At 46.6% G+C, this 72,089-nt stretch overlaps 1 long non-coding RNA gene across 1 annotated transcript; it reads left to right on the forward strand.

Annotated features, from left to right (window-relative positions):
* The first annotated feature begins 897 nt into the window (after positions 1–897).
* LOC139357040 (uncharacterized) lies at positions 898–49,394 on the forward strand. The gene is made up of 5 exons (XR_011609630.1): positions 898–2,321; positions 21,133–21,202; positions 21,423–22,277; positions 48,195–48,415; positions 49,275–49,394. It is a non-coding gene; the product is annotated as an uncharacterized lncRNA (long non-coding RNA).
* Positions 49,395–72,089: the final 22,695 nt, after the last annotated feature.

Consider the following 72,089-nt stretch of genomic DNA (forward strand, 5'->3'; position numbering starts at 1 on the left):
GATCCACCTGCCTCTGCCTCCCAAAGTGCTGGGATTACAGGCATGAGCAGCCACCACTCCCGGCCTGATGAGAAAGCTTTTTTGTGATGTTGAATAAAGTGCAAAGGGTTCCTGAGACCCAAAAATTTGAAAACTACTGGCTTAAACTGAGAAAATTGTCCACGATTTTTCAGTGTATCTTCTAATCTGTTGATGGAGAAAGGACGGTAAGGGTTGCTTTACTTTTTTCCTTTCACAACTCAATGGTGCTGGGACAACTAGGGTATCCACATGGAAAAGGATGGACTGGACCCTTCCTCACCCTACACGCAAAGCTCAAAATGGATCCAGCGTAAGGAGTCGACTGTGAGACCCATTCTGTCAGTCTGCTGGGTACCATAACGGACACCACAGACCGTGCGGCTTAAACAACAGCATCTTATTTCCTTTTTTCTGGAGACTGGAAGCCTGGGATCAAGGTGAGGCCAGTGTTGGATTCTCTGGGGCCTCACCCCGTGCTGTGTAGACGGCGTCCTCTCTGTGTCCTCAGTGGTTTCTCTTATGTGCATGCAGCACTGAGGACTGTGTCTAAATTCTCTCAAAAGAATACCAGTCATACTGGATCAGGGCCTACTCTTAAGATCTTATGTGACCTAAATTTCCAAGTTAAAGGCCCTGTACACTTAGGTACAGTGACATTTTGAGTTTCCGGGGTTGTGACTTTAACATGTGAATCTTGAGAGGGGGGATAGTTCAGCCCATGACACCTTTAGGGAAGAATCCTGGTGAAACTGCTACGTTGGATTAGGCAATGTTTCCTTGGCTGAGACGTCTAAAGCTGTAACAAGCAACTGAAGGGAAAAAGACGGGATCAAAATTAAAAATGTTCATTTCAGAGGATACTCTTAAAGTAAAAAGACAACCCACAGAACGGAATACATTATCATGATAAGGACCTGATATCATGAATATATTTAAAAGCTCTTAGTAAAAATCCAATTTAAAAATGGACAAGGGATTTGAATAGACATTCTCTAAAGAAAGACATATAAATGCCTTAAAAAGCACATGAGATGTTTAGCAGAATTCATCATCTTAGAAATGGAAATCAAAACTACCGTGAGATACCACTTCACAACCACCGGGATGGGTAAAACCCCAGTATTGGACAGGGACATGGTGGTGAATTTGGGAAAACTGAAATCTTGATATATTGCTAGCGGGAGGGGAAGTAAAATGGTACAGTTGATTTGGAAAAGTCTGGCAGTTTCTCGGAAAAGTCTGGCAGTTTCTCAGAAAAGTTAAACATGAAATCACCGTACAACCCAGCAATGTCACTCCTAGGCATACGCCCAAGAAAATTGAAAATATTTTTGCCAAAAAAATCTTATGCAAGAGTCTTCATAGCAGCATTATTCGTAGTAGTAGAAACAGTCCAAGTATCTGTCAACAGGTCACTCACTGTGAGATTCCACTCTCCTTGGACGTGAAAGATGTCAGCACCGAAGGTCACGCACTGTACGATTCTCCTCACAACAGGTGTCCAGAATGGGCAAATCCAGAGAAACGGAAGTCGGCTGGCGATTGCCAGGGGCTGGTGGAAGGAAGGAGCAGGTGCTGACTCTTAATGGGTTCAAGGTTTCTTCGACCCGTGGTGAAAAAGTCCCGGAATTACATACTAGTGGTTGATGTACAGCTTTGAGAATATGCTAAAAAGACTGAATTGTATCCTTTAATATTGGGGCTTTTATGGTTTGTAAATTCCTTTCAATTTCAAAAGGAACTCAAGAACTTCTTTGGTGTTGATATTTGGATTGTGAAAGAGACAGTATCCAAAACAAGTTACTATGTAACTCACGTCCCCAGAGTTAAACTTCATTTTCTGAGGATCTTAAAGGAAGTGTTTGAGCCTAGGAGACACAATGATCCTATACTAGATGTTACACCTCATCTTACTGATTTCTATCTCACATAACCATATTCAGGGAAAAACGACATGTAAACGTGAGCTGAATGCTATGCAGAGACACATTCCTCTTACCCGGATGATCTTTAGTGGTGCAGTAAGAGATGAGGTCATAGCAACGGTAGTTTAGCTAGTTTAATTTCCATGGCAACAGGAATTTGGCACATCGGATGAGTTAGATGTCCCTGCACAGCTCCTAACGGGGTTGCCCATTTCTGTGTGGTGTCTGTGTATATTCTCGCTGTGGAAATAAGTGATAGCACCTGCACAAACACTTGCCCGGAAACGCTCACGAAGCTGGTGAAGGCAGAGGACAGGCGAGAGGGAAGCATGGCTCAGCCCTGGCAAAGAAGATCGTTATTCCGAACGCAGTCAGGTGGAGAGTCTTGCTGCTGGTGTCTGGGAAATGTGTTGTGTTTGCTTCTATCTGAACAGCTGGACCTGAGCGTGTCTGTGCTTTGACATTAAATCTGTACAGTATCCTTGGCAGGGTGTGTATCTCTGTGGCAGAGGACACCCCAGCCACAGTGGATGTCAGCGGCGGTGGCTGGACTCAGGGTCTGTGAATGTTGCGTGATCGAACGTGTTTGGTTCATTCTCAGCTCCTGCCCAGGTGCCTCCCGAGCATCGGGTGCTCTGGCTCCCCAAACCCTTCCCATCTGTGTGTAGCATGACCACCACCTTCCTACCATGTGTTTGTCCTACCATGGCTGCCGTGTCTAATGGGCGCTTTGCTTTCCAGCTACTTTCCTATAATCAAAACCCTTGAGGCCGGGCGCGGTGGCTCAAGCCTGTAATCCCAGCACTTTGGGAGGCCGAGACGGGCGGATCACAAGGTCAGGAGATCGAGACCATCCTGGCTAACACGGCGAAACCCCGTCTCTACTAAAAACACAAATTAGCCGGGCGAGGTGGCGGCGCCTGTGATCCCAGCTACTCGGGAGGTTGAGGCAGGAGAATGGCGGGAACCCAGGAGGCGGAGCTTGCAGTGAGCTGAGATCTGGCCACTGCACTCCAGCCTGGGCGACAGAGCGAGACTCCGTCTCAAAAAAAAAAAAAAAAAAAACCCTTGAACGACTTTGCCTGCGTTTCAGAGACGATAGGGTACTAGTTTTTCATGATTGCTCTGAGGATTTCCAAAAGCAAATGAAACTTACAGGATGTAAGATATTAGAAGTGACAGTAATTATAGATGAGTTTTCTCAGTGTGTTGATTGTTGTAAAATTACATAGCACTCTAATTTTAAGTGTATGGTTTGGTGGCATTAAGTGTGTTCACACTGTGGTGCCACGATCACCGCCATCCATCTCCAGAACTTCCTGGTCTCCCCACGCTTGAAACTCGGTCTACCCAACACCAGCTCTCCTCCCGCCCCAGCTCTGGGAAGCACTACAGGTTGCTTACAAAATAGGCTTTTTCAGTAAGAGAAGGGGAAGGAAAAGAGCTCTAAAGACTGTCTTGAGATTTGAGGAAGTGTTTTAGGTTTTGCTGTCTGGTTCCCGGTGTAAAGGAACTATTGAAGACGTGGGAAGGCGAAGGTCTGTGATCTCAGGAAGTGCTGGGCTGGGCAGCTTTCCTGCTGTGACGGGGGCACTTGCCCTCAAACCCGCCTGAGATAATCTCCTGAGGATGGTGCTGCCTTGTGACAGCTCTGAACTTGGTCTCCTTGAACGTTGCCAGGTACATAAGCTTTGGCGGTTACCGTCTAGTGTCTGTGGGAGACCTAGAATTTGAACATTGTTTACTTTAGAACACACTTATTTGTATAACACTCTACCTGTTCTCATCAATGTGTTCTCTTTTTTTGCCTTAATATTCTGTCTTGCGGTAGCAGTAGTTGCAGCGGACGCTACTTCTGGTTCATGGTCATTGCCAAACACAAGCTTCTGGAAACCGTGTGAAAAATGAAGGGGAAAGTGCTTTTCTGCAAAGGCCTTTTTTGAATATCTTGTTTTTTTCTGGAATATCTGTTGTGGTGTAAAACGTTTTCATATTTAGGGGTTTGTAACGTGTTTTATACTGGTTAGCTTTGAAACCCCATGTTTTTGGCATGTCATGGGGCTACTTTGTCCAGTTATTCTATGATATAGCTGGTTTGCAAAACTATTGGTTATTTCCCTTTAAAAACCAAAGCAACTTACAGATTGAGTGTGATTCCTGTAAGAATTTAATTGTAAAATTGATTTGTGTTCAATAAGCTTACTGGTATGGCTAGATCCGTGGACAAAAAGATAAGAACATGTCAAGTCTCTGGGCCATGAAGGACTTCCAAATAATACACATGATACATAGTAATTTCTTAACAAAAGATTAGATTTAGTGCATAACTATTTAAAACCTCCACATTTTCTGTTATAGGCATTCCACAGTGCCCATGGGAGTAGGCTGCAGGACTGCCTATGGAATCCGAGGTCTGTGGGTGTTGAGTTCCCTGCTCTAAAATGGCATCGTGTTTGCATATGACATACGCACATCCTCCTGCAGACAGTCATGTCAGGGTTGCTCATAACAGCTATACCATGGACATGCCATGGGAGTAGTTGTTTAATGAATAATAAATTCTGAATGCTTAGTACAAACACATTAAAAAATATTCTTGATCTATGATTGGTTGAATCCACAGGCCTGGAACCCCGGGAGAGAGTACAAACTCTAGAAGCAAAACGAACAAAGAACTTGAGGTCAGCAGTGACGGGTGTGGGATCACACTGAATCTCATGTGTTTTGCTGTCTGTGTCACTGTGTCCCGTGTAAACGGGAATCATTTGTCGCTTAAGGTAAAATAGGTAATGGGAAACATTACACAATGGGCACGAAGGCGCGCCCCTCATTACCCCGTGTTACAGCCAAGTGTCTGCCTCCTGGGGAAGGATCTGTTCTGTGGGGAGACTAGACGTTGATGATTTCCGGATGTGTGAAGGGAAACGCCCTCCGAGAAGCGTGGCTTTGGCCGGAGCACATCAGACGAGAGTTAGCGTGGCATGGAGTTTCCACAGTGGCCCTCAGGCCTGCTACTTCTCTCCTCTCCCCACCCCTGGCCCTGACTCTTACCAAGGGAGGAAAGTTCAGCTCCAGTTGAGCCCCGCGCAGGGCTGTGGATCTCTAGGGCAGGTGCCACCTTCGCCTGAACAGGCTGTGTCAGAGGAGGGTCTGGCCGTACTTGAGCTGTGAGAGATGCTCTCAGAGATCCAGCATCCTGCAAACCCAGGTGCTGAAGGTTCCTCCTCCACCATCCTGCGGGGAAGGGGGTCTTATCCTGCTTCCCCTCAACCCGAGCGGACTTTTGTCTGTTCTGTACACCTAGGTTTTCAGAACAGTTATTGTTAATCATCTAGCAGACAAACACCATAAGGTGAGAGCCTGGGAGGGTAGAGGGGGCTGTGGAAGGTAGTTTTCTGAATAACAGTGTTCAGATTCCTGTTTTGCCGTCATTTGACCCAAGGCCTCCAGATAATTGAAATATTGTCAGGAAGACACCCATTTTGTATCTGAGGTTTTTTCATGTTTGTTTTTGTTTTTGTTTTGTTTTTAAGGAATGGGTGCAAACTTCTAACCAGGGACCTGACAAAAGAGAAGGATTTCTTTTCAAAGTGAAGGTCGGGGATGGTTGGCATTTGCCATCTGTGACTAGCAGGGACCCAGGCTGCTTCCCTCCTGCCGCCCGACTCCTGCCTCTCCAGCTCCTGCCCCTCCAGCTCCTGCCCCTCCAGCTCTTGCCCCTGTTCCCACCAGCAGGAAGAGGAGCGGGAAGCTGCCTTTTCCCCTTTAAGGGGATGAGGTGAGAGTTGCACCTGCCATTTCGCTAGTCCCTGGGGTGATTCTCCAGCATGGGTGGGAGTTGGGTTTGGAGGCCCGAGCCCCATGAAGCTGGGGTTGCTTTTCCCTGAGCAGTGGGAACCTAGACTCTGGGAAATGGGGTCAGAGGGTAGCCTTTGCTGCATCCGCAGGAGGGGCTTCTCGTCCCAGTTGACATCTTCACTGCCAAAGGGGGTGTGGCCTTCATGGTCCATTGACAGAACGTTACTTGTTTTTGTTTGTTTTTTAAGCACATTGAACCCTAATTCCTTTGGCCTTTACTAAAGTGGCACTTTGTAATTCCACATGATTTCATCGTTATACTCGCAGGAGAGAATGCTTCCTGTAAACCAGAAGGATCTCTGAGACGGTTCTCGTCCCATAGAGAGTTCCTTTTCCCAAGGTTAAAGACACAGCCTCACGAGGGGTTGAGGACACACTGCGACAGCCTCAGGAGGTCCTGGACACGTGCCCAAGGTGTTTGGGGCACAACTTGGTCTTACAGATTTTAGGGAGATGTGAGACAACAATATATGTGAGATGTACGTTGGTTCGGTCCAGGAAGGGAGGGACGGCTCGAAGCGGGGAGGGGTTTCCAGGTCACAGGTAGATCAGACAAAAGCGTTTCTGGTGTACCTTTCCAGAGGAAGCAGCCAGATCTGCATTTATCTCCGTGTGCAGATGGGGACTTCGGGTTCTCTCCTCTGTCATGAGGAATTTCCTTGTGGATCGGTTGTGAGGGAGGTACATGGCTTTTTTTTTTTCCTCCCCCAGTAGCTGTCTCTGTTCGGAAGAGCATGGGAGGTAGGTTTGCCCTAAGCTGTTCCTCACATTGACGTCCCTTTAGCTTAGTGATTTTGGGGTCCTGAGATGTATTTTCAACCGCATGTTTCTGAACACACTGGCACTCTAAACAGTATTGTAGGAGGCATCTAACTTACTTAGAAGAAGAATCTATTTGGAAGGACTTGAGCACCTTCATCCTTGAGAGAACCAAGCCTTTGTTTAGTTTGCTTTGCCCCGAGGCTGTTACTCTGCCCTGGGCTGTGCGGCCTTAGAAAGCTGTGCCCCTCTGAGCTCCTGCCTGTGGAATCTGGTGACTTTGGAGTTAATCCAGCAGCTACATGTTTTGGAAAGCAGATTGCCTCTTAAAGTGTTGGTGATTATGATTCTAACACTAGAATTTCAGTGTGTATTTTCCACCCTTCTTACTTTGTCTCCTCATACACTGAGATGCTGCTGCATTTGCCCTTAGGCTTCACTGAGGGAGGGTCAGTTCTCACCCTATCTTAGATATTGACCTTTGAACGGACAGAATCGGGATTCAGAAAAACCCTCGAGCTGTGAGAGTGTGCTGATATCTATGTAAGTGGGGTTCATGTGTCAAACTCAGGTTTAAGAAAAACCAATTCTAGGCTGGGCATGGTGGCTCACACCTGTCATCCCAGCACCTTGGGAGGCTGAGGTGGGCAGTTCACTTTTGAGCCCAGGAATTCGAGACCAGCCTGGGCAACATAGCAAGACCCTGACTCTACAAAAAATTAAATAGGAGTGGTGATGTGCACCTGTGGTCCCAGCTACTCGGGAAGCTGAGGCTGGAGGATCACCCAAGCCTGGCAGGTTGAGGCTGCAGTGAACCCTGATAGCACCACTGTACTTACGGTGCACTGTGCCTGAGTGACAGAACAAGAACCACCACCACCACCCCCACACACTCACACACAAAGTATCAATACATGCAGAGGCCAGTTCTGCTGGGCCACCTGTTAAGGCTACTCTGGGCCTCACGGTTTTAGAAGGGTCTGTCCGGGGGCGAGAGGGAGTGGCTTGAGGGCCTAGAAGCCAGTTCTTGTGGTTCAGCGTGACTGCGGATGTGGAGCTGGGGGCAGGGCTCTCCAGGGCATGAGTGGGTAAACGGACGGGCTTCCAGGATGAGTCCCTGTGACTTGGCCTGGTTTACATCTGTCCAATACAAATCCACAGTTTCTTACTGTAGAAGCTTCTGCCGGGGCTGATGGACTGGCCTGGGGAGAGAGGGTGCCCTCAGAGCCTCAGGGTGCCATCTGGTTTAGGCAGAGCACTTAGTCACCTAGATCTAGGATTTATGGCACTACAGGGGACTCATCACACTCGGAGCAGCAGCCATCTGCATTCTAGACTTGGTTCTAGGCGAAGTACTTTGGAGTCTGTTGGTACCCTGTGTTCTGTTTATCTGTAAAACCAGTTAGAGTTATAACTAGTTACAACCTATGATTAAAATTTTGCTACAGAATATGGCAGTTGTGGTGGAGCCTGGCCAGAGACCCCCCTCTCGTACGCTGCCGCGTGCTGGGGCTGCAGGCGTTGACTGCATCGGCTGCCCCTCCTGGCGTGTCTATGTTCTTGACACCGGTGCCCATCGAGGCGCGGCCTGTGGGACTCGTGCAGCCATTTGTCTCTGTGTTCCTCTGAGGTTTCGCAGACTTCACGGTCCCGTGGCAGAGTGTACAGTATCTGCTTGCATCCTGATCTCCCCAAACCCCAGGACAGGCCAAGAGTTCCTTACACACAACTGCAGAGGGCCCCGTGGTGTGGATTTGCGGTGACACAGCCTTTCCCCAGTTCGGCCTTCATCTCCAGAGTTGGCTTTAGCGTGATAGAAACTTCACCTGAACCCTGAAGCTTTGGTGCTAGGAATTCGGTGACCGGCACAGATGATGCCTCGTTTCTCTGCATTTGTAGCAATAGTTGTTAACATGACCACGAGATGTACAGAGGAAGGAAAAAGGAGGTTTTCTTTTCAGAGTAACACTCTGTGCTTTGGGAAATGTGGTCTCGGGGGAGCTGTAAGCACGTGCCCCTCAGGAGGGGAGGAGGCCGCGGCGTTACACGTTCCGGGGTTTGTTGGCTGTGTGTGTTCATCGGGCTCATGGAATGTTGGAACGTTTACAGGGAAAGTGGGGTTTGTTCATCTGGTTCGTGCAATGTCTGAACACTTATAGGGAAAGTCTAGCACACATGCAGTGAGTTAACCTGTAACATCCATGTTCACCTTGGGGCAGGCGTAACATTTGAAATGAGGTGGACTGGGCGTGTCATGTACAAAGGTGAGCTGTTGGGCGCAGACGTTTATGCGCAGCCTCAGTCACAGCCAGGACTGGCTCAGGGTCTGCAGCTTGTGGCGGGAAGGGACATTCACGAGGCCATTCTGTCCAGTTGGGGCTGCCGGCAGGGTCCCAGCGTGGGGCTTCTGATTGTGGAGGAGACTTCATGCTGGTTAACAGACTGTACAGGAGTAGTGCCGTGGAGCTTTGGGGTCCACCTTCCCTATGATGCCGGTTACATTTCTCTCCGGACCTCATCGTAGCCACAGAGAGTGCACCTCGTTTGACAGCAGGGGGTGCCATGTTGATATAGTAATTTATTGTATTAACCTTTTTATTACTATTTTAATAACTTTTTTTCTTTTTAAAGAGATAGAGTGTTGCTGTGTTACTCAAGCTAGACTTGAACTCGTGGCCTCAAGCAATCCTCCCACCTCGGCCTCCCAAAGTGCTGGGCTTATATACATGAGGCAGTGCACCCAGCCTACAGCCATGTTTTTAAAACTCAGCACTTTAAAAATCCTACTCCTTTCACCCCCTCAATCACGCTGGTTAGCCTTGTGCAAACCTGGGGTGTCAAGATCTTGGCCTCCCTTTTATTTTACCCTTCGACCTCAAGTTCTGATGAGAACAGCAGTTACAAAATGGGCATTAGGTGATTCTTCCGTTACTAAAGCCAGAATTCTCACCAGTTAGAGATGTTTGTCCCCAGGATCCCAGAAAGCTGTTTTGAATCAAGCTTGGAGCAAGTAAGTAAGGAACTAAACTTTTGGTCCTCTGCTTAGCACCTGGGGAATGGGTTAGTTGCTGATACCCTTTGATCTGTGCTCACGTGCTGCATCTCGTCACGGGAAGCAGAGTCGCCCTGTGGAATAAAGTCCGGCTCACGGTGGCACGTCGAGACGCTCGGGGATGTCAGTCCCTTATACAGCGGCAGACTTGGAGACTCAGCATCGCGTGCAGAGCCCGGGCAACCGGAGTGCATCCACCTTAGAGACCACACGGCCGGTCGGCAAGGTGGATGTCCGGGCATATGGCCCTAACAGGCCCGCTGCAAGGTGAATTAGGAATTCGTTAGCAAAGAAATCAAACTCGCCTGTGGGTCCTAGCTACTTGGAAGGCTGAGGCGGGAGGATTGCTTGAGGCAGAAGGTCAAGGCCGCGATAAGCCATGATTGTAATACTGCACTCTGGCCTGGGTGACACAGGAGACTCCGACTCAAAAAAAAAAAAAAAAAAAAAAATTGCCAAACCTTACTCTTCATAGCAGGAGGGATAATTTATCAAAGTAACTGCCACAAAATCTTAGATGATGTAATTTCAGTGGCTAAGTGAGCTGTCCAGGCCACGTGGCTGGCTCACAACTCATGAATGTGAACAGCAGGTGGTCTGCATTCTGGGTGAGTGTGACTGTGCCACTGCAGTTTTGTTCCCATGTCTTGATGAGCATAAACGGTTCCTGACGAGGGTAGGTAAGGATGCTGTGACCTGAGACTCTGTAATATTGTTGCTTGAGGAACCAAGCAGTTTTTCTCTCTTGCAAACCTGTCAGGGAGGATGTTCCAGGCTAGTGACTGCTCCATGAGGTATTTAGGGATCCAGGTTCCTTACCGACCCCTGCTCTGCGTTCCCAGGGACACGGCTGTCCTTGTGGTTGGGAATGGGTGATTGCCATGCTGGTGGGGGAGGCTTAAGGTGAGAGTGGCCGTGGTTTACCTAATCTACATAATGGCAGGGAGCCTGGGAGTAAAGTGTAGCCATGGCCTGGAGGATGGATGATGGATGTTGGTGAACCACTGGCTGCACTCACCGCAGCTGGCCCAGGGATGGGGAAGCATGGCTGAGTATGCCGTTCAACGGTACCTGGTTCTTTCAGATTTGACTTCCTTACGGATTTTCTGCTGTAAAGAGGAGAGAGCCTGTGGTTCTAGGCCAAGCATCTCACTCATCTCATAACATCTTGTATCTCTTAGCCAACACTTATGTCAAGTTTTAGAAGTCCTATCAAACTGGCAAGCATTTCTCAGTTTGGTTTAACTATTGGATTTGATATCTGTGTCTGCATCTCTATTTTACATCTATGTGGTTATTTGACGCTCTGTAGTACATTTGGAATAGGTTCTATTTGGTGGAAGTTACTTTCAACAAACCCTTGCTGCTACTTGAATTTTCAAGGTTGCAAGTAGAAAGGAGAGAATAAAAACCACATCTTCTCTAGTTTTATAATGTGTTGTTCCTCAAATCACACCAGAAGTACAAATATTACAAATTACAAAAGCAGCCAGAATCAAGGTTAAGAGATTTCTGGGTGATTCTGGCTAATCAGCAGTATTTGCTGAGGTGTGTGTAGCAGAGCTACACGCCAAGAAGCCCGGGAGCGGGGAGAGTTGGGAGGCCAGACTGTGACTTCAGAGGTGCTGTTGCCTCAGGAAGAGAAGCTAGATGCAGGGAGGATAAATGGCCACAGGTGTGACCACCACCGTTCTTGTGGCGGTACAGAGGCCTTGGTACAGGGGCCTTTGTGAGCTGAGTTAAAAATAGAGATTGAGAGAGTGCAATGCATTCTTAGCTTTTAAAATAAAATGCTAATAGAGAATGTTTTGTTGGTAAGAATGTAAAATGTTACGTCTTTGTTTAGAATTTAAGGATAATAATTTGCTTCTGAGATCTTTGTGACTGAGATTTGAAATTTTTTTTTTTTATTTATTTTTTTTTTTTGAGATGGAGTCTGGCTCTGTCACCCAGGCTGGAGTGCAGTGGCCAGATCTCTCAGCTCACTGCAAGCTCCGCCTCCCGGGTTTACGCCATTCTCCTGCCTCAGCCTCCGGAGTAGCTGGGACTACAGGCGCCCGCCACCTCGCCCAGCTAGTTTTCTTTTTTTGTATTTTTTAGTAGAGACGGGGTTTCACCGTGTTAGCCAGGATGGTCTCGATCTCCTGACCTCGTGATCCGCCCGTCTCGGCCTCCCAAAGTGCTGGGATTACAAGCTTGAGCCACCGCGCCCGGCCTTTGAAATATTAACTATGGTTTTTTCATCCATGTTTTATACATATGCATGTGTATACATATACGTAAGGTATATATAAAAAAATAAGCGTTGTAATCCCAGCACTTTGGGAGGCTGAGGCGGGCGGATCACGAGGTCAGGAGATCGAGACCATCCTGGCTAACACGGTGAAACCCCGTCTCTACTAAAAATACAGAAAGAAATTAGCCGGGCGTGGTGGCGGGCGCCTGTAGTCCCAGCTACTCCGGAGACTGAGGCAGGAGAATGGCGTGAACCCGGGAGGCGGAGCTTGCAGTGAGCCGAGATCGTGCCACTGCACTCCAGTCTGGGCGACAGAGCGAGACTCCGTCTCAAAAAAAAAAAAAAAATAAGCGTGTCCGTATTCACATTTACATACACTTGCATAATGTGTATACTTCTAGTCACACATAGGTCTAAGCGACTATGACTTGACTTGATAACCATGAGAGGGTAATTAAATAATTTACCTGCTCTTAGCCTTGCTTTTATATGTGAGCGGGGACCCTGCGAAATGAGCCTCCCGCGTTCCAGGCCTCACACAGCCCGTGCCAGGTTTTGGAAGCAGGAGTTTGTCTGCAGCCACTTCGGGAAGCACGTGGTTGCCAGGATTGCCTAGAGCTCCGGGTTATCTCCAGTCCCAGCCTCCCTGGGGTAGAAGCTGCCCTACCAGGGGCCTGGACATGGACGTTAGGGCCTGGAGCCAGGGACTGCTCCTGAAGCAGGGGGCTCCCCTCACGGCTGGGCATGAGAACCGAGGATAGGAGGCGGAACCAGCCTCGGGCCAGTGCATGGCCTCCCGGAAGTGCTTGCGGGAAGCCCCAGTCGCCCTTTGCTGATCCCACAGCCAGCACCAAACTCTGTGAGATCCCCTTGGCCCACCCCTCAGGTTCCTAAAATGATTAGGGTTTCCTGAGCTGTGAATTTTTAGGTGTAGGCTAAAAAGCCCTGGGACAGACTCACAGGGTTCTTTATGTAGAAATGATGAGTGTGCTGGTGACTCAGAGCAGGCACTGCACCCTCACTCCAGGGTCCTTTGTGCCAGGTGGAAATGAGCGTGTGGGTCACCCAGAGTCCCTGCATCCTCACTCCAGGCACTGCTCTTTGGTTTCTTAATTAAAAGCCTAAAAGCCTTGATAATGAAAATGCATTCTCCCCAGAGAATAGAGTTTCTGGTTACAGAGGCTCACCTGTAAATGCGGTGCCAGGTCCTGCTTCCTGCCCACGGCCAAAGCAGGTACTTCATTTGGGAGGTGACCCAGGGGGACATCTGAGAGGCCTGCCAGTCCCCGAGGGATGAATCCACTGGCCTTCACACTCGTCTCCGGCCTCCATCAGCTCCTTTCTACCTGTAAACTGCCTGCTTTGACGTTGCCATCATTGGAGATATGTTAGGGACTTAGTATGGGTTGACTCCCATAGGACCAGCAGATTGTGGAAAGGTGGGAACCAGGGCTGGGAGGGTGGTGACCACGGCCAAAATAAGAACCGTGGTGGGCTGGGAGGTCCATCTTCTGTCTAAAGTGTTTTTAATAATAAAAAAACATAGTGTCTCAGGAGCATGAGAGGGCAGGCCATAGAAGCGGAGAACATACCTGTAAAACACTCATCTGATAAAGGCTGTTATCCAAACCGTGCAAGGAACTCTCAAAACTCAACAGGAAAATGAATGACCTGATTAAAAACGGACCAAAGACCTGGACAGATACCCCAACAAAGAAGATACACAGATGGCAAATCTACACGTGAACAGATGGCCCGAGTCTTATGTCATAGGGTGAGACGTCAGAGTACACCCATCAGCCTGACCAAAATGCAAACTCCGACACCACCACGTGCTGGTGGGTGTGTGGGCATCAGGACCCTCACTCATCACTGGGGGAAGTGGGGCAGCGGCTGTGCGAGGCAGCGTGGTGGTTTTCCTTGGAACTAAGCTCTCCGACCACAGGAGCAATCACAGTCCTGGACGTTTACTCAGAGGAGCTGAAAGTTTACTTCCATGTGGAAATGTGCACACAGACGTTGCCAGCAGCTTTATAGTTGCTAAAACTAGAAAGCAACCAAGATGCCCTTCAGTAGGTGAATGGATAAACTGTGGTATGTCAGATACTGGGATATTATTCAGCACTGAAAAGAACTGGACCCCTAAGCCATGAAAAGACACGGAAGGATCTTAAACACATGTTGCTAAGTGAATCTCCAATCTGGACAGGCTGCGCTATCTGAGTCCAACCACAGCACAGTCTGTGAAAGGCAAAGCTGTGGAGACAGTCAGTCAGTGGCTGCCAGGGGTTGGGGAAGGGAGAGATGAATGGGAGGAGCATAGGGGATGTGTAGGGTGGGAAACAACTCCAGGTGGGGCTTTCATGGGGGATCCATGCCGTTCCACGTCTGTGGAACCCACAGAGTGAGCAGCAGCAGGCCGAGTCCTCGTGTGAGCTGTGGACTGTGGGTGGTGGTACCATGTTGATGCGGGTCTGTCGGTCGTACAGACACGCTGGTCCGGCGAGGGCAGGAGAATGATGGAGGCTGTGCCTGTGCTGGGAAAGGAGATATGTGAGGACTCTGTACTTTCTTCTTGATTTTGCTATGAACCAAAAATTGCTTTTAAAAACGTCTATTGAAAAGGCAAACAAAAGAGTACTGGCCAGACAGTATCTGTGTGAGGGTGTGGCCTGTGTTCTACGTTCAGAATTTCCCTGTTAGAATACACATATCTAAATTATTCAAAGTTAAACCTTTGCATTAAGTAACTCGCTACCAAGTTACAGTATCAGCTTGAGCGCTGCCAGGATGGCCAGGATCCTGTATCCTGACGAGCTTCTCCCCTGACAGGTGCAGTTGACATCCATGGCCACATCCCAGAAAGCAGTAGGGCTTGGAATCTCAGGAGTCAGGCTTTGTGGGACAGAGAGGAAGTGAGATCTGTAAGCACGTGGCTGAGGGCAGGCAAGGAGGAGCCCGTGGCAGGGAGCCCGCAGGGATGACTTTTTGATCAGTTGTCCTTATCGCTGAGGCCTTCTTAGACTTGGGGAGTTGGGAGTCCCCACTCTCGGGCGCCTCAGAAACCAAAGGCTGCTCGTAATCCTCGAGTTCCAGATGCCTCAGGGGAGGTACCTGGGTTGTTGGCTGCAGTTCCATTATTTGCTGCTCGGTGGGATTTGCCCGCAGCATTTCTGGTTGTTTTTAAGAGCTGATGTTTGAGCTGCTTAAAATCACATATGGATGTCAATTTATCTGTAAAAGTTAAGAATGGAATTTGAGTTCAAAGAGTTGTGAAAATGCTCTAGGTCGTGTACTAATGTATACATTACATTTGTGGAAATATTTAAAAGTCCAAGATTTATATTAAACACTTCTCTTGATTTTTGTAATATCTACCTGTAATTTTTCCATTTGATTAATAGATGTCAGAGGGCTTAAATTTTGAGTGCCTGAATTCACTGAAATTAAAACTTCTTACATCAAATGTAATTAAACTGAATGTAGCCAACAGTGCATGCTTTTATAAATATTGAGTAAAATATATATAAAAACACATATCCATCGACATGCAGATGGCGGCAACACATTAAACCATAAAAGTAGAAGTAGTATTCTTTGTTTTCTGAGAAGACAAATTTTTAAAAAGCCAAGGGGTCTTATAACTTTCTAGTCTCCAACGTATTTGCCCTAAAATGGAAGATTGACAGCAGTAGAAGAGGAGATCCTGGGCCAGTGCAGGCTCTGGGAGCAGCAGGGTGAGTGCTGGAAGGAGCTGGCTGAAGGCAGAGCAGGGAGGTGATCAGGGAGGCCAGGGTGGCCTCAGGGTACGCGGCTCAGTGATTGAAAAATGGTTCACATTTCTTGGAGAGCCCTTGTCTCTGCCCACGGAAAACCCAAACTCCTTCCAACTGGGATGTGCATCTCATGTAAAAGTTGTTACTCCCAGAGAGAAAGCCAGTGGATGTAGAAATTTTTTGTATGCAGAAATTACTTCAAATTTGTTTCTAACCTTATCCTTTTCTTCCCCCGTCTTAATGTGTAGTGACTTTCTGCAGGTGACGCACACATCTTAGGAGAGCGCTGTATTTCAGTTGCTGTTGGCTCTGATGTGACTTTGTAGTGTCCGATGTTCTGGTTCTGAGGTTCTGCGCAGAACGTTGCTCCTCTCTGCTGAGCGTTGCTTGTTGAAGGCCCATGTGGAAATTTCCCTGTAAGCTCGTTGACCACAGCAGTCTTGGTTCAGAAATCTTTGGACCTCCTGAGACTTCACACAGCCTTCTAACCTTTCTAGCGTGACCTTTTCATTTTAGTGTTCCCCATTAATTCAGATGTTTTCCAGAAAGTAAGTAATCTGCTGAATGCAGGGTGGGGGTGCCCTCCGTTGGCTCTTGGGAGAAGCATCACTGTTTCTCCGGGTGGAGCTTCCCGCCCACCGTGGTGTGCTCCAAGACGCAGCAGGGTTCTTTGGCAGAAGTAACCGTCGAAGGCCCGCGTCTCCGTGGCAGGGTGACTGTGGGTGTGCGGCCTCGCGGCCATACCGGCCCCTCCCCATCAATGGCACCACGGAGAGGAGCAGGGGGAGGCCTGGGATCTGTCTCCAGAATCATAACTGTGCTTCCGAGACTGTGTCATCCGTGTGTAAGTAGACATGCAGAGAAAGTGTTGGAGATAAGCAAGAGACGGTGTCTGTCCCTAATGAGCTCAGGTGTGCCCTTGAGAGGGTCAGGTTTCTGTGCGGCTGATCTGGACTCAGCCTGGCTGTGTCAGTGCAGGTGACTGCTGGGCTTTGGCAAGGCTGCACCCACTGTCCGTCTGAATCGGCCCCCTTCCCAGGCTCACGGTGCTAGCTGGGCGCCCAGGTCTGATTTCCCATGAGGACGGAGGCCCTGTGTATGTGTCGGGGAAGGGGGAAGTGGGGGTCCTACTTTAGCCGTATCCAATGCCATGCAGGGTTAGCACTCAGGAAACATGTGCTATATGGGTCAGTGATTGAGTTCAGAAACCTAGAAAATTCAGCATTGCAGGCTTTGGGCATGACCCATCCAGCCTTGAGGCTCTTTCTTTCTCTGAATTTCCTTCCATGGCATCCTCCTCATCCCAGGGGCCCCTGTTCCCGTATGACTGTTGGAAGTTTCACAGCTTCCTCTGCTTCCCCTCCAGGGCCCTGATGTGGCTGGGGAAGCTAGTGACTGTGCAGACCCCACAGCCAGTAGATCGTTGGTGCCAACGCCTTTGGCCTGGGTTACCTGAGTCAAGGACTCCAGTACATGGCTGAGCTCACCCCGAATGCCAGGATCAGAAGGCCTTGGGTTGCAGAAAGGTTGGGGGTTGCATATAGAAGGACAACCTGCAAAGGAGAAGGGGAAATGGCTGTGCTAGATGGCAGCTAGAGGAGTCTGTGCAGAGCCTGTTACCCAGTGCAGACACAGAGCTGGCATGGGGTATGCGGTGACATAGCCGCCATGGAAGTGGGCAAAGTTACAGGCTTCGGACCCACATGGATGGTCTGGTCTAAAACGATCCTCTGTTTCCTTTAATCCTAGCAACTGCTGGCTTACGGGGTGGGGGAGTGAGATCTGTGGTGGCCGCGAGGAGAGACAGGGAGTTTAATTAAACCCCTCTTTCTGGGAGAGGGGAGTAGCCGTTTCTGTAGGACGGTGAGCATCATCATCTCAGGTAGCTCAGGCTGCTGTAATGAAACACCATTGCCTGAGTGGCTTGTTCTATCATAGCAGGGGTGTCATGTTAACTAGAAGTGTGCTTTTCTACTGGGCAGTAAGTAAATTAATGGTACATTTGCCAAGGACAGTGAGGTGTGATTTGATGAATCCAGTGGGGAAAAGGAGAAGGGGCTTGGCTGGGTGGGGACGTGTGTGTGGGAGCAGAATGGAGCAGCCATGCGTGCTGTTGGGATGGAGGGCCTGCGCCCGCATTTCCATGGGATCCGTCGATGTTTGTGGCATTAGACCTGAACCTCTGTCTCTACTTCTAACACCCGTATAGTGAGGAAGCCCCTGATGGGCCTGAGTTGTTACTTCCCATTGCCATCGCTGGGAAGTGCCCCGGACGCCTCTCCTGGCTGGTGACGGCCCCAGGCCTGGACACTGGGTTCGTCCTGAGCTCTGGGAGGGGCTTGGGCTCCATGCGCAGCAGGCACCTGCGCATCCCTTTGGACGTGAGATGTTGGCGCTCGGCTTGGAGGCCAGCGCGATCTGGGTGTGGTCAGGATCCAGCTCATCCTTTGGAGAGAGAGCACCTGCCCGGGGGCCCCTCTGAGGTGCATAGTCGTGCAGTGCCCTCACAGGATGCCCTGTCCTTCGAGAACTTCCCGCCATTCCCCTGGACCCTCAGGTAAGGGAGTCAAGTGTGGTGTGTGTGTCATGGGCGGGGTTGCTGAGGACACCACGCGCCGACTTGTGTGAAGACACGAGGCGCTGCGTGAGCTCGTTCCCAGGGGACCGTTGGCATCTGGGGGCCTGTGGGTGTCTTTCCACTGGCAGGAAATAATGGGTGGCCCATGTTACCTTTTGTGTCTTTTTTTTTTTTTTTTTTTTTTTGTCAAAAAGCCCTAATGCCAACGTCACTGTCCCGCTATTGGAACCACCCACCTCAGGCTCACTGGTCCTCTTGTTTCTGGGCTCCTGCAGTGTTGTGTTGGGATAACTGTGTTAACTTCGTTTGAATTTTCTTCCTATTCTTTTGGAATAAGTGTTGATAGTTTGTGCTGCTTGTTCACCCGAGGCGAGGGTGTCCTTTAGGCCTGGAGGAGCACAGCCCGTGTAGGGAGGTGCCGGACCTCTGCCTCTCATGTCGTCCGTAGCCCTCACCACACGTCTGCTCTTCGCTCCTCGTGCCCACGGCCGGGGTCACGGGCTGCTCGCTCTGCCGTTTGAGATCCTCGGAAAAGGTGGTGTTTACACTGAAGGGAGATTGGGGGTGTGCAGCTGATTTTAAATAGGAGGAAATGATGGTAACAGAATGAGCAATTCCTAGCACTTAGTCTCAGGCTTGAGAAATTGTGTTTTAGAAGCAAGGTATCCCCAACTCCGGTTTTCTTCAAATTAAATCTTTTAAAGAGTCCACAAATATAAATAGTTAAAGCCTAAAACTATGCAAGAGAGGGCCTAGAGCCCAAGCCACTGCCAACTCTGACTCCAAGACACCTCAGAAACTTGGTCCTCCTCCTCAGAGAACCCCCCTTCTGCTCCTCCCTCCACACTGCTCCCTCCACACTCCTCTTCCGCCCCCTCCTCTTCCGCCCCCTCCCCTTCCGCCCCTTCCACTTCTTCCTTCCCCTTCCCTTCTTCCTTCCTCCCCTTCCTCCTCCCTCTTCTTCCTCCTCCCTCTTCTTCCTCTTCCCTTCTCTTCCTCTTCCCTTCGTCTTCTTCCCTTCTCTTCGTCTTCTTCCCCCTCCTCTTCCTCTTCTTCCCCCTCCCTCCTCTTCCTTCTCTTCCCCCTCCCTCCTCTTCCCCCTCCCTCCTCTTCCCCCTCTTCCCCCTCCCTCCTCTTCCCCCTCTTCCCCCTCCCTCCTCTTCCCCCTCTTCCCCCTCCCTCCTCTTCCCCCTCTTCCCCCTCCCTCCTCTTCCTCCTCTTCCTCCTCTTCCCCCTCTTCCCCCTCCCTCCTCTTCCTCCTCTTCCCCCTCCCTCCTCTTCCTCCTCTTCCCCCCTCCCTCCTCTTCCCCCTCTTCCCCCTCTTCCCCCTCCCTCCTCTTCCCCCTCCCTCCTCTTCCTCCTCTTCCTCCTCTTCCTCCTCCCTCCTCTTCCTCCTCTTCCTCCTCTTCCCCCTCCCTCCTCTTCCTCCTCTTCCCCCTCCCTCCTCTTCCTCCTCTTCCCCCTCCCTCCTCTTCCTCCTCTTCCCCCTCCCTCCTCTTCCTCCTCTTCCCCCTCCCTGTCCTTGGGCAACCTCCATGGAACTCTGGTTGAAAGTCACTGGGTCTGTGGGGCCGCCCATTTGATAGACGAGCACGCTGAGGATCAGACACAAGTGACTGACTCAGAACAGCACAGAGGCTGATCCAGCTTGCATGCCGTCTCCTGCCTCCCGTAACACCGGGTTGTCCCTAATGGAAGAGAATCAATGATGCTGCTTCACTGATCTCCAGGGAAAACAGGTTGATAACAGGTTATAAACATGAGAATGTTTTGGAAAAGCCATCGTCCACTTGTCAGCTCCATCTCTCCTGCCCGGAAGATGTAGGGAGAACATGCCTTCAGCCCACCCTCATCCCATAATAGGACAGAGGACAAAGGGGCAGAGACCCAAGTCCTGTCAGTGCCCTCAGGAAAACCCCTGTTTCCTCCTCTCGGTGGAAGTGGAAACCATCACGCTGGACTAGATTTTCCCGGGAAGCCCCTCCACCCCGAAAGCAAGGAATCTGGTTTGAGCACACACCATTCTTGGTGTCTTCACTTTCTGCAGCTGAACCCTGCATACGTGGCCCATTAATCTTGCTAGTCCAGTGTTACTGGGTCCTGGCAGTTTCTGTGGACTGATGGCAGGTGTTTACCATTGTGTTTAAAGAGGAGAATAGAACTTTATTGTGTCAAAATCAGATGATAACGATTGCCATGTGTTTCCTTGGGTTGGTTGGGGTGGGTGGTGGTCAACGCTTTTCCTGAGGGCTAAGTTCTTGTTTGAGACTGTCTCACTTTGTCGCCCAAGCTGGAGTGCAGTGGTGCGATCTTGGCTCACTGCAACCTCCGCCTCCTGAGTTCAAGCTGTTCTCCCTGCCTCAGCCTCCCAAGTAGCTGGGATTATAGGTGTGTGCCACCACACTTGGCTAATTACAAAAGTGTTTAATACAGGCTGGGTTTTGCCATATTGTCCAGGGTGGTCTCAAATTCCTTGCCTCAAGTGATCAGCCCACCTTGGCCTCCTAAAATGCTGGGATTACAGGCTTGAGCCACTGTGCCCGGCCTGATCCTGACGTCTTTTAAAGCTGCCTTCATGTACCAAAAGCCAGTCTATATTTGAAAATCAGTCTTGAAGAGCCTAGGAGGAGAGGGATAAGCTTCAGCTAGGTAAATAACTATTCATATGTTAAAAATATGGGCCAAAATCTACCCCAAAATTTTAACCCTTCTGCTTTGTGTTTTATATCCGTTTATGGTTATTCTTTCAGTATTAAGATTTTAAAAGATTCTTTTGATAATTATGGACAAATTACTATTAAAACTCAGCTGTATTTGTAACACTTCAAAGAACTAATTGGATGACATTATTTTTCCTGGAGACATTTTGGATTATGACATAATTAGTGTTTATCTCTTTGCCAGAAATCTTTTTTTTTCTTTTCCAGAACAGAAACCTGAAAAGAAAATTCCTTTGCATTAAGTGCTATTTCACTGTGTGACAATCAATTTTTGAAGGTGAGAACAAGATCTTCGTGTATTTTTGGGATAATTCTTGCTTAATAGTGAAAATGCTAAGTGTTAAAATTATGGAACAATTTGTTTCTTTGAAAATTACTATTTGCCTGCCCACCAGGTGGGAGCTGATGAGAACGTGGATGTAAAAATTAAATTGTATTTAGCTTGTATAAAAGAAGTTTTTAAAAAAGCTTTTTTGTTTGTTTGTTTTGTGCTACAGAAGTGGCTTCATTGTGGAAATGAGGTTATTGCAGGCACCTAGAATTTTATCTCCTTCACTTCTACAATGGGAAGCAGTTCTCCAACAAGCACAGGAATCTGACTTTCTGATATTGAGACTCCTAGGCATCAAGCCCCGTGGAAGGGTTGGTGATTACGTGAGCGTTGGCGTTGGCGTTGATGTGGGCACCCTCCAAGCCGGACGCAGGGAGCAGGGAAGGGCAGAACAGGCCCCTCAGGAGCCATGAGAAAATCAAGTGTTGGCAGCAGTGGTGAGGGTTGATGTCAGGGGCCAGGAGGAGGTGGCGAAGGGAGCATGTGCCTCAAGGCAGCCCTGGAACCCGCAGTCCCTGCAGTGAGGTCTGGTCTGCAGGGGATGTGGACGGCCACGTGGCGAGGCCCACAGACAGGCTGGACTTGGCTGCGTCAGAACTCTGGTGGACGTTGCAAACGGCCCCACAGGGTTGCAGTGCACATTCCTCGGACAGAGAGAAGACGCTTGGAACTGTTCTCGGCACGAAGCCAGCGCCCTGTGAACAGTGGCTCCTGCTGTCGTGACTGAGTGCCGTCCAACTGGGGGCAGTTGCTCTGCTCAGTTCACTTAATTGGGCCAGGAATGGGGTTGCCCTGCCTTCTACAAGCTTGACGCATTGAACGAGGACTCAGTTGATAAAGTACTCTGTAAATATGCTCTCCCGGCTAGAGTGAGCAAAGCCCAGGGAGTGAGTGGTTCTTCAGTATTAGCCAGGTGTTTGTGGTGGGGCCAGCTGTGCGGCTGCTAGAGCGAATGTGACCAGCAAGCCTCTGTCCCCCCGGAGGTGGCCAGCGTTCCTGTTACACGTGCCGTAGGCAGAAGGTGGGCACTGCTGGGAAACTTCCTCATGTTGCTGTTTCCTGATTGGAAATTCAAGGTTTCTGAGCATCCTACATCGAATTTGTACATTGCTGAGACTGTACACCTTTCAACACTTGTTTTTTCCTGCTTTTCGGATCCATACAACCTGGCATTTGGCCGTGGCTTCCAGGACAGGCTGGATGCAGAGTGAAGTCCTCTCCTCACTGTCAATCTTTGTACATGTCTTTTTGTATAAACTGTATTTATTGAGAGTCTCAATTAGGTTTTTACTTAACTTTAAATGACTTTTCAAATTGCCATGTACATAACTCTCCCAGTTACAATCGTGAGCTAACGTGGGTTTTTGGTTTTACTTTGATGAACTTTTAACATTTGCATGCTAAATGTGGGGGTGGAAGTCATTTATCTGCTTTTCATTTCCTTCTTGGTTATACTTAGTGACTTTCAGGTAAGGTGTGGAAAGCCTGGTACAGGGTGAATTGCAGGCTGCAGTGTGGCGTGGTGGAGGAGAGGCGGGGCTGCAGTGTGCACAGTGGATGAGAGTAAAGAGATTTCCATCCTCGAGGGAAACACACAAGAAACAATTTAAAAAACTGATCGTCTAGCTTGCATGAGGTCCAACAAATTCAGTTTGCAAAGTTTAACTTCCAAGTTAACTTAGTAACTTTTCCCCTAAGTCATTAATTTAGTAGCTTATGTTTAAACATATTTTTCACCTAAAGCAAGTCATAAATTCTAAAATGAATGACTAAACATGTAATAATATAGGCATACAGCACCTGAAGGGAAAACTGCCAGTATGCTAAAATATTGGATACAGATGCTTAAAAAATATAATGTAGCATTCTTACAATGCATGTGCTTTTAGCATGTAACTTGGTGAGTAGTTTTGAGCTATATTTGTAGGAGTGTGTATCTTGAATACTTTAGGACACCACTGCAGATGTGTGCGTGAGAGGTATAAATACTGAATGTTCTTTTCCCTTCCCTTAAATGAAAAACATTAGCTCCCTTCATTTTTATTTTTATTTCTTGAAGTGGACTCTCGCTCTTGTTGCCCATGCTGGAGTGCAGTGGCGCAATCTCGGCCCACTGCAACTTCCGCCTCCTGGGTTGAAGTGATTCTCCTGCCTCAGCCTCCCCAGTAGCTGGGATTGCAGGCACCCAACACCATGCCCCGCTAATTTTTGTATTTTTATTAGAGATGGGGTTTTCCCATATTGGCCAGGCTGGTCTCAAACTCCTGACCTGAGGTGATTTGCCCACCTTGACCTCCCAAAGTGCTGGGATTACAGGCGTGAGCCACCTCGCCCGGCCAGCTCCCTTCTATAATGATTTATACAGTTGTTTTTGCTTTTTGTTTTTTTGAGACGGTGTCTTACTCTGTCACCCAAGCTGCAGTGCAGTGATGCAAATCTTGGCTGACTGCAGCCTTCACCTCCTGGGCTCAGGTGATCCTCCCACCTCAGCTTCCTGAGTAGCTGGGACTAGACACATGTCACTACGCCCAGCTACTTTTTTTTTTTTGGATATTTTTAATAGAGACAAGGTTTTGCCATGTTTTCCAGGCTGGTCTCGAGCTCCTGGGCTCAAGCAATCTCCTGGCCTCAACCTCCAAAACTGCTGGGATTATAGGCGTGAGCACCACATCTGGCCCATTTTTTTTCCTTCCAGGATTAGGAGTCGACTTTCAGAAAACCCTTCAACTTTGCCAGCTTAATTTTCCATAAAAATATTCCTCTAGGATAAAAGCAAGACACAAACAAAGAAGTATGTGTGGACTGCGGTTAAAAATTTTCAACACAACATAGCTTAGGAAGGTTGACATTGACAAAGAGCATGAGGCCCGTTCAGTGCCTTCTAGGCAGTGGGAATGGCGGTCTGTGGGTGTGTGGCGTCCTAACGTGTGTGGCGTCCTGAGACGTGATCGTGGTGGTCACGCTTTTACAGAGGGCTTCCTGGGAGTACCAGAGGCTGTTCTTCTGCAGTCGGCCAGCCAGGCAGCAGCTGCCAGAGAAGGAACAAGCAGTAAAAGACAGATGAACACGGTGTTATTGTGGCTGAGACGTTAAAACCAGGCTCACTTTGTTCTTACCGTTTTAAAAAACTTATAATGAAGTCCTTAAATATGTTCAGGATTTCAAAGCAGTTGTGGGTGTGTCTGTGTCTCTAGCTCGTGTTTGGGTGCTTCCTGCGAAGAGAGCTCAGAGACGCCACCTTTCCTTGATGAGGTGACAGGGCCTGGAGAGGTGTGAACCCCGTGGTGGGGGGATGACTGACCTGGGGTGAGTCTGGGTCAGTGTGGGGATCCACCCCCACTCCGCGTTCCTGTAGGCAATCCACAGTTCTAAGTCTTTATGATATGGGTAAAATGAACCTGGAAGAGGGGTTATTTTTTAAGAAGTAAGTGCCATGTTCTTTTTTCCTCATACTTTTCCGTGTTTAAGCAGCATTGAAGGATAAGACACTAGTAGCATGTTGTTTTGGAAGCAATGTTGTTGGTTATATTTCGTTGAATCTGACCCTAAGGTTGCCTGGTAACAGAAGTTTTCCTTTAACAACATGGGACTCTGTTGAATCTGTTGCCCCATTGGCTGAGCCGCCTGAAATCAGTGCAGTAGCAGCTGAAGAGGCCTCTTCCCCTTGGAGGAAGCCGCTGGATTGGCAGGAGGCACCGCCCTTGATTGAGGCAGGTTTGCAGGGACCCCACGCGGCACCTGCAGCTCTCTCCTGCCCCCTGCTGGTTGGCCAAGCAGCCTCGCGACAGTGTGCTCAGTGTGAATGTTCACTGGGGCAGGCCAAGGCTTTTGTTCCAGAAACACTGACTTCAGAAACGGCCGGCCGTGTGTGTTGAGCATGGGAAGAATTATGTGTGTCTTAAACCTCTTGAAGAACGCAAGTTGATGTCTCAAATGCATCTCGAAGGCTAATGACTTTGCTATGGTCAAATACCGGGTCAATTTAGATATCCCTGATCTCTGCAGAGGTTTGATCAGGTAGCCCAGGAGCAGTTAAACACAAACGCTGACTGGAAACCCTGGCACAGAGAGGCGCTGGAAACAGCAAGCTGCTATTAACATCATAGTGAGACGCAGTCGCCTGATCTCTTAGGGGTGTCAGCTTCTTTTGCTTCTAGACTTCCATCTGCGTTACAATACGGTTTTGTTCAGTTTATCCCCATTACTCTGCTGTCTTCGCTGTTAAAGTCTCAGCCAGCACTTAGCTCTGACACTGCAGGAATTTGACTGTGCGGCTGACCCGGGCTACCTGGCATGGCTGTAAAGCAGGTGAGAGCTTTCCGGAAGGCAGTGACGAGAACCCGAGACAGAAAAGAGCGTTGCTGGTCGACATACAGCAGTGCACCTGCAGCAGAGCATGTACGTGCGCGTTCAGGCTAAACAAGTGTAGAAGAGAAGAAAACCACCTATGATTAGTCACTTAAAATGCCACACACCCAACCTTGAGAGCCTAGTACATACAGTAGTAGGGGGCTTGGAGATGGCAGGTGTGCTGAAGTCTGATTTTCTCACTTAGCTTTTCCAGCAGCGTTTTTCTCATCTCTAAGCTGGGGCTAACAACTGCCCCACATAGATTTGTGAATGGAACCTTGCATGTAAAGTGGGGTAGCCCCCAGGATCTAGGAAGTACTGGTGGTCAGTGTCGGTGGTCATGCATGCTGTACGGGTCCCCCAGGAGGACCATTGCTACAGATAACTCCCTCCGTTCAATGTCACTGAATGTAAAAGGTGGGAGTTTCGCTTCTGATGTGTCTGGTTTGCTGCAGGCCGCGTTGCACCCCGTGGTTCCTGAGCCCTGGGCTGAAGTACGCCCCGCTGCATCGCCTGTGCCGCTTTTGCTGTGCAACGAGAGCTCCTGCCCTGGGAAACTTCCTCGCGCCTGACGAGAACCACAGTCTGCAGCAAGACCTGTCTGAAGCGTGCGCAGCGACTTTGTGGGGTTTGTCGGCCCTTCTCTCAGGTGTCCTGTGTCTCATGGATCAGCCGACAAGCCCTGTCAGATGCCTCTCTCCTGTCTGGAGGAGCACTCTCCAAAAGGCTGCCTGCCACCTGGATCTCCTGGCGCAGAGTGAGGCCACATCTGCAGACCTTACCGCATAGAGTCCCCAGGCATTCGGCAAGAAGGGGAGTGGGCTGCATGTGAGTTCCCCCTGCGGAAGCCGACTCTGCTCCCTACTCTGCTTTTGGGGTGCCGGATGTTCAGACCTGCTGTGTCTATCGGGGGCCATGGCGGGGTGGTGGGAGTGGGGGCCGGTAGCAGCGCGGATGGATCCAGGGAAGGACTTAGTTGAATGCCAGCTGTCCACATACTTTTTGCAGGTCTTGAACAAGCTCCCTAGTTTCTGTGGGCTTCGATTTGATTGTAAGACTAGGACGCCGCCCGAGTCTGAAGATGTCGTTGTGTGCGGGAATGCCTGGCGCAGTCACAATGGGTTTTCCGTCAGCCTCCTTGCCCATCCCTGGGTCAATCAGAATCCATGCGTGCCACAAGTAAATTCCAGTCTGTCCGAAAAACCAGTTGACCCTGAGTTTTACGGTCAAGCATCGTGAGTGTCCTTGCCAGGAAATGCCACTAGATGTCTTGGGCCTTCTCCTCTATGTCCACAGCAATCCCCGGGACAGGCTGGTTCAGGACGTGGGAGGTGGGAGTCGGTGTTGTACTTAGGACAGGCTGAAGTCACAGGCTCATTTATTCTGTGAGGGGTGATCAGGATGACACATCAAGAGGAGTCCCGTGGCTGACCCTGGAGGTGGACGGTCGGGTCGGATTGGCCGCTCTCCAGCAGGTATTTCGAGTGATGCCTTCCCTAGGTCACGCAGCCCTGATCTGTAGCGCACAACTTCCCAGCTCCAGCCAATCTGGTCTTGCCGTCTCCTTCCAAGAAGGTAGGTGTGGCGCAGTTGCCTTTAAGCGTCTCCTTCTGGACACCGCAGGGCGACAGCAAGCAAGCACGGGCAGCGTTTTCCTTACCTTGACCAAAATACGCGGGGCCAACTTTGAACGATCCCATTCAGCATCACACGTGTGCATCGGCCACTCACCTGTCCATCTGCCACAGACAGGCTTGGACAGCACCATTGAGTGGCCTTTACGGCAAAGAGCCTAAAGGGCTCACAAGAAAACTGGAACCAGCGCAATGGTAACAGCAATGGTAACAGCAATACCTGTCATTGATCAAGGGCTGTTCTGGGCCGGACGCGGTGTTAAGTGACCCAGTTCGGTTAGCACTCTTAGAATTAACGCTCTTTTGCCTATCAGGAAATCGAGGATGGAGGGCATTAACGCCAGGGAGCAGGGAGTAAGGGGACACACAGAGGGGCTGAGGGGCTGTGTGCTCTGAGCCCACGGATCCGCCCCCAGGCCCCGGCTGCACGGGCACCAGAGTTGCTGCTCTGCAGGGGGGGAGCAGCCTTAGGGAAAAGATGGAGCCTGACGTGGGTAAAATTTGGATATTTTCAGAAGAGACCTTCAGCCTGGAATGAGGGTGTAAGTGACTGAATTGGAGTGATGAGCCAGAAAGCCCGGCTGCAACAGCTCCCCTGTGAGGTGAGGGAGGAAGGTCTTGGGGGCGCCTGGCTGAGCAGAGGCCCTGGGTCGCCAGGAGCCACCGCGGGCTTGGAAAGGGGGAGAAACTCAGCGCCCTGCACTGCAAGGGCACCGAGACGTGGTTGTGGTTCTTCCTGACCGTGACAGGCACAAATGGTGCTGATAGTGGAATGCACGGAGTCTGCCTTCAGAGAACTCCTTGTGTCTTTTAAAACCTGGGCCTCTCATTTAAACTTGGTGGCCTCAGGTGAATGATCAGAAACAGTTTCTGATGAGGTTGCAGAGATTGTGCGTGGCCTCTGATTATGCACAGCCTCTGATTGTGTTGTCTGTGCAGCCTCTGATTTTGTGTGGTCTCTGATTGTGGCCTCTGGCCTCTGTGTGTGGTCTCTGATTGTGTGTGATCTCCGATTGTACTCAGTCTCTGATTGTGGCATCTGATTGTGCGCGGCCTCTGATTGTACACGGCCTCTGTGGGTTGTGTGAGTTTCTCGGGAATAAGTAGATGAGCCTCGTGCTGGGGCAGGTGTGCCTTGTGTTGGGCATGTGGAGGAGGAAGAAGTTTAACCCACTCCCTCTTTGGGAATGGCAGGGCAGTAACAAAGGCGGTTGATTTATACATGGCCATCCTCGTGAGGTGAGGACCTGAAAGGTTTACTGCTTTCCTGGAAAGCTGCTCTGGGCGTCACCATCACTGGTCATGGACAGCAGCTCAGAAGCCCGCTTAAGGTGCAGGGAGGGACTGGAGCTGGTCCTGTCTGTGCCCAGGCTGCTGGTCACACCGACGGCCAGGCGATGGCTGCCTTTGCACGAAGCTGGGGTCAGAGTTAATTTGGGCAGTGTCGGCTTTGATTTAGATCAAGACTGGTCCGTCTTCCTAAAATACTAGCCATGAACGCTTTCATAGATTGTAGTTCTTTGGGAGGTTTCTATGTGGTTTTTAGACGTTTAAAGCACAGGGCACATGGCCAGTGTTGAATGACATTTTGTTCAGTGTAACTGACAGGACACTGGACCTGAGTCCCAGGCCTGCCACGGGGTTCAGGGAGCTTCAGAGAGGGGGATGTTTATGCTCAAGTTTTCGCAGATGGAATGGGACATGGGCAGAGGGCTGGAATGCTCTAACCTTCAATCTTCAGTCATCGGTATCACCTGTGCACACGCATATCATTTTCAAAGATGGATGAGCTTTTGGGAAATAGCTAAAGACTTTTCAAGTTTTGAAGGAAGCCGGGATGACCCTGGAAATGTCAAGTGTCTTGGCTGGTGACCAGGTCTGTCACCACGCACATGGACCCTAACCTCGCACACCTCTGTTCCCGCACAGTGGGTGACCAGGTTTGGAACCTCGAAAACTTCTGATTGGGCACTGCTGGTGACTAGGTCTGTAACCTTGCCTGGCTCTGATTGGACACAGCAGGTGACAAGGTCCCTAACCTCGCACACCTCTGATCATGCACAGCAGATGACCAGGTCTATAACCTCACACTTCTGTGCACAGCAGGTGAACAGGTCCCTAACCTCAAAAGCTTCTGATTGGGTGTAGCTGGTGACCAGGTCTGTAACGTCGCATGGCTCTGATTGTGTAGAGCTGGTGACAAGGTCGCTAATCACACACACCTCTATTCGTACACAGTGGGTGGCCAGGTCCATCACCTCACACCTCTGATTGTGCATAGCGGGTGACCAGGTCTGGAACCTTACACACCTCTGATCGTGCACAGCGGGTGACCAGGTCCATGACTTCACACCTCCGATCATGCACAGTTGGCGGGTACAGGACCCACTTCAGTGAGGGGCTGACTTCCCAGGTGTGAAGGGGGAATGTTGTGTGGCTCACTAAACCCCTCCATGCTTTGGGGGCTCCAGGCTGTGGCCGGCAAGTAGGATGTTGTCCCAGGAGGCTGCTGTGTGTGGGGGCGGGAGGAGGCAGCTGCAGGGTGGTGAGGGCGTGTGTATTACTGGGAGTGGTCTGATCCATGCCTTCTGCACGTGAGTTCTGGCGATTCTCTTCTGGTAGGTTGGTGGATCATTCAGCACCCCCATCATATTTGAGATGAACTGTGCTCTGTGAGTGGCCCTGCCCTGGGTCATGACCACACGCTGGACTTGAGCTGTGGGAGCCACATGGACAGTTGGAGGCCTCAGACCCCAGGGCTACACACACCGAGATTTCCCGGCTGCGTCTCCCCAGCACTCGTGCTGATCTCTCTTGCTGCTGCTGTCCCAACCCCTGACATGGCACAGCTTCCCTCTCAGAAGATGTCATGGAGCTTGTCTGCTGTTCGTAAATCTTACGCACATTTGGAGGCGTTAGCTTCATGCAGAAGTGCTGCAAGCAGGAGATAATGGAGTCTCGGTTCCAACTGGTGGTCTCCAGGAGTCTCTCTCCACCTGCAACCTAGCAAGTGAAGGTTACCTGAATGTGTTGTCCGAAGGTAACAAGCATGGGAAACATGTCAATGCCATGCAGTGCGAGGTGGTTCTGGGAATACCAGTACACTCTCGTGCTGCCAAATGTCATGTCGTGTGGATGTCACAGGATCCTTTTCTTTGTCACTTGTGTTGCTAATCTCCTGGATTTCTCAAATCTCTGGATTTCTCAGGTTCTTTACTTCTCCAGGAAAAAAACCTGCCCCATTGTCCTGTTACCTCTGAAAGGGGGATTTTACAGCAGGAGGTGATGCAGCAGCTGTCAGTATAGGCACATGCTGCAGGATCCTACTAGTCTCAGGTGCACCCAGAGGGAATATAGCTGGGCAGGTGGTCCCCATCTCCTGTGTCGTCAGGGCCACCCACAGGAAGCACAGCAGGGCAGATGGCTCCATCTCCACTGGTGCCAGGTGCACACAGGAATCACAGTTGGGCAGGTTGTTTATTGCCAGGAAGTACAGCTGGGGTTCAGCCCAGAGCCTCAGGCAGGGGGTTAATAGATTGGAAAGGTTGAGAACCTTGGCTTGATCACTGAGACACAAATTGTGGCAGTAGAAGGTGGACGTTCCCCCCACCGTTCCTCAAAAGTTTTGCTTTCTCCTGTTTCCCTGAACAGCGTCTTTTTAACTCCTAAGATAGCTCCTGCATATATATCTGTATATCATTGTAGAGGGACTAGAGACACTGCTGGAAAGTTAGTAACTCTGTATTGATGAGGTGCCAGTTATCAGTCTGTTGCCTTAAAACATCAGCGGTTGAAATTGCTCCTCCGAACATGACTGGACGTGTTGCCGTTCTCTGTACAGTTTTCTTTTGGGGAGGTGTGCACGGTTCCGGGAAGGGTGCTGGGCTGCAGTAATGTGGGTGTGGACACAGGTCCCAGGAGAACAGTATCCCTCGGAGGGCAGGGTGGGAATCCCGGGGGTTCACGGCAGTTTTGCTAAATGAATGAATGAATGAATGAACCTAGCACTGAGAGTCACATGAGCTCATACAGAAAAGGCTTTGAGTGTTGAGAAATGGAGATTGAAGAGCTCACCTGTTCTCTTTGAGTCCAATTTGGGGTCAGTGCCGCTTGGAGCTGAGGGTTTGACATGCAATAAAAGCTGTGATGTAGCCATAAAGTGTGATGTTCTAGTGATTTGGTTTATGCAGCTGTTGCCTTCTGTTGAGGCTGAAAAGAACCAGATTAGTGGTCACTTGTTACTCAGGCCTTGTGCTTTCCTAGGAAAAAGGAAGGGGCACTAAATTTTTAGTGATAAAGTGACACAACATGGGAACACAGGAAGCGTCTCATCTTTTTACTTGTGACTTGGTCACGGAGCCCGTGGGTACTTCTCAACATGGTCACCCTGCAGCTTCTGAGTCCCGTCCTCACTCTCCCAGGCTAATGTGGCCATGCCAGGGATCCTACTCACAGGTCTGATGGCAACATTGCATGCTGGCTTTGTCCCCCAGGACTTGCAGGTGGTTCGTGCCTGGAATAGTTCCGTGGTAGCCAGGGTATCAGCGGGTGGCCGGCCTCAGCTTCCAGCATGGCCTTTATTCTCCATGGGGCGTTGGAACTGATTTTTGCGCAATCGTGATTTGACAGTGATTGATATGCTGTGGGTCTCCGGCCCAAGGAGATGGGGATAAATATTCTTTGCTGCTCTTTCATGCTCTGGGTGGCAGGGAGTTGGATTGAAGACTGCAAGTGACACCTGCACGTGTCGTGAGATGAAGAGAGAGTATTTCCATGAAATCCTCTGTTTACAGAATTAGATCAGTTGTATTTCTAACCCAGAAGTTGAAAGCAGTTGATTTTAAGTGTGACGAGGAAGCTGGAATTTAATTTCTGAGTACAATAATTACTGTGGAAATGAGTCTTTGGACTTGGAATTGAAATGAACGGTTGTAAATTTAGGGTAAGTCACAGTAACGTGTTTAGACAAAACATCTGATGTAGGTGGCAGAGTTTTTCAGGTATGTATAGAAACGTGATGAAAACGGTAGGGGATAAAGGAGGATTGTCCTGTCCTGAAAGATTTAAAAAGTGGATTATAAATGCGGACCTCGGTGTTCGTATAGAGGCCATCAAACTTAACTCGGTAGTTCGCACAGCAGAATGGTAAAAGCCGAAGGAATGTTTTTGGATGTTCTTCAAATGACTCCTTCCTCTCAGTGTGGAAGCTGTGGTTAGTGTCCACCGGTTCTGGGTCTGCCAGCGATGTCTCCTGGGTGGTCAGGTGGCGCTCTCAGAGAAAGACGCAAGGAACGCCTCCATGGTTTTCTGCCAACTATAAGATAATCTTTGTAGCCCTTGGTTCCATTTGTTTCTCCCTTGCAGTTTTATTTTGTTTTTTAAATTTATGTATAGTAGCACTGCCACTCTTTTGTGGGCAGTTCTGTTAGTTTCCTAGTGCTTACGTCCATCCACTTCGTTGAAGTGTCTGTCTGACCTTTGCCAATTTTTTTTTAATTGGAATGTTTATTGTCCTCTGTTTCTTTCCCTTTCATGTAACTTTTAGCTTGTCTTATCTACAGAAAGTCCTGGCGGGATTTATGTTGGAATTGTAAGTCTGCAGGTCAGTGTCCTGCTGGGATTTATGCAGGAATTATGTTAAGTCTATTGGTCAATGTGGAGAGAATTGGCGTCTTGACCCTGTTGCCGATTCTGCTTGGACTTGTGGCTCAGCTGATGTAGCTCTTTTCTTTCTTCAGCGTTTTGTAATTTTCTTCATACACATCCTCTGTGTGCTTTGTTAGATTTATACCTACGTGATTTTTATATAGCTACTGTGAGTGTGTGGTTTTTAAAATTTAGGTCCCAAATACTGATTTGCCCCTATGTAGAGTAAGATTTGATTGTGTGCTGTGACTTGGCTAAACTCAGTTATTGGATCTAGGACTGACTGTTGTAGATTCCTTGGGAATTTTTATATGTAGGCTTTTGGTGTGACTAGAGTTTTCTCCTTTCTGTTTTCAGTTTCTTTTATTTGTGCTCATTGTGATATGTTTTTACTGGCTTTGAGTTGAAGATGGCAGCTTAGATTATGGACCTGAGACCTTACTTTTTTCAAATATGAGCCTTTCGTGCCATAAGCTTAGTTCCCATCATGATTTTGGCTGCAATTCATAAATTTTAATTTTTGTTTCAGTTCAGTTGACAATTCTTTTCCTTTGAACACTCATTGTGGTTTTATTTAGTTCACTCAAATCTCATTTTAGCAAAAGATAAAAATTCATGCAGGTTTAGTTCCTGCGTGTGCCTCATAATATCTTCACATTCTATGCCTTGACCAGTAAATAATTGAGCTTATCAGGGAGATGGTTGCATGGTATATTGGTGTTGTAAAAATTATGTGGGAATTTGAATGTTTCTGAGACAGGCTCTCTATCGCCCAGGCTGGAGTATAGTGGTAGAATCAGAGCTCAGTGCAACCTCGAACTCCCAGGCTCAAACAATCCTCCCACCTCAGCCTCCTGAGTCGCTGAGACTACAGGTGCATGCTGTCACACCCAGTTAATTAATTTTGTTTTTTGTAGAAATGGAGTTTCACTCTGTTCCCCAGGCTGGTCTTAAACTCCTGGCCTCAAGTGGTCCTCCCACCTCCACCTCCCAAAGTGCTGGGATTACAGGCGTGAGCCAGCGTACCTGGCTGGGAATTGAAGTGCCACAAGGGTACAGAGGTTTTATGTTTTGTGTTCTGATATTGCCACATACCTGACAGTGCCTGGCCCGCAGTCGGTGCGTAACGCATATTGCTGAGTGAAAGGATACTGCGGTGCCTATGTATTGAATTAAATTTAATTTCACTCACTCGTGTTTCTCTTTGTCAGTCCTTTTGCCTCTCTGGACTGCTTTGTTCTACAAGTTACCTTGTAATAGGATCACGTTCTTCAAGTAGTTTTGCACTTTGATTATTGACCTTTTTTTTTTCGTTTTAAATGAAAGAAGTCCCCCTCCCCCCATTCTCTCTAAGATATTCTCATCTTCCCTCGGTCATTGGGATGTATGGTACCAACACATGTCTCTTCATAAACATGTTATAATAAAAATCCTTGAATACGCACGTGCTTACATAGACAGGCGTTTCTTTTATTAAGAGTTGGTGTTGCAAAGCAGAGATCTTGACAAGTTCTACTTCTTGTAATGTATCAGTGAGTATAGGATTGCATACATTCTACTTTATTTGCCTTCTAAATAAAGAATATTCTTAATCATTGCCACTTAATAAACGTTGGGCAAGATCTTTTAGAAAAGACGTTTCCACAAATCAAAGTTTGTACTATCAGCATTGTTATTTAAATAGCTAGTGAAACCATCAAAATCTTATCACATTTACATGTTGCACTAGGAATCATCTCTGCTTTCCTCCCTGCAACTCGGTATTTTTGACGCGATCTGAGTTAGTGCACAGGAAGCCTCAGTGTTTCCTGGAGGGATGCCCGCAGCTCACTGGCCTCAGAGAAAGTCGTAAGGTGTGCACGAACTTCTCTGGAATAACTTAAGCTTATTACATACATCTTCTGGTAGGTCGTTTGCCCCCTCCACTCTCCAAAAGAAAACCTCAGACGTCTTAAATTAACCGCAAGTCTTTTCGGGACTGAGCCATTATTTCAGAAAGCAAGATTGTCAGAGAAAAAATATAGCTTTAAGGATGATAGAAAGATCTTAGCATCTTCTGAAGCCTGAAACCTGTGGCAGGAGACAGCGCAATCATTCCTGTCCTGAAGGTACCTGGCCTGTCCCGTTTTGTTTTCCTTTGCTTACCCAGATGTGGTGATTTAAGAAAATCACTGGAGTCATTGAATTAAGCATCCCTTTATTTGTAGCTTTTAAAAGATTTTAAGTTAAAATATAACTTTGTAAATCTTTTATGCAGCACACATTTGGCGATGTTATGTCCGTGTTCTGTGTGCGCTTTCTCTGTTTTGTGTAGGATTTCTGTTTTATGTACTCTGCGTTGCATGGCACACAGTAGGTATTAAATATTTGGGGGATGAATGAATGAACTGGGAAACAAAGTTCAGGATAATTTCTACGGCATTTGGAGATTCTCACGTACAGCCTAGGCACATACAGTGTTAGCAAACAAGGCCCAAGTGAAAGCTACAGTATTTATGTGATTAATTGCTAAGCAGCAGTCACTTTCTCTTCATGCATCCTGGATTTGTGGGGTCACAGGACCTGCTGAAGTAGTACCGTATAATGTCTGATGGAGCAGCCAAGGGCTGGTGGCCACAGGTCTCAGGATGAGAACACAGAAGCAGCCATGGGCCCTGCTCCTGAGACAGGCAGGGGCTGGCTGTGAGCCCACCTTTGCCCCAGATGTTCATGAGCAGGGAGGTGGTTGTCAGGGAAGCAGGTGCATGTTGCCTGCAGGGGACCCCGGCATGTACAGATGGAGGGAGTGCCTTTCTGAACCCACATCTCTTGTTAAGGCTAGCAGGAGTCTGCACTTGCTTGAAGGGTCCCTAGTTTTATTCCCTGAGTTTGAGCTTGCTCTCAATGGCCCTGTCTGCCTTCGAAATCCACCTGAGTGAGAGCTGGAAGGCTTAGGGTTGGGGCTACTTCCCCGGTCCCAGTGTGGCAGGGCCAGGTTACTGGAGATAAGTCCTAGTCAGTACCTCGACTACTAACAGGTTCGAAGGGCTTAGTATATCCATGCTCGCTCTATGATAAAGTCAGCAATTTGGCAGATGATAACTGGACATTTAAGAGTTTCTTTAAAAGGTGTCAGTAAAGCCCATGATATGGTTTGGCTCTGTGTCCCCACCACAATCTCACCTCGAATTGTAATTTCCATAACCCCACATGCCAAGGGCAAACCCTTGGGAGGTGATTGAATCCTGGGAGCGGATTCCCCTTTGCCATCCTCGTGATTGTGAGGAGTTCTCACGAGATCTGGTTTTTCGTTAAGTGTAGGACTCCTCCCCCTTGCACGCTTCCCTCTCTCCTGCCACTGTGTAAGACGTGCCTTTGCTTCACCTTCACCTTCTGCCATGATCATAAGTTTCCTGAGGTCTCCCCAGCCATGCGGAACTGTGACTGAAACCTCTGCCTTTATAAATTACAGAGTCTTGGGCAGTTCTTTATATCAGCGTGAAAACACTGATGCAGCTCAGCAATCCACAGAGAGAGGAGGTGACAGTGTGAATGCTGCTGTCAGGCCTGCGATGCCAACATGCGCCACATGTGGTGAACCTCAGCCATGCGGCCATCGAGGGGTCATGCCTGCGATGCTGACAGGGAGTCAATCAGCATCGTGTGTGGTGAATCTCAGCCGTGTGGCCATCGAGGGGTTTAGCCGTGCTGTTCTCATTAAGCAGCCCATTTTCAAAGTCTGAAAAAGGGTAAAAAATATTAACAGGGCTGAAGTTTTCAGAGTCAGTGCCTCGCATGAAAACTGGTGGTTGAGAATTCCTCAAGGAAAGCAGAAGTTGTTCTCAGAAGTCAGCAGTGCTCTGCGGCACAGAGGGACATCGGTGAGAAATGCCAGCATTGCAGATAAGTAACATTCACAGCCATCAAAAAGCGTGTTTTATCTGTAATTAGCTGGCAGGACTCAACAAACGCACGTTGCCTCCTTAATTTGCCCACACTGCAGATGCTTTTTTCAGGCCAGGAGTGTTACTGGGGAGCGGTGAGCGGGGTCCTGGCTCTTCCCAAGGTGCCCTGGAGGTGAGAGGAGATTTTGTACTCAGGGATGGAGGTCGGGACACGCTTGAGCCCAGAGTCTTGGGGTGAGCTGACTTCTTCATTGAAAAATTGTATTTGCTGAGAAGGAAAGGGCAGAAACTTCCTTTCAGACAAATGAAAGGGAAGTCAGTCATCCCTTGACAGAGGTGCATCTCTGACGCGCCCTCCGAGAGAGACCCTCGGGCAGCAGGGAGAAAGAAGAAAGCGTGACTCTCCACTGTTCTACACGTCCTGGTGTGGGGTCTCTGGGCCGGGATCCCCGAGGAGAGGCAAGCGTCTCTACTGCTTCTGTGGCACGAACTGCTGACTGTGAGTGAGATCGGTTCTCTCAGGTGTGGAGATTCGAGGGGCTCTGAGGACTTCATTTAGCTGAGGCATCTCCTGTTAGAGCCGAGTCGTTCCCTGGGTACGGTGTGTGCCTGTCCTCTGCTGCCCCGCCCTTCATGGAGAGAGAACAGCAGTAGCAACACCCTCGCCACAGCCGGGGAAGCTGGCTGGATAGCAAGAGGTTGGAAAAAATTCAAGTACTGTGTTTATAACACTCATGACAGAGGCTGGATTTGGTGGCTCATGCCTGTAATCCCAGCACTTTGGGCAGCCCGGGAGGGAGGATCACTTGGGCCCAGGAGGTTGAGGCCAGCCTGGGAAACACAGCAAGACCCCATGTCTGCAAAAACTACATAGTCAGCCGGGTGCAGTAGTGCCTGCCTGTGTTCCCAGCTACCTAGAAGGCTGAGGTGGGAGGATCACTTGGCCCCGGGGAGGTCAAGGCTGCGGTGAGCCGTGATCACACCACTGCACTCCAGCACAGGTGACAGAGGCAGGCTTGTCTCAAGAAAAATTTGTTTTCAATCTCATGACAGATGTTTTCCCTGTCCCAACCTATTCCAAAATAGCTAATGTTTTTGGCGCTTGCGTTTCAACTCCAAACGTATGAATGTTGCTTCAAGAAATTCTTGCTCTGCGTCCCATCTTTATGGTGGAACCAGCCAGGTGCCGTAACGTTACCAGACTTTTCTCCACGTGGTCTCGTGTGCGTCAGAGGAGCCCTGGCCACTTGTTCAGCTTCTCTGCATCCAAGAGATTGCTGTGTGTGGCAGGACTGATCCTCACTACATATGGTTCGGATTCCTCGGGTGAGTGTCTAGAAGAAGACACCGTCTTGAGCTCATTGCCACGGCAAACACAGTTTGCAAGTGAAGGATGTCTGCTTCTCCGTGTCCAGAGCTGCCCCGTTGCTGATGAAGATTGTGAAGTTGGTCAAAAGAGAAGCAGCTGACACAGCAGAATGACCAGGAAGTACTGAGGGATGTGGGAGGGGAGAGCCTGTATTCGTTCCCCCGCCTGCTGAATGTTAAAAATTTCCGAGACGCAGAGTTGGCCTTCCATGTTCATGGATTCTATAGCCCTGGATTCAGCCAAACTGAAAGTGAAAATATTCAGAAGGAAAAGAATGGCCTAACCTGTTCTGAACATACGTAGAGTTTGCCATTTTCATTATTTTCTAAACAAGATAGTACAACACAGCACTCACGTTGTTTGCGTTATTACGAGTAATGTAGAGATTGTAAGTACACGGGAGAGCACACGTGGGTTCTACGCAAACGATGCGCCATTTTCTATCACGGACTTGAGCATCGCAGACTTTGGGATTCTGACCCTTGGAACCCGCTCCCACAGACACTGAGGGTGACTGTACTTTAACATGCTTTATTTATTTATTTTTCTGTAAGAGACTCACTGGAAGAAAAACAGAATTTTTTCCACACAGATCAATGTTCAAAATCTACAAATAGCTTTTGGGAGGAAGGAAAGGGTTTCAGGGTTTTTTTTCATCTCCGAGTTCAAGCTATTGATAACACATTCCCTCACCTTGTAGTTAATTTGTGTGTGTGGTGAGAATACGGAAGATCCATTCTCTTACCCAGTTTCAGGCAGATGATACATTGTTAACTGAATTTCAGGCAGATGATACGTTGTTACTAATTGTAGTTACCACGCTGTACATTCGGTCTCCAGAATTGACCAGCATTTCCCCATTTCCCCAATCCCAGTCCCTGCTAATCCCTATTCCACTCTTTCTACAAATGTTACTTTTTAAAGAAAAAGTTTGGCACATATAAGTGGATCATGCAGTATTTGTATTTCTGTGCCTGGTTTATTTCACTTAGCAAAATATCTTCCAGGTTGATCCATGTTTTTGCAAATGACAGAATTTCATTCTTTAAGGTGAATTGTACGCCTTGTGTCCATACACCACAATGTCTCTATCTGTTCATCCACTGACAGGTGTGTAGGTCAATTTCACATCTAAGTGACTGTCAATAGCGCTGTGGTGGACGTGAGCATACAGGCCTCTCTCCATTAATGGTTCAATATTCGTTTGGATATTTACCCAGACGTGGGATTGCTGGATCACAGAGTCCTGTTTCTAGTTTTGGAAGATGCTCCATACTATTTCACAGCTGTGCTGCTTTGCACTCCCACCAACGGCATGCAAGGGTTTCCTTTGCTCCACATCTGCCAACACTGCAGAATTTACATTCCTATATCCCTTGGGTTTCCTGGCGTGGGCACAGGTGGCCTGACCGCTCACTGCCACCTCTGAGTTTTGCTTTCTCACGCTGCAGACAGACTGGCTGAGGAGCCTCTTGGATTGCTTTGGCTCTTGGGAGTTTTGACTTAAAAAGGCAACTGAGCAGAAAGCCGTAGCTACTACGCAGCTGCTTAAATAATTCTGCAAAGACTTAAAGTCAGACTCTGGGTGAGGGAGTGTGTGCTTCTAAAACAGGAAGACAATGCTTGATGTGTTGTGGAAAGTCGAAGCTCTCTTGGCCCCCATTCACTGCACGCCTCTGGCTCTGGCATGAACACGCAGTGACCGTGAAGCTCTGATTACAGAGATGGGCTCCTCCTGGGGTTTAGGACTCTGGACTGCATGAGCTTTTGTGTTGACTGAGATTAGCCCACTTCTTTCTGCTGTCAAAGCGATTCCATCTTCAATGCCTTAGCAGTTTTGTTTCCTCAAAAGCACTTTCTGATGCCGAAGGGCATGTGGCTCATGGTACGTGGTTGTAACCACTCCCTGTGGCCTGGCATCCGAGATTGACCGTCCACTTCTCACCTGGGGGTGGTCCAGTGTGACTGTTCAGATCCTGGAAGTGATGTGGACGTTTGTTTCTTCTAGTTGTCATCCTCCCCCTTCAGCAGGGCTGTGACATTCTCTCTGCTGGGGCATCTGAAGCGTCTCCTGCAGTCAGGGGTGGGCTGGCGCCACTGGGCCAGGTGGTTATGCATTATGGCTTTGTTGCCACCAGTCTGGCCCTTTGGCAGGCGTCTGGGACTTGCTGAGACTGTCATCTGTGAAACGAGGATGATAGTGCTTGTGGAATGCTTAAATGACATGGTTGTCTATAAAGTTTGCAGTAAGAGCCCGACTTTGTAGGTGGATGATCGTCCTCCATCCTTTCCCCTGTCCCCCTGTCCTCATGCTCATGTTCCCTCCCAATCCGAAGAAAAATCTCCAAGGGGATCTCTCCCTCTGTCTGTCAGGGAGTAGGGGGTGGAGAGCGAGAGGCTTGCTCTCAAGCCATGAGGCCCACTGCGGCCATCTGAGAAGAGCCCACAGTAGGCGCCAGGCCATACCAGGTCCTCTTCTACATGTCAGTCTCAATGTCTAGCTGGGAATAACAGAAGCTGGGTTTCATTGTCCCTGCCTTGCCCCTTCTCCCTCCCCACAACACCAAAAAATGTAAATACAGCATCCAGTAAAACCAACTTACTGCTGGGGCCTGAGATCTGCAACATTGAGAATGTCATGGGAAAGGGAAGTAGCTGTGTTTAATATGACATAGTCTTCTCAGAGCTGTCTTTTCACAGGGTGGGACTTCTTTCCTTTTTGTGTGAAGGAGGGATTTCTAGCTCCCAGGACATACTGGAGAAATTATGCTTGCCCAAAGAGATTTTAGCAAGTTATGACAGCAGTTTTGTGTGAAATGGGTGTGTTTAAATCCCAGGCGGCTGCAGGACGTGTGTGCTCCATGGTCCTGCCGCTCTAGGAATCCGTGTCGTCCGCACCGGAGCAAGGTGGGAAGGAATCCACGTCATCCGCGCCGGAGGATGAGGTGGGATGTGTCAACAGTCTAATCCTTTCGGGCTTTTTAGGTTTGGAAATTGGCAACAAATCCGTTGCTTCAAGGTATTTATAAAAGCAGCCATCACTGCGTGTGGCCGTGTGCCCAGGACCTAGTAGTTTGCTTTGTATATTTCATCTTATGTGATTCTCACAGCAGCTCTCCAGTATTGCTCCCATTTTACGGATGATGCAAGGGAGGCTTCGAGCAATTTGAGAACTTACTCAGTGTGAGTAAGTGGCAGAGCTGGGATTCTGATGCCAAAGCCTGGACTCTTAATCCAGTTATTCTTCTGTTTCCCTGGAACGCAGGAACGTGGGGTGTTGCCAGTCCCTCGAAGCCTCCTGTCAGCGAGACGGAATCGCAGCTTGCTGAATTAAACGGAAAGAAAAACGAATGTTTCATTTTCATTATTTTAGGAAGGGGTGCTTGCAGAAGATGGAGACATACGGAATGGCTACGTAATGTGTGTACTGTGATGTTGAACTTTTAATAAACTCTTGCCAGAGAAGGTATTTTTTATTTCTCCAACATCATGTGACATACTACGTAGTTTATTGCCATTTTTAGTACTTTAAGAAATGTCGTTAAATAAATGTATTTTAGTTAACCAATTTACCTAACGCTATAAATGTAAGAAGTACCAACAAATTATTTACTCACAATAGTGATCTATTCAATGCTGCATGAAGCTGATCCTGAATAATCCCTTCTCTTAATAGATGGATGCTTTTGGGTTCTTAAAGGCCTAAAGGGAATGAACCATAAACAGCCTCAGCAGAGAGAAAAGATGAGAAAGATCTGCCTCTTTTGGGGTCACCAAATGCACCTCTATCAACTTATTGCCTCTCAGCTCCACATTCACCCTTTATTACCTTCTTCAGAAAACATGGATCTGACCCCTGCAAATTCTGTTCAGTTGTGTTGAAGTTTGGCAGAGGCATATCGGGACAGTGGTTTCACTTCTTAGTCCCAGGGCCGTGCACACGGGGTCTAGCAGGTCCTGCTCCTGCTGGAGTTTCTGGCCCCTGTGTTGCATGGCAGCAGCAGCTCACCCCCAGCCCCGACAGCTTTGTAGGAGCTTCTCCAGCAAGAGCCCTCCCTGCCTGAGAGGGCTGCAGGCCACTGGTCTCCATGGAGCCCCTGTGCTGTGTCTGCCCCAACAGCCCCGAGTCCAGCAGTACCCATTTCATTCCCTCATCCCCTTCTCACTCAGTATTTATGCACCTGCTTTTTGTCTCTGTTGTGATAACACATTAATCCGGCTTTAGGATCCCAAGCTAAAATCATGATTTTTTTTTTTTTTTTTTTTTTGAGGTGGAGTCTGGCTCTGTCGCCTAGGCTGGAGTGCAGTGGCCTGATCTCGGCTCACTGCAAGCTCTGCCTCCTGGGTTCACGCCATTCTCCTGCCTCAGCCTCCCAACTAGCTGAGACTACAGGCACCCACCACCACGCCTGACTAATTTTTTGCATTTTTAGTAGAGACCGGGTTTCACTATGTTAGCCAGGTTGGTCTCGATCTCCTGACCTTGTGATCCACCTCCCTCATCCTCCCAAAGTGCTGGGATTACAGGCTTGAGCCACCGCACCAGGGCTAAAATCATTTTCTCTTTACATGAAATTGCAAGCCTTTACTTCTCAGCCTCTCCGTAGGTAGAAACATCCTTGACCATTTTTGATGCTTATCCTCAAAGATACTTAGAAATACTAGAAAGTCACTGCTCTCTGTCTTAACTGCTGAGCTTCCAGATGATTTTCTCCTATCTTTTTAAGCATTTGCATTTCAGGCATTTGTTGGAGTCCGTGACACTCTGTGTGTCCAGCATGACCAGCGAATCTTGTCACTCTCGTGCCGTCCGCGCACACGTCTGTTGACTCCTCTGCAATCCTGCTTGGTACCTTTACCCAGGATGTTTCCGTTTCTCATGGTTTCCAGTCCATGACCTCTCATCTAATGTCTCGTAGACGTGGCTGGGTAAAACTGTATTTAGGGCATTTGTAATTAAGGCTTTGGAGGGCACTTGGTCAGATGTTTTCATGGATTTCTGATGCTGCACGGGTGCTGGATTTCATCTATCGGCTCATTTTGTGAAAAGGATGTTGTGTTTTCAAGGGAATATTTGTTTTGTAGCAACCTGTTTACCCATGTTATATTTTCCTAAAAGTTCTTCATCTTCTGAGCGCTTCTCAGAATGATCTGGATTTTATGCAGAGCTTTGTAAACGTCTTTGTTCTCAGCTCATACCCTTTCCAGCACTGTGTGTTCATCCAACACTGCCCCCTTCCTCGCACCCAGGCCTCAGACTGGCCAGGACTCCCTGTGACCCGCTGGCATTGGCTCTCCTGGGAGATGGGTCCATCCTGCTCCCTGTGTCCGGTGTTCAGATCTCTCCCCTCACGTGTGGGATTTGGGCCACTGGCCAGTGGACATGCCGCCTTTTAAGCTGGATGACATAAGAGAAGCCTCCCCAGTAGCTGCAAGGGGGTGTTTCCTCTGCAGCAGGGCACTAGCAAAGCATCTGGCTGTGCTGAGGATGCAGGAGGAGCAGCGAGTGGAACCGGGGGGCCATCGTGGCATGCGTTGCCTCCTTGTCCCCTCTAGGTGTCACGTTGGGAAAAGTCTGTCCACAAAGTGCTGTCCACTTAATCGCTATTTTAGGTGTTCATGGTTGGATGCTGCTTTCTGCCTTGGATATTTTGAGTTGGATGGGAATTATTAAACACAGCAACAACTTAGCACATGGAGGTAGATTCTGACTCAAACGTTTCACTCAGTGTCGCAGGAAATGCTTTCAGCCATAATTACACTGCATGCTTCAGAAGCTGATCTTCACGCCTGGACAGGTTGTCCTTTCTCCACGTGTTCGCTGTGTTTTGATGATGGGGTTAGCATGCTCTAAGGGTCTGTGCTGAGAAGACTCCACCACACAATGTGGGGAGGCTATCCTGTTATTGTTCCTCGTCTTAACCTTGTTCAGTGTAGAGTCTGACAGAATCTTCAGGGGTGCTGTTTATAGATGTTTTGAAGTGTCACCGTGCCACCGATTTCAGGTTAAAATAGAATGTGGACATCTTTTCACAATAGTTTTTAATTACTCCGCTAGTTTGTGTTGCTGTCTTTTGCTGTACAGTCCACAGTCTGACGTCTTTGTGGTCCCCACGTTTCCCTCCTGCTCGTATTACCTGATCCTATGGGTCAGCTGTGAGGAAACCACTCTCCGTCCTCATCTGGAGTGGCTTCGAGCTGGGTGTGCTGGTCTCCTTGTGGGCTAAAGTGTTCTTCTGTTACTGTTTTCTCTGTTTTTTGACTGAATTTAGCAGACTTGTGTATGGTGCAAAGACTTTTAAAAATGTCTTTTGCCTTTATGAAAAAAACCACCTGCATTGCTTTAAAATGAACCTTTCCTGTGTCTCCATCCTTCCCCATAGATCGCTCTGTGTTAGAAACTCGGTGGTGTGTGTGCTTCATGGCCTCATTCCATCAAGCACTGTAACCTCTGATTGCAAAAGTGACTACATTCAAGGCAAAAAACTTTGCAAATGTTGAAAAGAATGAATAAAAACAATATATTGTTCTCTTGTCACCCTGAAATGGCTACTCCTAATATTTTGATGTAGTTCTTTCAATTCTTTTTAAGTAAAGTTACTTCTAACACAAGCACTTTAATTGTATTGATCAAATTATATTCAGGAAATAAGGAGAAAGTAAAAAGAATATCCAGTTTGGGGCAAAAAGGAAGACGACATAGAAAGAGGCTGTAAAACTCCCTGCAACTTGAAAAGCTGGGTTGTGGTGGCTGTGGTTTTGTTTTTACTGTGAGAGACCACAGGATTCTTCTTGGCACTGAAGGGCAATAAGATAATACCCTGTGTGTGTGCTGGTGGCCGTATAAACCGAGCCACATGTCCTCTTTCGAAGCAGAGAAAGCATGAGGTTTGAGGTAGTGGTTTGGTAACTTTTGGAAAGTCTGTTTGTAGGACTGCACTGCAGAGATTAGGTCAGTCTGAATTAGAATCGAATGATCTGTTCAGGCCTTGGGAGCTTTCTACACCGGGTGTACGCCTGTTCTGGATGTGGTGCAGAAGGAACAGGACTGGGAGGGTTTCTTGCTTCCCAGTCATAGAAATGCCTGCAATTATCACTGTTTGTTGTCTCTCAGGAAGCTATTTCGGGAAGGAAGTGTCCGTTCGAAGGATGCTGGTTGGCCTGTCGTCACCCTGGGGGTCTTTGTGTGGGTCACGGGAACCGTGACTGCTCACGCGTGGAGCTCTCTCTCGCTGCTGCGCCGGTGGACAGCTGATCAGCAACAAAGTGTGTGTCCCAGTGGCCTTTGAGAAGAATTCTTTGCATTATTTTTATACAAGGTCCTTTTTCCTTTCAATGTCAACATCGTGTCTTCTAGCCAAGCGATATGTTCTTGCAGAAACAGGAAGTGTGGCCCAAGTGAGAAATGAGGGAATTCATCCATTACTGCTATCAGTTTTCCTATAGTTGAGCCATTGTAATTTATACATAAACATGTTAAATCTGTAGAAGTGAGTCACGGTGCCAGATCCCCACAAATGCCGAATGTCTATGTGGGACCTTATACCAGTATAAGCTGGAGGCTCCTGACAGATGTAGACAGGGACAGAAGTGCCTGTGGATGGGTGTGGGTGCACATGCGTGTACATGCGTGTTGTGTGTTCTGCTTGCCGGCAATGCCCAGGGGCACCGGGTGCCCGGTCTTAGCTTCCAAACACCGTTCTTCACTAGAAGGAGCCCTGGTCCAAGGGCTGGGGAAGCAGGTATCAGATCTGGAACCAGTTGAGCAACAAAACAAACCATTGTAACTGTGAATCATAACCTACCAAGCCAGACTCCATGAGTACATATGAACATATATAAATGAATGCTGAAAGATGAAATAATTATTTTTCAGTGAATATGGAAGATCTAATGATTTAGAAGGAATGACAGGAAATCAGTGGATGATAAAACTAGTAGTGAAGAATTCATGGAAGACAGAATATGCACATAATGTCATGGTGCCTCCTCCCAAATCTTAATTTCAACATGAGAAGTAGCGTCTTTGCTTTGAAGGAATTTAAGCACCACCTTCACTGAGTTGCTGATGTTAACATTGTCACACAGGACAGACTTGCGGTGTCCCTGCTAAAATGCATACCCTTGAGTCTAGTCTGGAAGATACCAAAATAAAGGACAAGCTGTAAAAAAACTGACCTGTATTCTTTCACGTTTCCAATTTCAAGAAACACAAAACCTGAGAAACTTGGATGCTGGACTGGTAAAAATCACATGACAAATCAATTCATGATCCTGGATTGGATCGTAAAAGAGGAAGACAAAGTAAGAAAATTATGGAGAGAGTTGACAGCATTTGAAAGTGAACTTTGTATATGACATTTAAATTTCCCGATCTTGAGGAAAATGAATGTGAGAGCATATCCTTGTGTTTAGGAAATACATTGTAACATTTAGGTATGGAGGGACATGGTATCTGAAATTTATTTTCATTTGACTTAGAAAATTCATGGGGGAGGGAGGAAAGCAGTGTGATGTAAGACAGGAACAGTTGGGCCTAAGTTGAGCCTGGTAAGTTATGTGGGAATTCACTACACTGGTCTTGCAGATTTTCTGTGTCTTTGAAATTACATTCAAAAAGTTTAAAACGGAGAATATGCAAAACAAAAAGCGATTTGTGCAAGTGAGTGGACTGTCACTTCATTGATCCCTTCAGTTTTTGGCCATGAGCCGAGTCAGTCACACAGTGGTTTATGACCTGGGAATTAGAAATAGTGGCCAGATGACCAGGCTCTTTATCTAGTTAGGGAGAGTAGTGTGTACAAAGGCTGACCAAGACCAAGCAGTGCGATGAGCTGCCTGTGGGTGTGATGTTGCGGGTCTGGGTCCTGTCTCAGGTGGCAGCTTGGGGGGTTTAAGCCAGAAAGCCACGTCCGATTCCCTTTCAGTGGGATCATTCTCACAGCTTCAGAGAAAACTGCCCCAACCCGTCTTCACTCACGCTGGCCATTTTTGGTGGTGATGGTGTTTTTATTCTGCTAACACCGTTCTCACTCACAGTTTAGGGCCTTTGAGCGGGCTTTTCCCTGTGTCTCAAAGATTCTCGCCTTGACAGCCAGTATGGTTCATTCCTGTTGTTCTGATTTTGTGTTAAGAAGGTTCTTCCCTAGCTTCACAGTTTGGAGTTGCCACTGCATCTGTCTCTGCTTTAATTCCCTACCCCATCTATCACCTGTCTCCTCCATTAAGAAGTGGCCAGCGTGAGATGCCATGAGACTGTCTGCCTTATCACCGCTGCGACCCCAGCCCGTAGGGACTAACAGAGAAGGCATTCAGTGAATGTGTGGAATTAATGTAATGGGTTAATAGCCACAAAATGTCTTAATGGTTGTTTTAGTCCAATTCCATGCTGCTGATAAAGACATACCCAAAACTGGGAAGAAAAAGATTTAGTTGGCCTTGCAGTTCTGCATGGCTGGGGAGGCCTCAGAATCATGGTAGGAGGCGAAAGGCACTTCTTACATGTCAGCAGCAAGAGAAAACGAGGTAGAAGCAAAAGCGGAAACCCCTGATAAACCATGAGATCTCATGAGACTTATTCACTATCACGAGAAGAGCACAGGAAAGACGGGCCCCAATGATTCAGTTACCTCTCCCTAAGTCCCTCCCACAACACATAGGGATTCTGGGATGTAGAATTCAAGTTGAGATTTGGGTGGGGACACAGCCAAACCATATCCATAGCCAACACAGTCCTGGCCCATGGCCGGTGTTGAGCTGAGCTGCGACCGTGGCTCTGTGAGTTGGGGTGCGAGGCGTGCACACGCCTCTCAGCGGTACAGTGAAAGGATTTGGAGGCTCAAACGTGTGACCTAAAAGAATCTCCAAAGATCAAGGTCCATTCACCCTAAAAAGAAAAATCTCAGCGCAGTTTAGAGCCAGTGTTTGCTTTTGGATATGGATTCTACAGTCATAAAATGAATAAATAAAAGTCTGTAAATAAATTTTAATGTCTTTACTGGAATTGTAACCACTGATTTTCTTTCCTCACCCACCCATCTGTTGGTGAGTTTCAGAAGGTGGATGAACCGTACTGCGGGGACAGAGAGGAGGGTGCAGCTTGGCCTCTGGGACCTCAGCTGAGCACTGAGTGAGCTGTCTCCGTTTCAGACGTCCACACGGAAGTTGTCCAGGCGGCTCTGGCCAAACCCAAAGAGCAGAAGATGGCCGGTGCCTATGCCTTCCAAACGCAGGTCCCTGGTCATGCAGACCTCCGTGGACGCCTACACCCCTCCAGGTAAGGGACACACTCCCCGACGCTGCCTCCTGAACATGCTGGGTGCCTCAGAATTGACCACTAGCCCAGTAGTCGGGTTTTTGCCTTCAAAATCATGGTGCAGAAATGCAGATTTTGTGAACCAGAAGTCCGAAAACAGTGTATGAGTTAAACGTGGAAGGAAAAGTAACATTATGTATCTATATAAATACACATTTTTAACTTTTCATCAAGACTCATACATATGATACATACCAGTAAAATCTCACACAGTTTTATTCATTTAATTCTTTGTAGGGAAAAGGGAAGAGTTCGTAACCCTCTGGGTAGAATTAGACTTTTCTTCTGATTAGGCTGGTGCATGCGTGTTCTCAAATCTTCAGACAAGTGTGCTATATTGTTGGATTGTTTTAGAACAAGCGAATTGGACAGTTTAGGCAGTTACTTGAATCAGGTCATAAGCTTTGCCTGCAAGGTGCCAGCTACTAGTGTTTTAGTTCCTGCAGGCCATAAGGTCTCTCACAACCACTCAACTCTGCCCTCTGCCATGGGCGATAGCAAGTGTGTATGGCTGTGTACCAATAAAACTTTATTTACAAGAAAAACGGACCAGATTTGGTGCACAAACCTGCCAACCCCTGATCTAAATTACCGAAGGTAATAGCCAAGTTTTATTTCTGCTATATAATACTGCTTTTATTTAATCTTGAATTTTACATAACTACCCAAATTCTCTTTTCTCTGCCCAAATAATTGTAAACTACATTTCATGATGTTCACACCCAAGTAAAGCAGAAAGTTTAGTTATCCAGATACTTGTTAGAGACACGGATTGAACCTACGCTATTTGGTGTTTAGTTTCTGTGATTTTTGATTCCAGCATTATTCATGCCGTTGTTGCAAGCTTGTCTTCTCAAAGGACCTGAATCACCTTACATCCCACGTTGAAGTTACGTATTACTTTAAATGACACCGTGTTTTTCCTCCAATACAAGAGAAACTTAAGGTACAATATGAATAGTTGAAAGTGTACATTTTGGGGAATATTTTTACTTTTGAAGTTTAGCTTAGTCTTGGCAAGCAGTGAGACAGAAGGACGTGCTTCAGATTAGAGCTGAGGTCAAGCGTATGTCCACATTACTCCAAGCATCTCCTGAATTTCACCTTTACGTACCTTTACAAATGAAGGCAGTGGAATTTATAGGACAGAACTTACAGTGCATCATTTTGGGTTTTCGTTGCTTTTTGTTTTGAGACAAGGTCTTGCTCTGTTACCAAGGTTGGAATTCAGCATCATGATGGCAGCTCTTGGCTCACTGCAGTTGTGACCACCTAGGCTCAAGCGGCCCTCCCATTTCAGCCTCAAGCAGCTGGGACCACAGGTGCTTGCCACCACCACACCCAGCTAAGTTTTAAGTTTTTGTAGAGACAGGGTGTTCCTATGTTGTCCTTGTTTTTCATTGACACATAACGTGTTCTTCTTCTAAAGAACGCAGTGCCAGCAGGCAAGGGAGTGAATGCCGTGCTAGCAAGGTTGTTGGCAAGGGAGCCCTTTCTGCCAATGTACTCCCTTGGGCTCCTCCATTTCCTTATTTTAATATTAAGCCACAGCACATAATTAAGGGCTGGGCACGATAGCTCATGCCTATAACTCCAGTAATTTGGGAAGCCAGGGCAGGTGTATAGCTTGAGCCCAAGGGTTCAAGGCCAGCCTGGACAACATGGCAAAATGTACAGAAATGCCTTTTGTACATCTTGTCTTCACCAAAAGTACAAAAAAATCAGCTGAGCCTGGTGGTGTGCACCTGTAGTCCCAGCTACTTGGGAGGCTGAGGTGGGAGAATCACTTGAGCTCGGGAGGCAGAGGTTGCTGTCAGCTGAGATGGCACCACTGCACTCCAGCCGGGGCAACAGAACAAGACCCCAATCTCAATTAGAAAAAAAATAACGATAATACATAGAGACTCTTTAAAAATGATTAGGCCAGGCATGGTGGCTCATGCCTCTAACCTCAGCAGTTTGGGAAACCAAGGCAGGCAGATTGCTTGAGTCCTGGCATTTGAGACTAGCCTGGGCAACATTCCAAAGCCCATCCCTACAAAAAATACAGAAATCTGCTGGGCGTGGTGGTGTGTGCCTGTGGTCCCAGCTGCTCGGGAGGCTGGGGTGGGAGGATCACCTGGGCCGGGGGAGGTTGAGGCTGCAGTGAGCCATGATCATGCTACTGCATTCCAGCCTGGGCAACAGAGCTAGACCCTATCTCAAAAAATAATATGCTTAATCCTGTTTCTTTGGTTTATGGTTATAATTTGTAAAAACTTATGGTAAAAAAATTGCATTTGTATGTGTTCTTTGTGTAACTAACAACATGGACGTAAAAGGATAACCCACTTGAAATATTTTAAACCAAATTTTTGGCACTAACCAGTATGTAAGGCAACAGGCATTTTTCTTGACCACTTTTTATAAGAGAAATGACTTTGAAGTGGAAGAAGCATTGCGGTTATTTGCTTATTTCTCGTATTGAATCCAACCACTGAGAAATGTTACTGGGTCATGCATGATGAATAACTTCATTGAACAGATGTCTGCAAAATATAAAAGAATACTATTTGAAATGTTACTTTTGTGAAATATTTGGATTTATTTGACTAGCATTTTTATATAAACCATAAAGCATCCTTTGTAAATTTTCATCAGGAGTCCTCTTGATATCACATGGGGCAGTTTTGTAAAATCATAAATGTCAATATCATAAAAGTTTTTTACTCCCAGCCTATTGTGTGCTTAGCCATAGTTTGCATGTTTATTACCGTAGTTACTTGATCCAAATCTTAGCTGCATTTTCTTACCTAGTTTTCTTGGTTGCTGGTAACTGGTTAGATCTTACTCAGTTTCATTGCCCTTCAGAGACTGTTCTTGAAGTTTATCTTCTATGAAATGACTGGCTGCTGACCTCGATCATAGTTTCTGGAGCAACACTCATTAGGATTGTGGCAACACTAATATTCTATGGCTGAAATTTTCCTTTAGTTTTCAAATATAAAGATATAAGAACAATTTGCCAAAACTTGTTCTAGCCATGATGAGGGAACAGGGACTGAAATCACACATCTGCCATAAACAACTGTAAAGCTGCACAAAACGAATGAGGTGGCTGTTTTTAGTCTGTGACCACAGCTGTGCCAGCCAGAACCTGAGGGCAAGGGCAGGAGAATGAATGAGACGCACCCACAGTACACTTGTCCTCTGGAGTACACCTGCAGATCGAGGCACCGAGAGCTCAGGTGTGGGCAGAGCACGGCCATCCTACCACGTCCAGAAGGCAGAGCTCGGAGAGAGCTCTGGTGTGAGCGGAGCATGGCCACTCTACCACCTCCAGGAGGCGGAGATGGGAGAGAGCTCAGGTGTGGGCAGACCATATCACTGTACCACGTCCGGGAGGGGGAGATCGGAGAGAGCTCAGGTGTGTTCGGAGCATGGCCACCCTACCACCTCCAGAAAGGGGAGATCAGAGAGATCTCAGGTGTGGGCGGAGCATGGCCATCCTACCACGTCCAGGAGGGGGAGATTGGAGTGGGTGCAGGATGGGAGCTCTCCACAGATCCACACCAGCAGCGAATCAATGCAAGCCTGCCCATGTCACGATGACCCAGCAGTGCCTGTGCTACTGTGCTACTTGCTAAAACAAGAGCTGGAAAGCTTCAGAGGAAGGTTAGGGATCCTGAGTGTGCTCAACGTGTTACCTACAATGTGTAATACTCAGCAAATAATCACTGCATACAAAGACAAACAGGAGGTAGAATCTGTGGTCAAGAAAAAGGCAGTAAAAAGTGCACACACATGCAGGGTGGTCTCTGTCACTCACCACATGAGGCGGCTGAGCACATGAAGTGCGTCCGGTCTGAAGTGGACTTGCTGCGTGAAAGACATGCCAGTTAATATAAAAAACAGAAAATATTGTATTTGTATTTGTATTTTTTTTTTTTTGAGCGGAGTCTCGCTCTGTTGCCCAGGCTAGAGTGCAGTGGCGCGATCTCGGCTCACTGCAATCTCCGCCTCCCAGGTTCATGCCGTTCTCCTGCCTCAGCCTCCCAAGTAGCTGCCCTCTGCCACGCCTGGCTAATTTTTTGTATTTTTAGTAGAGACGGGGTTTCACCGTGTTAGCCAGGATGGTCTCGATCTCCTGATCTCGTGATCCACCCGCCTCGGCCTCCCAAAGTGCTGGGATTACAGATGTGAGCCACCTCACCTGGCCTATTTGTATTTCTTATTGAAAGTATAGTATGAGCATTTCAAGTTAAAAATATACTAGTAAAATTAATTGTACCTGTTTATATGAGGCTACAAGGAAGGTTTCAAGTTCTATAACAGGACTCTCATAATTCTGTTGGAAAGTGCCCATCTAGATGTCTGATACAACAGAAGACCGAGTTTTTAAATCTACAATTATAAAGATTTAGGGAATCAAATTACAACGTGTCAAAGAATGAAAATATTTTAATTCTTGAGCCAGAGGAAAGGAAGACACTTTTTACTATAATGGAGTTGGGGAATTTCAGGTTCCGTACTTGATAATCTTGACAATTGTCACTCCCTCCTCACAGGTAAAAAGCTGAGCAAACTGAAAAATCAGCAGTTCTTCTTAAACCTGCACGAGACCTGAGGTCACAGGCAAGCCACTGTCCGTAGATTGGCTGGACAGGTAAAGCAGATGAATCACCATACACTGGAGCACAATGCTCCAAGGAACCCACACTGGGATTGGAAAACCTGAACTGGAATTGACAAATTGCTACAGTGAGGTGCGACCACGTCTGAGAGTTAAAACCTCCAGGAGTCCTGTGCATATGGGTCTCATGCTTTTGTAAGTTGTATCATCAGAAGCTCAACCAGGTTTGCGAAGTAAACATCACAGAAAAATCCCTTCATACGTACTACAGGGGAAAGAGAATAGGAATCGTTTTTCAATATGCAGATGCACTCTTCAGTAGGTCTACCTTCCAGAGAAGCTAGTTAACTAGAGACTCACCTGGTGGGATTTTATCAGAGCCTTCTGACCTGGGGGAAAGGGAAATACCCAATTCCAACCTCTAGAACTGAAAAGCAAAAAAGAACAGAGTATCCAAGCACTATGGGACTTCCACAGAGGCAGAAAATATGCATAACGGTAATACAAGGGGGAAGAAAGAGGAACAGAAGAAATATTTGTAACAGTAATAGCTGAATTTCCTCAGATTAATGCCAGACACCAAACCATAGATCCAGGAAGCTCAAGAAACACCAAGAAGGATAAATGTAAAAACGAGGACCACAAAAACAAAACAAAAATAAACTCTACTTGGGCATAAAATATTCAAACTATGGTGAATCAAAGATTAAAAAGCAAAGAAACTAGAGTAATCTCCTTCCCTATGGAGGATCAAAGATAAGAATTATATTCAACTTCCCCTCAAAAACCATGAAAGCAAGAAGTGGAGTGAAGTATTTAAACTATTGAGAGGAAAAAAATTCCATTAACCTAGAAGTCTATACTCTGTGAAATTATCTTTCAAAAGTGAAGAAAAAGTAAAGACCTTCTCCGGCAAAAATTGCAAAATTTGTTGCCGGTAGACCTGCCTTCAAAAAATGTTCAAAGTTCTTTAGAGAAAAGTAGTAGAGGTCAGTAACTCAGCTGTACCTAAAGAAAGGAAGAGCACAGTCTGTTTACAGGGGCTCACACCTGTCATCCTAACACTCTGGGAGGCAAAGATGGGAGAACAGCTGGAGGCCGCTTAGTTTAGACCAGCCTGGGCATCGTAGTGAGACTCTGTCTCATTAAAAAAAAGCCAAACGTAGTGGCCGACACCTATAGTGCCAGCTACTTTTGAGAGGCTGAGATGGGTCACTTCTTGAACCCAGGATCCCGTTCAAGGCTGCGGTGAGTTATAATGATGCTACTCCACTCCAGTCTGGGCAACAGAGCAAGACCTTGTCTGTTTAAAAAAATAAATAGAAAAACAAAAAGCATCAAAGAAGAAATAGTGAAGGTAGTAGAAAATCTTTCATTTTTCTTAATAGATCTAACATAACAGTTCATTCATAATAGCGACAGTATATTACATGCTTATGTATATGTCATATACACACACTTAAATATAAGTGAAATGAAGGAGAGCAGTGATGCCCAAGGGATGGAGGGATGGGAGAGAGCAATTAGGAATTAGGATTATTTTGTTATTATAGTGTGCTTGCATTATCAAGAAACCAGTGTAGTGTCGTTTGAAAGTGGACTTGGGTTACTTGTAAATGTATATTGCAAATTCCAAGGCAGCCACTTTAAAAAAAAAAAAAAAAAAAAAAGAGTAACTGATATGCTAAAAAAGGAAAGAAAATAAATCATAGAAAATGCCCAATTAAGACCACAAGGGGAAAAAAAAAAGAGTGAAAGACAAAAACAAAAAACAAGGGCAACAAATAGAAAATAGTAACAAATATGGTAGATGTTAATTCAAGTGTATATCATTACTTTCATTGTCAGTCCAAATGCACCGAACTATATATTGTCTATAAGAAATCCACTTTAGATATAAAGACATACATATAGATCAACAGTAAAGGGATGGAAAAAGATACAAATGTTAACGCTAATTTTTTTGTGTGCAATGGCCTGATCTCATCTCACTGCAACCTCTGCCTCCTAGGTTCAAGTGATTCTCCCTCAGCCTCCTGAGTAGCTGGGATTACAGGCATTTGTCATCATGCCTGGGTAATTGGTTTTTTTTTTTTTTTTTTTTTTTTTTTTTTGTATTTTTGTACAGATGGGATTTCACCATGTTGGCCAGGCCGGTGTTGAACTCCTGACCTCAGGTGATCATCCCACCTTGGCCTCCTAAAGTGCTGAGATTACAGGCATGAGCCACCGCACCCGGCCAACACTCATTTTGGATAATGGAAGTGGTGATATTAATTTCAGACAGAGTCGGCTTTACATCAAGGAAAGTTACCAGAGATGACTATTATGAAATAAAGGGATCAATTCTCCAAGAAGATATAACAATCCTGAAATGTATTTTTGCTAACAAAGCATCAGAATGCCAAAACAAAAACTGATACACTTCCAGGAGAAGTAATTAACCCACTATTATAGTTGGAGACGTTAACACCCCTTTATCAGAAATGGACCAATTTGGTAGCCAGAAAATCAGTAAGGACAAAATTGAAATCGGCATCCTCAGTCAACTGTATATAACTGACGTTTATAGACTATTTCCTCTAACAACAACAGAATACACAACATTCACCAAGACAATACCATGTTGTGGTCCATAAAACACACCTTAACAAATTTAAAAGAATAGGAATCAAACAAGTATGTTCTCAACCACAGTAAAGTAGAAATCAATAATAGATGACGAGAAAATATATTAGGATATTAAAAAATACACTTATACATAATACATTGCTCAAGGAAGAAATCTGAAGATTTCTTCGAATTTTTGAAGTAAATGAAAATGAAAGCTTGTTAAAAAATTTGTGAGCTGCAATGACAGTAATGTTTATAGGGAAATTTATAGATTTTAAATGCATACGTTAAAAAAAAAACAAGATCTAAAATCAATCAGCTTCCACCTTCGAAAACTAGAAAAAGAACATCCAATTAAATTCTGAGCAGGAGACAAATAATGAAAGAGCAGAAATCAATACATTGAAAACAGAATATCAGTAGAGAAAAATCAATGAAACCAAAAGCTGGTTCTTTGAGACAAAATCTGTAAGCCTCTAACAAGAAAAAAAAATACAGCAGATAAATTACCAATATCAGAAATGAAATGAGGGACATAACTACAGATCCCATGGACATGAAAAGGATAATAAAAATTATGAACAACTCTATGGCCACAAATTTGATAACGTGGATGAAATGAACCAATTTCTTTAAAGACAGAATCTGCCAAAATTTGAACAGGAAGAAACGATCTGTATAGGCCTTTATCTGTTAAATTGAATCAGTGGTTAATAACCTTTCAAAACAGGAAGTGCCAGGCCCAGATGGGTTCACTGGTGAATTCTACCAAATATCTAAGAAGAAATTATACCAATTATCTACAATCTCTTTCAGAACATAGAAGCTGAGGAATACTTCTTAACTTATTCTATAGAGCCAGCATCATTTTAATATCAAATACCATTTTAATAACAAAATATTACAAGAAAACTACAGAACATCTCTCATGAACATAGATGCAGTAATCTTCAATAAAATATTAGCAAATTAAATCTAACAAAAATTGTGCACTAAAACCACATGGAATGTCCCATATCCAAAGCTCGTTTAACATTGAAAAGCCAATTAACGTAATTCTTCACATTAATGGGTCAAAGACTAACAGATGCCTCATCTAAGAAGATATAGAGATGGCAAATCGACGTATGAAATCATGCTTCACATCATGTGTCATAGAGAAATGCAGATGAAAGCAACAGTAAGATATCACTACGCCAGAATCCAGAACACTATCAACACGAAAGCCTGTGAAGATGTGGAGCTGTGGGAATTCTCTCTCATTCATGGCGGGTCTTAATGGAAAATAGAACAGCCTTTAGGAAGACAGATTGGTGGTTTCTTACAAAACTAAATATACTCTTACCATATGATAAAGCAATTAGATTCCTTGGCATTTGCTCAAAGCGGTTGAAAACTTTTATGTCTACACACAAAGCCTGCACGTAGATATTTAGAGCAGCCTTATTCATAGTTGCCAAAACTTGGAAGCAACCAAAATGCCCCTCAGTAGGTGAATGTATAAGTGAGCTGTGGTACATCCAGACAATGGGATATTATTTGAGGCTGAAAATAAATGAGCTAGCCATAAAAAGACACGGAGGAAACTTAAAGGGGCATATTGCTAAGTGAAAGAAGCAATCTGAAAAGGTTGTTGTATGATTCCAGCTTTACAACATCCTGGAAAAGGCAAGACTATGGAGACTGTAAGAAGATCAGTGGTTGCCAGGGGGAGGCTGGGATGAATAGGCAGAGCAGGAGAATTTTTAGTATCATGTGATCTCTGTATGATACTGTAATGGTGGATACATGTTATGCATTTGTCCAGACCCATATATTGTACAACACGAAGAATGAACCCTGATGTGAATGATGGAGTTGGAGTGGTAATGATGTTTCGCTGTAGAAGTATCAGTTGTGACAAATGTACCAGTCTGGTAGGCAATGTCGATGATAGGAGATGGTGTACATATATAGGGTATACATGAGACATCACTGTAAAGCTGGAAAATATGACACTGAGATGAAATTGCGCTGATGGGCTTAACAGGTCGGAGAAGGAAGATGAAAAGGAATTAACCAAAGTGAAGGCCAGAGAAACAAAATGAAAGAAAAGCCAACAGAACCTCAAGCTCCTGTGATACGTCAATATACTTGTAATACAAGAAGGAAAAGAGAGAGAAGAGCAGGAACCTTTGAAAAAAGGAGTCCAAATTTTCTCAGATTGATGTCAAACCACCTGTGTCCGGCCCTGAGAAGTTCAGTGAATTCCAAGCAGAACAAGTATAACAAGAATCACGTCCACGTTCATGATAGCCAAAGTACTGAAATCCCAAAATGAAGAGGAGATTCTGAAAGGACTCAGAAGAAAAAGACACGTGACACACCAGAGAAGCATTTGAACAACGCGTGACTTCTGTGAAGACACAGTGGAGACCAGAAGACCATGGAAAGACATTTTTTAAAGCACTAAAAGCAGGAGAAAGGCCTGTCAACTCATATCCAGGGAAAATCTCCTTTATAAATAGGGGTGAAACAACACATTCCCAAACATGAAAGCTGAGAGGATGTGTTATCAGCAGAACTACACTATAACCGTGCTAAAGAATGTACTTGGCTGATTGCAAAGGATATCAGATGAAAGGTTAGCTCTATAAAAAAGAACCCTAGAAATCATAACAGTGTGCTCTAAATTTTGTAGAATATAAAATCATAGAATATTTTACTCTATGATTTTATGGCTTTTGTTTTTTAATGATCTTACAATTTTATGATATAAAATCATAAATTGTACATGCTTCTCTATGCCTCCTTTACCTGTTTTGAAGTCCTTGCTGTACCATGCATCGGTAGTTTATTCCTTATTATTTATTCGTATTCTATTTGATAGATATGATACATTCTGTTTATTCATTTACCAGTTGGTTATTCATTGTTTCCAGTATTCAGCTGCCATCGACATTTAGGTACATATCTTTGTGTATGCATATAATTTCCTTTAACTTAAGTGGATGCCAAGTAGCATGATTTAGTCTTATAGTAAGTTTAGGTTTAGCTTTTTAAAAACTGCCAAATTATTTACAAAATAACTGCACCATTTCACACTTCCACCAGCAGCATATGCGCATCCCAGTTTCTCCACATCACCACCACCAATAGTTATTGTTGATGTTTTGATTTTTGCCATTCTAATTGATGTGAAATGGTATATCATTGTGTATTTACTTTGCAACAATGAATGATGCTAAGCATTTTTAATGTGCTTATTAGCTTTTAATGTGCTAATTCCTATCCATAGCCATTTGTATATATTGGTAAAATGTTCAGGTTTTTTGCTCACGTTTTAAATGGGTTGGTTGTCGTCTTATGGGTTATAGGTGCCTTATACAATCTGAATATAAGACTTTTACAGATGTAACGTTTCTCAGTGAAAGAACAAACTATTATGTAGCAGACAGAACAAAGCTTTTCCCCCAAGATACCCAGGTCCTATTCCACGGAACTTATGAACCTGTTGCCTGAAGTGGCAAAAGGGATTTTGCAGCTGATTCATTTAAGATCTTGAGATGGGACCATTATCCTGGTTTAAGTAGGTAGACCCACTGTAATCAAGAAGGTTCTTACAAGAGAGAAGAACTGGAGACTGGAGTGATGCCCTTTAAAGATGAAGAGGGGCCAGGAGTCAGGGACACAGGTGGCCTCTAGAAGTTGGGAAAGGTAAAGAAATGGATTTTCCTTTGACGCCTCCAGAAGGAACGTAGTTCTGCTGACACTTAGATTTTACACTTCTGACTTCTCCATCAGTAGGATAATAGATTCGTGTCTTGTTATAAGCCCCTAAGATCAAGGTAATTAGTTACATTAGCTATAGGGAGATAATCATCTTTTAAAACTTAATAGTTTTCTATTTTAATGAAGTCCATTTTACTAATTTTTATGGATTGTGTTATTGGAAGTTTTAGAAGTCTCATGGTCTTACTGTTCTTTCATTGAGGTCTGTGATCCATTTGGAGTTAATTTTTGTGTGTGCAGTAGGGATCTAAGTGGGATTTTTATTTGTTTTGGTTTGGTTTGGGGGATTTTTTTCCCCACGCTTTTTCTTTTTGGTGTGTGGGTACCCAGTTGCCCCTGCAACATTTGTTGAAAAAACAAACTACCTTTCTCTTACTGAATTGTCTTGAGACCTTTGTCAAAAATAAATTAACCATAAATATAAGGCTTTATTTCTGAGTTTAATTCTGTTCCTTTGATGTACGTGTCTATTTTTGTGCTAATACCACTGCCTTGATAACCATGACTTTATGTTAAGTTTTGCAATCAGATAGTGAAGTCCTCCAACTTTGTTTTCCTTTTTCAAAATGATTTTGGCTATTGTAGGTCCTTTGTATTTCCAGATAAAATTGAGAATAAGTTTTCCATTTCACACACAGCCTTCTGGGATTTTATTAGGCAGTGCCTTGAATTAATGGAACAGTTTGGGAAGAATTGTCTTGATAATGCTGAGTTTTCCAATTCACGATCATGAATCTGCCTCCATTTATTTAGTTTCCATTTATTTGGATCTTTAATTTCTCTCAGTAATGTTTTAGAGTTGTCATTGTGCACCTTTTTGTTAGAAGTTCAGCTGAGTGTTTCATGCTTTTGATGCTATTGTGAATGGAACGATTTTCTTAATTTTATTTTCAGGTTGTTTATTGCTAGTGTATGTATATCTTTATCTTCTGTGACCTCATCAAACTTTTAGTAATGCAAACATTTTTGGTGTATTTCTTGCCATTTTCTACATCTCAAGGTCTTGTCATCTATGAATAAAGACACTTTTATTCCTTTCTAATCGGAATGTCTTTACTACTAAATTTGTTAATTTATTTCTCCAGCTAGAACCTACCAGATAATGTTGAATCATAGTGGCAAGAGGGGACATCTTTGTCTTGTTCTCCATCTTAGGGAAAATGCATTCTATTGTTTACCATTGAATACAACGTTAGCTGTGGCTTTTCACGAATGTACTTTAACAGGTTGAGGAAATTGCCTTCTATTCCTGGTTTGTTGAGTTTCATTCTCTTGAATTTGTCAGTACTTTTCTATGCCTCTTAAGGCCAACTTGCAGTTCTACTCCGTAATTCTATATTGTGTATGACATTAATTCACTTTTGAATGTTAAATCAACTTGACTTCCTGTCCCCATGCTGTGTAATTCTAGTCATCACTGGTCATGCTGCTTGCATTTCATATGCTGCTTGCTTGGTTTGCTGCTATTCTGTCGAGTGTCTATATCACATTATTCTGCAGGTTTCTTGGAAAAGGTAGGTGGGAGTGAGGAATGAAAGATTGGAAAGGGTTGTGAGAAGACGTTCTGGGGAGATGGTTGTGCGCCATATGGACACCTGGTTGTGTACCTTTCTCAAAAGTCTCAAGGCTGTGTCAGTTTTACTTTTACTTTGATATAAATTGTGTAAGTTTTCTTAAAAGGCAGGGTGGGCCAGGCGCAGTGGCTCACGCCTGTAATCCCAGCGGTTTGGGAGGCTGAGGCAGGCGGGTCACGAGGTCAGGAGATTGAGACCAGCCTGGCCAACATGGTGAAACCCTGTTTCTGCTACAAATACAAAAATGAGCCAGGCATGGTGGCACGTGCCTGTAATCTCAGTTACTTGGGAGGCTGAGGCAGGAGAATCGCTTGAGCCTGGGAGTGAGAGGTTACTGTGAGCTGAGATCATGCCACTGCACTCCACCCTGGGCAACAGAGCAAGACTCTGTCTCAAAAGAAAAAAAAGCAAGGTGATAGAGAATTTTCAGGCTCCTAATATTATTGCTTGTCTAACAAGTAAACTTTAAAAAAAAATTCCCAGACAGCATAAGTCATGTGACAGTGGTAATAAGTGTGAATATTGTTTGCTATTAGTGTCTTTTAAGAAGCAAACCTGTGTTTTAAGCCTATTTGCTGTGACTCCTTCTCTCACCCAATGATCTGGAGCTGCTCACGTGAGCCAGCACCTCCCATCACTCACCTGTAAGTAGGATTCTGAGTGTCATTCTTAGGTTGAAGTTTAACAAATACACCAGCAATGTATTCCCAAAAACCTTGGTACTGCATGAAAAGTTATTAAATGAAAAATGTTCTCCTGAATTAGAGTGAAAAAATGGATGTATTTTATCATAATCCAAGATACTCAATTTGTAGATAGAAAAATCAATAATGAGAATGTATAAGAGACGAATTCTGTAAAAGTGAGTAGATGAGAGTGTAAAATGTGACATGAGGGTTTGTCGTGTGCCTCGGAGGAAAACGGGGAGGTGGAGGGGCCGCTCCATGTGAGGCACATTCTGCTTTCTCTCCTGTTACCATCATCAGCGTCTTGATCCTTAGAGAGCTGCATTCGTATCGAACACACAGACGTAGAAAATCCATCACCCTCATGGGTATCGAACACAGTGACGCAGAAATCACTTGCATGGGTATCTAACACACTGATGTAGAAATAAATCAGCTGCATGGGCATCTAACACACCGATGTGGAAATAAATCAGCTGCATGGGCATCTAACACACGGACATACAAATAAATCAGCTGTATGGGTAACTAACACACAGACGGAGAAATCGCCTGCATGAGTATGTAACACATACACCAATGTAGAAATAAATCAGAGCCCAGAAGAGCATCTCAGGACTAACAAGGGGTAAACATAGTCACACTGAGACTCCTGAGAGCCACACAGGCCCTCCGCCTCCCCTTGCCCTCTCACTTTCTGACTGACACAAGAAAACACTTGGTTTCTTCCCAAACTACTGTGTAGAGGAAATGTGTCAGTGCACCTTTGAGATGACAGTATCAATCATCTTATAGCATGTTTGTTTAAGGTGTTTTGGAAGCAAAATTCATCATGCTAAAGTTAAATGGTTCATTGTCTGAAAAGTGGTTTAAATTCTCAACAGTGTCTACAGCAAAAAGTCATTGAACAACTGTTCAGACTTGCGTGAAGTAAATCTGTGTTTGAGGGACTGAGATTGTGGTGCATGTTTCTGCTGCAATACACAGCAAATCGTTTTTCTTCTTACACAGATACCTCTCCTGGCTCAGAAGACGAACACTCAGTGCAAGGGGGACTCCCAAGGCACCCCGACCTCCAGCCAGGGTTGCATCAACATGGAGCACTGGATCAGTCAGGCCATCCATGGCTCCACCACGTCCACCACCTCCTCCACCTCCTCCACCTCCTCCACCTCCTCGTCCTCCATGCAGAGCGGGGGCAGCAGGGCTGCCCACAGGCTGGTGGAGGTCATGGCCCAGACCCACATAAGTGAGCACGCTTCACAGTGTCTTTCTGTGCCTGTTGTCTAAATGCCTTTGTGGGTGCAGGTTTTCCTCTGTTTGTATCATGGCTGTGGAATCCCTTGGTGGAAAGAGCGCAGAGCCCCTCTGGCCCCTGGGGTGCTTTGGTTGGATTGTTTCTGGAAGCTCCTTTACTGCTTCTCATGCCCAGGTCCCTCCCACAGCTGGAATTCCAGGGGCCTTTCTACTGGGGAATCCTGCAGCCATATCCACTCCCATCTTTTCTTCTCACTTACGCTCCTTTGTGAAACCTTAACAGTCCCAGTCAACAGGACAGGGTTTTAAAGTGTGCTCCTCCTGACCACGGGAGTCATTTATGGAAACGAGGGCTTTAACCACGGCTGCTTTACGCTGCTGTCTGCCACAGGTGTTCAGATTTCTTGGGCGTGGCGCACTGTTTTGTGTAGGTTCTATGACAAGGGAGATCCTCTGTGTTAGAAAAAGAACGAAGTTAGGATCACTGCCCTACAACGTTTGAAGATGCCGTGGAAAAGGAGTGAAGTGAGAATTACTAGAGGTAGAGCCCACGTGTAGGGGAGCCATGATGAGCCTCGCGTCGCTCTGCCTTTGAATGGTTCAGGAGAAAATGTTTTCCATCAAGTATGGGACTTGGGTTGAATAGGATTTGGTGTGTGTCTCTATTAAAGCAGTAACCGGAGACGACTGTGTACCACGTCGCCGATAACAGAGCACGAGCCACAGGCTCAGACCCTCCCGGCACCAGCTACCACAGGAAAGCCTGATCTCTGCAAAACCGTCAGTGGGAAGCAGGTGGACGTCACGTGTGATCAGACAGCCGACAGACACCCCAGAACCCCAGAATGTTCACTTCTAGATCACTGACTCCTTGACACCCAGAGGCGTTTGGGATTGACTTGGGTCCCAGCCCCTTCGGTGCTCACTGACACTGAAAGTGCCAGCTGTTTTCTGTCTGGAACAGGAGTTTGCTGTCAGGAGAGCTGAGTCTGTCTCACTTTTCCCAATAACTGCTGCTGGGATCTTGAAGTCCCTTGTCCTGCTTTAGGCTTTGAGTGAGGGAAAAAAATTGAAAAAAATAATTTTTCTCTCTCAACTGTTGTGAGTATAAAGGAGAAAACAAATACTCTCTAAAAGTTTGCAAAGTAGTACTCAAATGCACAGCAGTATTAAACTTCAGTTTGACAGTTTCAGGAACATATACACTCGTTCATGTGAATTAATAACCCTACCTGAAATCACAGTAGGCTAAACATTGAACAGAAATGTGTGACTGCTACATATTTTTCCATAATAAAGTTCCATGTGTATATTGGATCGTAGGATAGTGGCTCTGCCAGACGTGAACGGGGAGGCCAGACACCACCTCTGCCTCTTGGTGGAAGCATTTGTATCCTCGGATTTCATTCAATTTTAAGAAAATACACAGAATCTTACCAAGGAAAACACATACTTTTGAATAAATGAATCACTGCACTTGGGCCTCCCTTTGTGGGTTTACCCTTTCAATACTGGGGAAGTTTTAGTACAAAGAATTAATTTATCCAAACTATGAGGGGCTCCTAACTCATGTACGTCAGGGCTCAGTGTGACCCAAATGTAACTCTCGGGTGATCGCGTTCCGGTAATTTCTAATTGGGCACGAAGATAATCCTCCTAGACTATCTGGAAATTTTCTATAAGTTTGGGAGTCTTTTGGAAAAGCCATGACAAAATAATGAAACTTGAACAGGAGAAATATTTTGTGTGGCAAAACAAGAGAATTAAGTCAGATATGCATTTGACCTTCTGAGATAATCAGAAGCCTGTGAACGAGAACTTAGCATCTGTGATCGTGTGCGCGCGTGTGTTCTAAGGAGTCCACTCACAACATAGTCACACTGGCCACCCCCTCCCCCGGACCCTACATGGTCATAGCCATTACTGTTCCCATTTGATGAAGAAACTGAGGCACGGAGAGCTTAAGGGACATCCCCAAATCCCCAGAAGGTTCCAGAGCTGGGTTTCCAATTCCAGGCCCTGGGCTCCAAAGCGCGAGTAAAGCCCTGGGCTGTGTGGACGGTGGCCGACAGGAAACGGGACCCTTCCATGAACACACACACGGTTCCCTGTGCCCGGCCATCGCCAGTCTAACGTTAGTCTAGTTAAAACACCGCTGATGTGGCTCCTCTTAGGAAATTGAGGTTTCACCGAACTCTACTCCATTTTCGGCAACATGAGTTATGCTGGGGTCCCCCTTTGTGCCGGATGTGTGTGGCAGACGTGGCTGAGATCGGCTTTGGCTTCTCACGGCACCCCCAGACCGCGCTCCGGTCTCTTCCTGAGCTATGGCTTGCTCAACCTGCAGAACAAACGCCACAACCACCAGAAACACTCATGATGTGCTTCTTTACAGATAATCATTCTGCATCTCCTGACGTAACCACGTACACCTCAGAGCACTCGACACAGATGGAGCGACCACAGGGTTCCACGGGGTCCCGGACAGCGCCCAAGTACTGCAATGCGGAGCTCATGGAGACCGGGGATGGTACGTCCCAAAGCAGAGATGCGTTTTTTTCTGGGAAACGGTTTGTGCTGATGTCCCGTTCTGCGCCCGTGACTGGGTGTGTTTCTTCCTGGGGTACAATCTGCTGCCATTTTATCTGCTGAATAACGAACAGTGGTTCAGCAACTGAGAAATTCTTGTACAGGTGTTAAGACCGTGAACAGTCACTTAGAAGAGCAAGATGAAGTTAAATGTACAACAGAATTACTGTCAGATGGGGGGATATGTTGCTTTCGACTTCAGAGGAAAGAGGGTCTTTTTATCCATGTTGGACAGAGATGTCAGCGACTTGGTAACAGGCTGTGGCCGAGGGCTGCTTCTTCCTTCCTGTGGCCTGGTCTTGGTATGTGCTGATTACAGCGGCGGTTTGTATCACCTAGCCCCTGTTCTATTTAAGTCTTAGTCCTTCCCTGGGGTCATAAAAGTCAGTGTAGAACCTAGCAGTGAATGAAATACAATGCCCCCGTGTGAAGCCTCATCAAGCAGCCTTGGAATGGTGTAATCTTGCAGTGCACGGGCCTCGCAGGCGGACAAGGAGGCCTATCCGAGCCCCAACAGGTAGACAGGACTATCGGAGCCGCGACAGGCACAGTGGACAGGGAGGTCCGTGTGGACACAGTGGACAGGCACAGTGGCCAGGGAGGACAGCGCTGTTGTGTGGATCCACAGGACACCGTGGCGTCTAAGCACATTCTCCCAGAGGAGAGGACTCTGCGGGCACTGATAGTGGGAGCTGGCTGAGAGTCCAGCGAGTGAGACTCCCTGTGACGTGCACAGCTGCCATCTGCGCAGCAGCTCCTGACGCCAAGATGGTCATGCGATAAATGCACAAAGCGCATCTCCAGCAAAAAGCCGCCGAGTGTCCACATCCAGGATATCCATCAAGGTGGCTTTTTGGTGTTAATACGATGAATGTGAGCAGCAGGTGGTCTGCGTTCTGGATGAGTGTGTGACTGTGCCACTGCAGTTTTGTTCTCATGTCTTGATGAGCATGAACGGTTCCTGACGAGGGTAGGTAAGGATGCTGTGACCTGAGACTCTGCAGTATTGTAGCTTGAGGAACCAAGGAGTTTTTCTCTCTTGCAAACCTGTCAGGGAGGATGTTCCAGGCTGGTGACTGCTCCATGAGGTATTCAGGGATCCAGGTTTCTTCCCGACCCCTGCTCTGTGTTCCCACGGACACGGCTGTCCTTGCTGTGGTTGGGACTGAGTGATTGCCACGCTGGCGGGGGTAGGATTAAGGCGAGAGTGGCCAGGATTTACCTAATCTACATAATGACAGGGAGCCTGGGAGTAAAGTGTAGCCATGGCCTGGAGGATGGATGATGGATGTTGGTGAACGACTGGCTGCACTCACCGCAGCTGGCCCAGGGATGGGAAGGACGACTGATGATGCCGTTCAATGGTACCTGGTTCTTTCAGATTTGACTTCCTTATGGATTTTCTGCTGTAAAGAGGAGAGAGCCTGTGGTTTTAGGCCAAACATTTCACTCATCTCATAGCATCTTGTATCCCTTAGCCAACATTTTTGTCAAGTTTCAGAAGTCCTATCAAACTGGCAAGCATTTCTCAGTTTGGTTTAACCATTGGATTTGATATCTGTGCCTGCATGTCTATTTTACATCTATGTGGTTATTTGACACTCTGTAGTACATTTGTAATAGGTTCTATTTGGTGGAAGTTACTTTCAACAAACCTTGCTGCTACTTGAATTTTCAAGGTTGCAAGTAGAAAGGAGAGAATAGAAACCACATCTTCTCTAATTTTAAAATGTGTTGTTCCTCAAATCACACCAGAAGTACAAATATTACAAATTATAGAAAGCAGTCAGAATCGAGGTTAAGAGATTTCTGGGTGATTGTGGCTAATCAGCAGTATTTGCTGAGGTGTGTGCAGCAGAGCAACATGCCAAGAAGCCCGGGACGGGGGAGAGTTGGGAGGCCAGACTGTGACTTCAGAGGTGCTGTTGCCTCAGGAAGAGAAGCTAGATGCAGAGAGGATAAATGGCCACAGGCGTGACTACCGCCATCCTTGCCGCGGTACGGGGGCCTTTGTATGGGGCCCTTTGTGAGCTGAGTTATGAACCAGATGAAGGCTGTGCAGGCGTGTGAGAATCCAGGCCAGACTCGATGGGTGGAGGCTTGGCAGAGGTGAGGGGCTAGACAGCCTCGCTAAATGTGCAGTGGCTCACTGCCGACAGTGCCCATCAGTCGCCAGACAGACGGGCTTGATCTTCAGCCCCCATGGCAGCTGCCTTTACCTGTCTGCCTCCACCTTCTGAGGCTTATAGGCATCACAAATGTGTGGTTTTTAAACAGATTTGGATGAGTTGTTTTCTGCACAACACACTTTGACAGACGGAGACTGGTTCTCCACAATGGCACCAGGGACTTGGCAGGCACTGGTGGGACAGAGCCTCAGAGCACAGCACCAGCTCCCTGGGAGAAGACGGTGCCTGTGGGACGGAAGAAAGAGGAGGCACACAGTGCTGAGGCGTGAACTCTAGTTTGCTCTTAGACATGACACACATGCCTTCTGGAAGTTTGCATGAAGCACTGCTAAAGCCACCAGTGCGGATAGGTCCTTAGATCAGGAGACCCAGAACATAGTTGTATTTGAAATCCTTCACATGCTGCAATCTCTTCAAAGACGACCCCAAGTCATCTCTAATAATGTTGTAAAACTAGTTTTTTATTAAGTGCCATGGCTTTTTTTTTCTTTTTTTTCGTTGGGTAGGGCCAGTGTGTGACAGTAAAACAACAGACGCAGTGACACAGCTGGTGAGTGTTGGTTCTGGGCCCCAGCTGGGCAGGTGTATGAAAAGAAACCGAAAAGTCTCTACAGTGGTATGAACCGAAACACCTGGATTATGTGTTTTCATGTATTTGACATAAATGTACACATTTGTACACTAAACACACATTTTTCTATATGTAATAAAATTCACACCTTTAAATAGTTAACATGTATTTTATTTTAGGACCGCCCCCACGATGTGAGGACTAACAGCCACCCCCTCTCCCCCCCCGGATATTAAGAGCCACATCGCAGGGCAGTGAGGCACCCCCCGCGAGATGGGGACTAATCACCACCCCCTCTCCCCCTCTGGCTATTAGGAGTCACCTTGCAGGGGGGTGAGGCACACCCCACAAGGTGGGGACTAATAGCCACCCCTTCTCCTCCCGCTGGCTATTAGGGGCCATGGTGGACTCACAGCCTGTTTATGATATTGTGAGTAATATCATCTCCCCCTCTGGAAATTATGAACTCTTTCACAGATGGGTGTATACCCTCAGTGTGTACACCGTCAGAGGGTGTACTGGGGGCGTGTACACTTTCCGTAATATTTAAAGTAATATCATCCCCTTCCCTCCAGGATCATGGGAACAATATCCCTGGGGAGTGTACGCTTTCTGCCATATATGTCATAATATCATCCCTCCCGCCTTGAAACATGAAGGACCATCTCACACGGGGTGTATAACCCTTGGTGCGATATTGAGAATGCAATTATCCTCTTCCCCCCCCGCATATTTGGAAAAATATCAGAGTGAGTGTATCCCTCCTGCCATATGAGGATTACTATCCTCTTCTTCCTTTCTGGATATTAGAAAGAATATCATACGTGGGTTTGCACTTTCTTCGATATCTGGGATATCTCTCTTGTTTTGAATGGCAAGAACAATGCCTTGGGGGGGATGTACACACCCTGCCATATTGGGAGTAATATTACACTCTCCCATCCTTGATAATTAGGAACAACATCCCATGCTCTCTGTCCCTGGATATTAGGAACAACATCACAGGTAGGTGTACACCCCCTGCGGTATTAGGAGTAATATGATTAATTATTAAACATCTATGATCGATATTAACATTATCAATGATACTATTAATAGGATACCATTATTATGGATAATTATTTTAAAATATGATTATGCATGCTTAAAATAATTGTTAATGTTAATTCTTATTACCAGCATCACTTAGTATTGATTTAAGTAACATTAATTGCTGATATCATTATTTTATTAATAGTGATATTACTATTGATTAATGCTAATGATTAACATTTTTAACTAGTATTTTACTGTCTTTACTGTGATGATTAATGTCGATGATTCTTAATTTTTCTTATATTTATTAATATTAATAATTAATACACTTGTTCCTGATATCGGGCGGGGAGAGGATGATATCACTCCCAATATCGAAGAAAGTGTACACCCCACTATGATGTTATTCCTAACAGCCAGGGGGTAGAGGATGACATTATTGAAACCATGGCAGTGGGTGTACATCCCTTCGGTCGTCTTGTTCCTTATATCCTGGGTGGGAGAGGACAATACGACTCCCAATATCACAGGGGGCATAGACCTCCCCTGTGATATTGTCCCTAACATCCAAAGGTGGAGAGAATGACATTTCTTCTGATTTCACAGGGGGTGTACACCACCCCTATGATATGGTTCCTAATATCCAGGGGGCGAGAGGATGATATTAGTCTCCATATTGCAGGAGGTGTACACTCCCTAGTGATATTGTTCCTAATATCCAGGGAGGGAGAGGACAATATCACTCCCAATATCGCAGGGGGTGTACACCTCCTTGTGATATGGTTCCCTATATCCTGGGAGGGAGACGATGATACTAGTGGCAAAATTGCAGAGGGTGTACACACCCACTGTGATATTGTTCCGAATATCCAGAGGGAGAGAAAATAATATGACTCCCAATATCACAGAGGGTGTACATCCTCCTGTGATATTGTTTCTTATATTCAGGGGGAGAGGATGATATTACTCTCAATATCGCAGGGGTTGTACACACCTCCTGCGATATTGTTCCTAATACCCCGAAGGGGAGAGCATAATACTCTCAATATGGCCGTGGGTGTACACCTCCATTGTAATATTGTTCTTAATATCCATGATGGGAGAGGATGATATGACTCCCAATATCGCAAGAAATGTACGGCCGCCGGTGATAGAGTTCCTAACATCTAGGTGGGGAGAGGATGATATTACTGCCCATATCGCACGAGTTGTAAAACTCCTTCGATATTTTGCATACAGTCCTGAGGGGAGAGGATATTATTCCCAATAGTGAAGAAGGTATACACCCCCTGTGACACTATGCTTAATATCCGCATTGGGAGACGATGACATTACGCCCAATATCACAGGGGATGTACCCCTACCCTGGGATATTGTTCCTTATATTGAGAGGGGGAGAAGATGCTATTGCTCCCAGTAACGCAGGGGCTGTGGCTGTACACCCCTCCTGTGATATTGTTCTTAATATTCTAGGGAAGAGAGGATGATACTACACCCAATATCTCATGGGCTGTACGGTGTCCGCTCAGAGATGTGTGGGGCTCTCTTACACAGGTAACTCCTTCTCTAACTTTAGCCACATGCTGGTCATCCAGGGGCCTCCTAAAATACAGGAGTATAAAAACCAGTGGAATTTCTGAGAACCAAAGATGGCGCATGGCTCTGGTTGGGCTGCCACAGGCAGTTTTGTGAAAAGACAGAGATGTATTTCTCATAGTCCTGGAGTCTGGAGGTCCAAGGTCAAGGTGAGTTCAGGACTGGCTCCTCCTAAGGCATCTCTCCTTGACTGTCAGATGGCATCTTCTCTTGTGTCCTCGTGCGGTTGTCCCTCTATAGATGTCTGTGTCCTGATCTCTTCTTACAAGGGCATCAGTTCTAATGACTTCGTTACCTTAATCACCTCTTTAAAAGGCCTATCTCCACATATAGACACATTCTGAGGTCCTTGGTTAGGACTACAACCTGGGAATCTTGGGGTATGCAATTAAACCTGAAGCAGATGGGGTCTTATAACCTGTGTCACCCAAGCTCATGCCAGAGCCCCATGAGGGCCCCCCCCCTTTGATATGGTTTAGCTGTGTCCCCACCAAAATCCTGTCTTAAATTCTCATGTGTTGTGGGAGGATGGAAGTGATAATTTGACAGCAGAGAAGACAATTGCTGCCAGGGAGGGGAGAGGGGACTCCAGACCTCTGAAGGTTGGAGGGTCCCGAGCCCTGGGCAGAGCAGGCAGCCCCACCCCTGTGACATCCCTGCAGATGGCTCAGGAGTTGGAAAAGGTGGAATCATATGTAGAGGCTGGTTGGGGAGATAGGAAGTTGTCGAATGAGTTTTTAAATATTTCCATCAAAATTCTTACTGCATCCTTGGTGTTGGTGGGGACCAGTGGCTTCTCTATGTGCCTGGCTTCTTCCTGGCTCTGACTCTGGGAGCCTGGCCTGGCCTAGGGCTGCTGGTTGGATTCATTGCTGGCAGCAGGTAGAAGGTGGAGGAGGGAGAGGAACTGTCCTCAGTCCTCTCTTACTCATGCCTGTCCACGTTAGCAGCCCCTCCCCAGGCATCCCTTGCCCATGATCTGGGGAGTGCTATTCTCACTTCCCTTGGGCCCTGCCCACCGATCTCCAAAGAATCCCGTCAGTGACTCCTTTTAATCACCTCTTTGCCTGTGACAAAGTCTTCTGGGACCTCCTGACTGATACAAGGGGAAGCCTGGCTATCTGTGCAACTTGTAAAAGTGA

This window comes from Macaca nemestrina, chromosome 11, assembly GCF_043159975.1.
Source record: "Macaca nemestrina isolate mMacNem1 chromosome 11, mMacNem.hap1, whole genome shotgun sequence".
Classification (NCBI taxonomy): domain Eukaryota; kingdom Metazoa; phylum Chordata; class Mammalia; order Primates; family Cercopithecidae; genus Macaca; species Macaca nemestrina.